This window comes from Chanodichthys erythropterus, chromosome 6, assembly GCF_024489055.1.
Source record: "Chanodichthys erythropterus isolate Z2021 chromosome 6, ASM2448905v1, whole genome shotgun sequence".
Taxonomy (NCBI): Eukaryota; Metazoa; Chordata; class Actinopteri; order Cypriniformes; family Xenocyprididae; genus Chanodichthys; species Chanodichthys erythropterus.
Genome location: NC_090226.1, coordinates 28,698,206 through 28,770,294, shown reverse-complemented (window position 1 = coordinate 28,770,294; position 72,089 = coordinate 28,698,206). Strand labels below are relative to the sequence as shown.

General features: G+C 37.2%; 4 protein-coding genes across 5 annotated transcripts; 2 read left to right on the top strand and 2 right to left on the bottom strand.

Moving 5' to 3' along the window:
• Window positions 1-36,390: 36,390 nt before the first annotated feature.
• Window positions 36,391-41,947, bottom strand: ndufa11 (NADH:ubiquinone oxidoreductase subunit A11). The gene is made up of 4 exons (XM_067387440.1): window positions 41,821-41,947; window positions 41,274-41,366; window positions 36,716-36,838; window positions 36,391-36,612 (listed from the first exon to the last, which is right to left on the bottom strand). Exons 1-4 carry the CDS (start codon window positions 41,897-41,899, stop codon window positions 36,500-36,502), a joined length of 408 nt encoding a protein of 135 aa, XP_067243541.1. The 5' UTR covers window positions 41,900-41,947; the 3' UTR covers window positions 36,391-36,499.
• Window positions 41,948-43,883: 1,936 nt separating this feature from the next.
• vmac (vimentin type intermediate filament associated coiled-coil protein) lies at window positions 43,884-54,213 on the top strand. 2 transcript variants are annotated; one of them, XM_067388558.1, is made up of 2 exons: window positions 43,884-44,427; window positions 50,683-54,213. In XM_067388558.1, exons 1-2 carry the CDS (start codon window positions 44,237-44,239, stop codon window positions 51,035-51,037), a joined length of 546 nt encoding a protein of 181 aa, XP_067244659.1. In that variant the 5' UTR covers window positions 43,884-44,236; the 3' UTR covers window positions 51,038-54,213. The 2 variants fall into 2 exon arrangements, with proteins under 2 accessions (XP_067244659.1, XP_067244658.1); XM_067388557.1 differs by lacking the exon at window positions 43,884-44,427 and adding an exon at window positions 49,127-50,224.
• A 2,650-nt stretch (window positions 54,214-56,863) lies between these two features.
• On the bottom strand, window positions 56,864-60,782 carry larp6b (La ribonucleoprotein 6, translational regulator b). The gene is made up of 3 exons (XM_067387439.1): window positions 60,635-60,782; window positions 59,009-59,222; window positions 56,864-58,153 (listed from the first exon to the last, which is right to left on the bottom strand). The coding sequence occupies exons 1-3, from the start codon at window positions 60,736-60,738 to the stop codon at window positions 57,044-57,046; spliced, it is 1,428 nt and encodes a 475-aa protein (XP_067243540.1). The 5' UTR covers window positions 60,739-60,782; the 3' UTR covers window positions 56,864-57,043.
• A 4,899-nt stretch (window positions 60,783-65,681) lies between these two features.
• gadd45ba (growth arrest and DNA-damage-inducible, beta a) lies at window positions 65,682-67,222 on the top strand. The gene is made up of 4 exons (XM_067387438.1): window positions 65,682-65,864; window positions 65,970-66,071; window positions 66,174-66,393; window positions 66,490-67,222. The coding sequence occupies exons 1-4, from the start codon at window positions 65,821-65,823 to the stop codon at window positions 66,601-66,603; spliced, it is 480 nt and encodes a 159-aa protein (XP_067243539.1). The 5' UTR covers window positions 65,682-65,820; the 3' UTR covers window positions 66,604-67,222.
• The last annotated feature ends 4,867 nt before the right edge of the window (window positions 67,223-72,089 follow it).

Sequence of the window (72,089 nt, the reverse complement as noted above, 5' to 3'; positions counted from 1 at the left end):
TGAATAGTTGCAGCACACTGCTTTTGTTTAAGCTTAAGAAATATTTTAAAGCAAGTTTTATCAAAACTAAACAAGTTGAATCAGCTCATGGAGGTATTAATGCTAATACCTCCCAGTTGAGCAGCAGAGATGTGAACTACATTGACCCATAAGTCACCCATAAGTAAAGGACATGATCCTGAGCATTACTATGAATCACAGTGTCCAAAGATGCTTTCTATCTAAAGTAACAGTACTCTATTTTTAAACACAGTTCCTCTGGCACAACCTTAAGATAAGTGCCTCTCTTAAGGGAAAAATGGTTTGAAGTTGAACAGGGATTACCATTAGGATATTATAAGAGCTGGTGTTGATTTAGCTCCAAGTTAGAATGTTTCTTAGAAATGCAAGTTTAAGTTCTGGGAATCAATGGCTTGGACTGTAAAATCTTACAGACATCAGACTGCTCGTGTCATGTCATAACTAGACTTTCCGGTGAAAATGACAGGCTTCTCTCTTGTGATGTATGCAGGAATTTTCTAATAATTCATTCTGCTAAAACTCCACCCCTGAAAGCTTGTTGTTAGTTTCATGCTTTCATCTGTGTCCATTGTTTGAGTTCAATGTCCACATATTAAACATCCGATGCATAGAACCAAGTCCCCATCCTGCAGTTTATTTTTTTTAAAAATCCATTTTAGTCAGATGTATGTCACCATGTCGCTACACCAACAACTTTTATTCCTTTTCATACAAATTATGATGACAGGGGCAGACTATCGATTAATGAGGACTTATTTTCACACAGTTCCTTACACAACTATACTATGATTTCAAAATACTTGTCATAGCACATTTTCATGTGATTTGTAAAGTTTCACGTTTGTGTCACATAACCAACAACCAATGGCTTTGTGACATAGTAAACTTGCTTAGTAGCTCACCCGGCCACCATACGGTACAGCACAGCGATCCGAGTCCCATGAAACATGACTCATGATAAAAGACTTGTAGATGCAATCTAAAATGACATGGTTGCTTCATCTCATGTGTATTTTTATTAAGACTCTCGGTTAGGTTTAGAGTATAGGGTTTAGTGTTGGTGGTATATTATTTTCAAATGCGATAGAGCATTAGCTTTCAGCGCCACTCACCGGACATTTCATTGCTGAACTGCTGCGATATTTAAAACAGCCAACATAATAAAAGTGCAGACATTTCACTGTGAAAGAGTCACGTGCAAGAAGGAACATGATATCATTTTGCAGAAATGTCGCAACAAGCATATTTTTCCACTGGAGGTTTCAATAGGAAATGGGTAGGATGGGTAGGATATATCGAATGGTCTGTCCCCTTGTTTTAAAGGGTTATTTCACCCAAAAATTAAAATTCTCTGATTAATTACTCACCCTCATGTTGTTCCACACCTGTAAGATCTTCATTCATCTTCAGAACACAAATATTTTTGATAAAATCCAATGGCTCAGCGAGGCCTTCATTGACAGCAAGATAATTAACACTTTCAGATGCCCAGAAAGCAAAAAAAGACATATTTATAACATTTCATGTGACTACAGTGGTTCAACCTTAATGTTATGAAGTGACAAGAATACTTTTTGTGCGCAAAAACAAAATTACAACTTTATTTAACAATATCTAGTGATATTCAGACTGTGTTTCAAACTGCCAAAGTCACATGATTTCAGTAAACGAGGCTTTGTTGCATCATAAGTGTTTCGAAATGTTTCGAAATTTCAGTGGTTCACAACTTGGGGGTGGGACAGTTTGATACACACTCCAAACCACTGATTCAAAACAAAAGATTTGTAAAGCTTCGAAGCTTCATGAAGCAATGTTTTGAAATTGCCCATCACTAGATATTGTTGAATAAAGTTCAACAGTTGAGTAAAAAATGTTGGCGCACAAAAAGTATTCTCATCGCTTCATAACATTAACATTGAACCACTGTAGTCTCATGAACCATTTTAAATATGTCTTTAGTTGCTTTCTGTTAATTATCTTGCTGTCAATATCTTAATTTGTGTTCTGAAGATGAACGAAAGTCTTACGAGTGTAAAACGACATGAGGGTGAAAAATTTAATTTTTGGATGAACTAACCCTTTAATTAGCCAATAGGGTTTAGAAACATCATATCCATGAATTACTTACTATTTGGTTGCAGGCATTATTATGGGGTGAGACATTCTCATTTGAGGATTTTTTGGACAGAAATCTGAGTAGTGCAGCATTAATAAATGAATCAATATTTTTTTATCAGTTTTTTATAGGACAAAGATTGTAATTTCTATGTGACCTTTCTTGAGGTTCAGCTTTTAGAAGTGCACTAGACTTTAATGTGAATATACATGGACTTAAAGCCACAAAACTCTGATTTAGGTTTCATTGAAACTTCATTCTAGTACAATTATGCTTGATTCCTCTGAAAAGTGTAAACACTTTTGCTCTGTGGTACTGCAAAACATTGATCTTACCTAATCCGACACAGAAACACTGGCAACCAGTGGTGTGAGTTTGGAGCAAGACTATCAGTTTGACTAATGGCACATTGGTTTGGGAAACATAAGTTATTTTTGCAATTGTGTTTGGTGACTCCGGTGTCCCAGAAATGACACACCTCACTTTTAAATACCATGATCAGCCCAAAACTCACACGAACAAATAGATGAATATGTTCTATAGTCTATTGTTTGAGAAATCTGCTCTCAAAATACAGCTCCATCCCAAGCTAAGCAAGGGGATCATGCAGTGAGATCCAACTCAAATGACTGTACAAAGGGTGGACGTTTCTCTTTATCTGCAGAGTCAGAGGAAGTTGAGGTGCTAAAAGAAGGACAAAATCAATCACTCTGCTGCTCTTGGCTTGTCTTCTTCTTCTGTTACTTCTGATGGGCAGAACTGTTTTAGGTTACCTCACAGATCTGGTCTTGTGTTTAGTGGCCTTGTTCACTACACATTAAACAACAGTATAAAACTCATAGAAAATGAACAAATGCCTCTTAAATTAAACATAACCACCCTGATGTTTATCAGCTATATTATGATTGGCTCAATTTCAGAACATTGCTTATTTTTGCAGTTAGGGATGGGAGTGTAACATAAGAGCTCTGTGCTGATCGTGTTTATGAATTGCAAATGCATGAAACATTCATGAGACATGCATGAATAAGATGTTTCATACTGCACTCTTTAACACAATGCATCTCTGAGGCTCCCAAGGGGAGTTTAAGAGGCTTTTAAACATCATGAAGATGCGGAGACTGTAAAAACTATCGACGGATATTAATACACCCTGTCCACATCAATCAACTGATTAAAAGCAGGCTTCCTTGTAAGTGGGTAGGCTACTATAAATGATTTGGCTTTAATATAACAGAATATCAATGAATATTCAAATAATTTCATTTCATTTTAAAGCTGATGTAAAATGAACTTAAACCTAAGTGATAAAATTGAGTTTTTTATTACACAATTTAAAATATCAAATAAATGATATATGATTTTTTTTTTTTTTTTGAATGTGTCCTATATTAATGCCCAGGATTAATGCTGACTCTTATTGATCATATAGGCATTAAATTCACTTTCATTGATTGTACAAATGGCCATCTTCCATTAAACAAAAGTTAGTAAAGTGAAGTATTGGCATTGTATGTAAAAGCACACTATTACATAAAAAAAACATGGGGCCTCGTTTATAAAATGTGTGCACGCACAGATTTGATCTTAGAGTGTTTGTAAGCTAAAATCCATGCCAACGTTCATATTTATAAAATGGTCTTTGAAGTGAAAAAGTGCTTAATGCCATGTCAGGGTCTAAGCAGACATACACACTTTTCCTTGTGGCAGAGTTGGAGTACTGCAGGTGTTTGGAAAGCAATTTTTGCCACTTGCCATTTTCAAGTTAAGCATTTCACTTATGCTATTTTATATTAATTAGGCTGCGTTTACAAGGCGGAGATCTGAAACCGTTCAGCTGTGCACAATTTCAAGACCATTTGTGAATTATAAATTTTACTTCTAGAAGACTCTGAATCACATGTGCGCACATTTGAGAAATGATTGTAAGATCAAATGTAGGAAGGTTTCTGCGCAACATTTTATAAATTAGACCCATGGAATCTGAGTTTAAAGAGGCCTGTAACTAAGTGTCTGTGTCCTGAAGGGACGTCCATGGAGAATACCGTACAAGTTCAGGTGAAAATTGTGTTTTCTTTGGCAGACTGTCATAAACATCTCTGATATTGTTTTATCCAGATAGTGATAATGGCAGTGATGGATAAGGTGTGTTGAGGTACTTAATGACTCATTTGGGCTTTTCTATGAAAGATTAATGTAATGGGTCCTGAATTCACACCACAGCAGCCCATGCACAATTACACGGTTCACTAACAAAATCTATGCACACTAAGGTTACATCCACAATTTTATTGCCAGTCGCTTCTGTTCATACACAGTTTTCGAGAGTGACAATTGCATTCTATAAAAAAAAAGACAGAACTGATTTTTGAACGTGATTTCACCAAATACAACATATTCCTAGATTATCATCTTTGTTGATCCTGAAACAACATTTAATCAACCAATCAGATTTGAGTTTACAGTTTGTGTCAAATTTAGGCTTACAACCAGGGTTAGATGACAAATTAAAGGCGGTATATAGTGCACTGAATCATTCTCTTAATGCTGAAAACAATGGAACCACTTGGGAGAGAACTGTCAGGAAACTTATTTCTTAGCACAAAAGAGAACAGTGGTACAAGATGATTACCAAATCATTGTTTTAAGTGTGAAAAATTCAGAAACAATGGACTTGGACTTGCCCCTGAAATAATCAGGCCTTCATTTTAAGCTTTCATTTAGTGATGAGGGATTTTTTATTTTTTTTTGCTAGAAAAGAGCAGGAAAAATACCAAGAGAGTGTCTCAGAGCCAGCAAAGGCTATGAAAAGAGTGACTGTTTATCTTACAGAGTAAGATGCAGCCTGCAGAAATTACATGCATGGTTGTTGTTCTCACTGGAACTACCTACTGTAGCCAAAGCACAATAAAGTCAGTTAGCCATTTCCAAAAGCCCATATTTACAAAATATCGATTCTGGGAATCAATACTCTGGTCTCGTGAGACCAAATCAATAATTTTGGATCTAACATCATCCAAAAATATAATGGTGTTGCTAGAGGAGGAGTACAGTGAGAAGTGCCTGGTACCCACAGTAAAGTTCAGTGATAGTAAAGCTCTTATATAGGGATGTATAAGTGCTGAAGGTGTGTTGAAGTGTTGTGCTTTATCAATGCTGTCATGAATTCCCACACCATTATGTAATTTAATATACAAGCGTGAAACATTGCAAATATCGGGGGGTTACGTGGGTTTCTCCATCGGCCCAAATCGCATTCTGGGGGAACGTGGGGGCACCTCGATGCAACCGCATAGGGCACTTTCACAATCAGATGAGCAGGGGCTCATCTCAAACGATGAGATTTCTCAAATCTTAACGATTTCTTTCTAAAAAAAAAAGTATATTGCTTATATATGTTCAGAAGGTCTTCCAGGTTTGTGGAACTGTATGGAATTGCAAATAACCAGCCACTAGTCATGTGAATATCACTGAAAACTGAGACCCACACAGTAGTTGATGACTGGATTTACATATATATTTTTTCTTTTTTTATTAAGTGTTTTATTTTGATTGCTTTTTATTTTAAAATTATTTATTTTAGTCAAAAGTAATCTAAAAGTAATCAAAAAGTAGTTTGATTACATTACCTTAAACATGTAGTGTAATGGATTACGTTACTAACTACAATTTTTTTCATGTAATTTGGAATCAGTAACTGATTTCAATTTGTAAGTAATCTATCTAGCTCTGTCCACAACCTAAAACAAAGGTTTTAAGCTTTGCCAGCTATTGTCTGTAGTAAATGTAAATACAGTTCATGGGATGTTCTGTCGCACTTTAGCAGAAATTATGCAGATGAATTTGTCAATCTCCTGATGGCAAAAGAAACTCGACCAAGATTGTCTGTAAGTGGCTCTTGCCAACACCAAATGCACAGATTCAGATAAATAAGATCAATTTATAGAGATACCTCAAAGGCATCATGTAAGATGAGTAAAGCATTGTTAACATTAGTTAACATTAACTAATAATGAACAATACTTCTCCAGCATTTATTAATCTTAGTTAATGTTAATCTCAAGGTTTACTAATACATTTTTAAGATCAAAAGTTGTTTTTGTAGTTAATGCATAGTGAACTAACATGAACATGTTTTATTAACTAACATTAACAAAGGTTAATAAATGCTGTAAAATATATTGTTAAATTTTAATTCATAATGCTTTAACTATGATCACTTCTTTTTTAAGATGCTCTGACAAGTTAAACATCCAAACGTCAAAAATGAAAACATTTGAAAAACATTTTGAAACCCCTGGGTTCAATTCCATCCCATTGCGTTCCATCCAAATCCTTATGTATTCTGGGTCCCACTTTATATTAGGTGTCTTTAACTACTATGTACTATAATTTAAATTAATAATCTGATACAATGCAATTATTGTGTACATACAGTACATGTTTTCTCTTTGTACCTCTATTAAAAAAAAAAATACTTACATGTAATTAAATCTGCAATTAATTATTGTAATTACATCTATAATTACACTGGTGACCCTTCCCTTACACCTTAACCCACCCTTAAACCTACTCATACCACTAAACCCATCCCTTACCTTACCTTTATCCTAGCACATTGCAGCAAAAGTGTTTTGCAATACAATATGAACACAATATTTACATTTTTGACAACATAAAACGCCTAATATAAAGTATTCTGTTCTGTCTGCTCACAACAATTGTGGTTTTGTGTGCTATTTTTTTTTTTTTAATAATTAATTGTACTAATCAAATTGTTGCACAGACCTCAGACTAAATTACATTTTGTCATTTTTCATTGCATTTAAGATGTTTGTCCATTATTTGAGCGTTTGAGAAAACCTCAGTTGTTAAGCTGTAGTTAAGCTGAACAGGATGTGTTCTTACCGTCTGCCCGGCTTATCCAGACTCCACAGCGTGTCTGTTCAGCTGACCTCTGGGTAAAAATGGCATTGATCAATATTCCAACCCTTTCCCTTTAGAATAGTGTTTTAGTTTCTCTCTTTATAATATGGATGAATCCTGCGCAGAGTTTATGAAAAATTGGGGGCTCGTCAAGGATACGCACTGCATTCCTCAGTTACGGGATCCTCTAGAAATCCAGGGATGCCGAAGGTTTAAACAATATCCGAATATCCTCATTCTGCTTTAAGACATCTGCAGGCTAAACTTTGGAGACAAAATGGGAAAAAGAAGAAAATGTCCTCACAATCTGTGCTGTAAATAATGAGTGCAACTCATGAACTGTGTTTTGCTTAATATGTAAGCCAATGTCCTGCAAAAATCCGTTTTTTTAGTAATGAGTTGTCATATTTGACTTTCTTATTTGCATAAATTGGAAAAGAAAAAGAAGAAAATATGGAATAATGTCCTCACAATCTGTACTGTGATGAGTAACCAGCCTGAAATAATGAGCGCTGCGAATAGAAACCCATTAGCTGCTCTCCCAGCCAACATTACACTTCCACACAAAAACGAGTAATTAAAGGATATGCCAACCATCTGTCACTCAAAACACCTGCAAACTATTACTCATACGAAATACATATATTTGAAGAATTTGGAAGCGCTTGTTCACCTGTTTACAAAAGGAGCTGTTCATGTGCAGTTCTTTAAATGTTTACTGTGCAGGTTCTTGTCTTACATCCTTTATATACGCAACTCCGAAAGAAGTAATCACTTCGAAAACAGCTCCAAAAAGATGTTTATCCAACAGATTCCTCTGTAATGATTCATAAATGCGTGAAAAAGCTGACTGCAAGTTCCTACAGAAGCCAAAATCCCATCATGCTCTCTCTGAGAGAGGCGCATACATGTTGCCGTGAAGCCAGATCTGTCCTTCTGCGTGAACACGTCCAAATCTGTATTCCATCACTTTTGCTGCTGTCACCCAAAGCTGAGTTTTCAAATACTTGACATCGGCCCCACGCCTCATTACAGATGGAGATTACGATCCCAGAGTCAGGTACCTGTCCAACGTGTCCTGTGCTCTCGCCGAGAGTACACACCACCTTCTCCCTGATCCTTTCCACACCAGAGGATTAGAAGCCTTTGGCAGCTGCTACCTGGTGCGCCACGTAATGAAGCAGCCCTGACAACTGAACTGAATTCAACGGCCACAGTTTTTGTTTCCACTCCACAAGATGAGCGTGTCTGACAGTGAGAGCAGCACTGTGGCATTAGAGATGAGTTTGGTGTACTGCTGGAGAGCTGGAGAAAGGGGTGGCTGACTAGAGGAGAGGGAGGGAGGGAGGGAGGGAGGGAGGGAGGGTGTACGGTGGGGGCATTGTGAGGGTGGATGGCATGTGCTTCATCCCTCGGTTACCTTCCCCTCCTTATATCCACGCACGAGCTCCACCCCCTGTCCATTGTGGACATTTACCTTTAGCTTGGTTTTCGGTGTATGCTAGAGATGTAAACAAAGTCCTGCCAAAATCGTACTATTTCATAGTGAAATTAGAGTGCTTGCAATGTGGCACTGTGTTGTTATTCCTAAAACATTGTGGTTAGAGTTTGTTTTAACCCCCTAACCAGAAGTATTTAATTTCAGTATATTCAGCCTAAACTTTATACTCTCAAAATGTACTTTTTCACTTTTTTTTTTTAAAGGTGCAATATGTAAGAATTTTGCAGTAAAATATCCAAAAACCACTAGGCCAGTGTTACATATTTTGTTTACTTCAGTACTTACAATATCCCAAATGTTTGCAGCTATTTGGAAATCGTGAGAAAATTGCAATTTTAACCAAGGCTCCGGGACGTGTGAGGAGTCGCCTGTCAATCGGTCTTTGTCAGACACGTGATTTTGTTGTGTGTGACGTCACCGCGGCGCCATATTTGTGGTATCCCTGCTGACTGTGAGAATGAAAGAGATTACACGAGTTGAGATAACAAGCATATAACTCGCAAATATGAAAAAGCACAAGAACAAAGTTAAAATTTCATATCGCGATAAACTCACCAAAGATGCCAGGGACCGTTATTTGGAGAAATTTCCATCCATTCATAACATAGATCTGTACGAACTGACTGCAGTAAGTTGGAGTGCTACTGACCCCGCATTGCTACCTAAATCATCATACTTAAATATTGTTAACTGTCTTGTTTATGGCATAAACGCATAGTGAACAATTTAAAAACTATAAATCCCTCGAAGCTCACAGATATTTCACTAATGGGTGCAGGATTTATTTATGTTCTGAAGGAAGGACTGCGATAACAGTATAGTAACGATAATGATGATGATGTCGTGTTAACTACCGTATATAACAAATACATGATTAAGGATGGTTTAGTGTTATCAGGAAGAATTTTGAACTAATACTACCCTTTTTTTCATGCATTTTTTTTTCTTTATTGCATTAAGTACATAAACCAATGTATAACACTATAAACATTGTTCCAATAAACAAGGCATCATCAGAGATGTATGTAGAATTTAATAGTGTATTTTATTATAGTACATTCTGATATAGTATACCTTTTAGAGCCAAAATAATTTGTAAATTATTGTCCTCCATCTACCTGTGTTGTCTGGGTCAATGACATTATGAGTCTTTTTTTTGTCCAAAAGCCTTAATAATAATAAAAACAAAGATATGTCATGCAAGTTAAATATCTGATTTATAGATTGTGTATATTATTAATTATCCTATTAATACTATAAGTGCATATAACATAAATCTACAAATCACCCTGAAAAATTTTATTATACATGCTTTATTGTTCTTGCAAGACTGGATAAAGCATCAGCACATTTTACACTACAATTCTACAAAAAGATTCAAACATGCGCAGAGGCACAAAAAAAAAAAAAAAAAAAAAAAAAAATTGTAATAACGCCATAAAGGTTCCCAGGTTTGGCAGACCCGTATAGTACATTAACATCATCTCCAAAACAAACATCAGACATCCTGTACATATCAAGTCGGTTTACTTCTGCACATGCAGATCACCATCTCCTCCAGCCTCCTGCATCTTCTCAGTGTGAAGATGATCACTCTCTCCAGCCTGATGGACCATAGTGTTAGCTGACTGACTTGGGTAAAGTTGGTTTTATATTCGCACATCCGTATTCAATAGCCTTGTTAATCACACTACACTGGACATTCAGTGGACATTCACAAGTAAATATGTCATTAAACAATACTTGCCTATTTTGATCGACTGTGAAAAATGTTATAAGTTGACAATCGTTGGTTGTCAATATCATGTCGCTGCTTAAAATTCGCAAACATTAATTTATTGCATATTTATTGGAAAGTCTCAATTTATCAGAAGTCTGAATGTGCAAATATAAAACCAACTTTACCCAAGTAGCTGACTGGATTGTTTTTCCTTACGTCTGTGTGTGCATCTCAATCAGCTCTGAGCTCTTGAATCAGTATATTGTGTATACAAATTTTGTGACTGAGACCGTGGTGATCAGTGCCTAACTAATGAACTAGGGAGCTGATTGAGACACAGCCTGTGTTTAATGCTGATGTGGCCTTAATGTAGGGAGGGATGGTGTCCAGTTGGGGTCAGTCTCCATAATCTTTAAGCAGGCTGATCTGCAATGAAATGAAAAGGTCCACAGACCACAGCTGTAAAAAGTAGTCAGAAAATAAGAATCAGTATATGGATACAGAGCAAAAATGTCGTACCTTAAGTATAAAAATGCTGTAGCAAAATTAAGAAAAAAAATGTAGACATATTCAAGTAAAGGGATTCAGTTTAAATTGACTTGTTTCATAGCACATACAATCCAAAACAATGCGTTGCTATAACGTTTTCTACTTTAGAAAACAGAAACCTCTAACTTACCTTTGTGAAATGTAGAAAGCAAACATACATGAATGGAGATATCTTGACGAAAGTGATGTCTCACCGCGGCAACCCATGCGATCCAGCGCCTGTTATTGCCTCTACATACTCTCCGTACAGCCTTTTTTCAAGTAGGAAACCGACTAAATCTAATCTCGTAGTAAAGTTTTTGACATTTTCTATCGTGGGACATATTATTGCAGCTTTTCACACAACAAAAGTGTGCCATTTTTACAATGAAAAGTAGCCAAAGAAGAAACAACTCTGCACTGATACAGGGATTGTTTGGATACCTCAGAAATGGCGGCGACACCCATAATGCACTTCGGTTTTCACGAGTGTGACGTCACCTGACAAAGACCGATTGCGTCATACCCGCGTTACCCTCGGTTTCCGGCTTTATTTTGTAGAAACCATGGAAACACCAAAGACGCTTTAATATTTACATGTTTTAATAGACAAGGGAACAACTGTTTTGATATATTTATAGGCAGAAAACTAAATATTTTTAACACGTTTAGTCTTATTGTTTAAATCGAATTTTCTTGATTTTTTTGCGAGTACCATGCTTTACCATGTCTCAGAGAAAAACACTATTTTGTCAAGTAGCTAACATAGCATAATCAGATGCAGCTTTATTTTTAGTAACAGTAATACAGCATTTTTCTATCATACAATACGTTTTAAAATTATGTTCATGCCATTTATCAACACAAGCCGTCAAGTATTTAATATGATATTCTAAAATCGATCGATCTTACTGCAGTGTGTAACAGTGTCTCACAGCAGCCGCCGAGCAAACGCACAGAGTAACGTTATAACATCATTTTCAACACACTCAAATATATGTAATATGATATAACTTACAGAGCTGCGTTACCTCATGCCTCATACTCATGACCGGAAAAGCGGAAGCGGCGCCGGTGACTGTGTCATAATAAAAGTCCCGCTGCTCGTGAGGCGTGTGTTGCGCAATCTCTCCAGCGGCCTCGTTCAGATCCAACAACACTCGGTCCTGCTGTGCTTCATACTACAGCAATGATCGCATCCATGGACATGATTTCTTCCCGAGTTCTATCCCGATTATGTACCACCGGCCATTGAGGTGAATACAACATGTCCCATGATACGCCTTTGTTTTGAATAGGCCTCTAGCGGACAGAAAATATTACATATTGCAGCTTTAAGACATAATATTAAAGATTTTTATTGACTTGCATCACATGACATCACAATATTTGCATTAAAAATGGCATTTGGTCTTCTTTGGTCTTGGTGTGTCAAAATTAACTCTCTCTTTGAATGCATATGCAAATTTTAATGTTAATGACTGTTATAGCAAGAGTTCAAAGAGTCCAAGTTTACACTTTGTATTATTATATTGAGATTTTAAAAATGATCCACTTATTGCATTTTATTTCAACAGTGTTTAAATAAAGCTATTTGTGGTATTAAAGGGTTAGTTCACCCAAAAATGAAAATTCTGTCATTAATTAATCTCACCCTCATATCGTTCCAAACCTGTAAGACCTTTGTTCATCTTCAGAACACAAATTAAGATTTTTTTGATGAAATCCGGGAGCTGTCTAGCTCATCTATAGACAGCAATATAATCAACACTTTCAAGGTCCACAAAGGTAGTAAAGACATTGTTAAAATAGTCCATGTGACTGCAGTGTTTCAACCTTAAAGGGTTACTTCAGGATTTAGCATTAAGCTTTGTATTAGTAGAATACCACTAGTATTTTCGAATTACCGTGCTTTCCAACTTCATATCAGCCCGAGATGAGAGATTTATGCATTTTTATTCTGTAAAAAAGCCTCCGATGACGCAAAAATATTTTTTGGCCAGTGGCTTAATGTTACGGGTGGCTGGTAGAGAGATGAGGCAGATACGGATTTCCACGATAATAGAGACTTTACTTCAAACAATGGCAATGAACAACAGACAGACACCTTAACAAAACAGAGAACGGACGAGGAGTGCAGGGAGTGAGTGCATTATATAGGAGTGCTAACAATAGAGTCCAGGTGCAGGTGATCTGTGATGATGAGGAGCTGACGAGGGAAGTGAGTGCAGGTGTGGAGAACAGGAGGAACATGGGAATAGAAGTCCAGGGAAACAAGGGTTCTGTGACACTTAAAAGTACTGCCAGTAATAGCAGGTAGTTCCGCATTTTTTCACCACGCCCATAAGTTACATATGCACGTTTGAGGTTACTCACGGACATAGATCAAAGATTTGGGGGGGTGTCAATTATATTTTTAAGCTTACAGTAATTAACTTTATTTTGTCTGCACTACATCAGTGGTTCATCTCACAAATTTATCAGTCTTTGCAGTCATCTCAACCAATACAGCAACAGGCTTTTGTGGTAACTTTAGCATAAATAGATAAATAGACTAACTCAGTTTTACAGAACAGTGGCTTTACTTTGATAACAGTCAACTTATATGCAACTTATATGTAATTGTCTATCTAACGTTACTTTGCTAAGTTTGCAGTTTTACTGCTACCTACAACACTCCATACATATAGGCTACTGTGTTATCAGTCTAGTATCAGCGAGTCTTACCTCTAGGCGAATACGCTTAGTACCAGATGGCCCAGGCTGTTCGTCCTCTGGGAAAGTGAATATCGATGGTATCGCGGTGTCCTTCAGAATGGTTCTCTTATTTGCAAAGATATTTGGTTCATAGTCCTCGTGCTTGAAATGGAAACTACATATTCTGCGTTTTTTTTAGGTTTTCTATAACGTTGTCATCTCCAAACTTTGGGTGTTTGATGGCCCGCAGCCACTGTTTACATCGCTCCAAATCTTTAACTTAATTGGAAAATGATGGAAACTTACTTGTCCTTTCCTGGTTTTGGGTGTACATCCAGGTACAAAGCAATTTAGCACCATTTCGCTGTAAATGTATGAACTAACTCATGATTTATAGAATTAATATGTAACAAAGCAAGCCTAGTTGTTTGAATTTTCCTGGTAATGCCGCCTGTAACCGATAGGCGTGGCCTCGCAAGGGCAGCAAAACAAGTGCATTCTGGGAGTTGTTGTCTTTCATCCACATTAGTCAAAAATACATTTTCTGCCTTTTCTCAGTCTAGAAAGCTCCAAATTCAAAAAATAATTTCACATTTCTACTACATAAATGACCAATTTTAAATACACATTCATCTTTCCAGGGGTGAAGTAACCCTTTAATTTTATGGAGCGATGAGAATACTTTTTGTGCGCAAAAGCAAAAAAAAACTAAAAAAACACTTTATTCAACAATATGTGGTAACAACAATAATAAACCACAACAATAGTGGTAATTAAAAGGAGTCAGAAACATCTCAGATTTCATCAAAAATATCTTAATTTGTGTTCTGAAGATGAAGGTCTTACAGGTTTGGAACAACATGATAGTGAGTAATTAATGACAGAAATTTCATTTTTGGGTGAACTAACCCTTTAACTCCAGTGTGTCGAACATGTGCACTTCCATCGTGACAACTCCAATAAATTAAACTATTATTAGGTATTATATTGGAAAAAAAAAAGAACACTTTTATGAGAGCAATGCAGGATTTACACATTGTGAGTATTTTATAAATGTAACCATAATCTCTAAATAGCTCAAAATCACTCCCCATTTCATTTGTCATATTACATGCTTAAACCAAGGTTTAAAACATGATTGCTTTGAGCAGTATTTAAAGATCTTTTCAATTTATCTCATTCACAGTCACATTTATTCATTTAGCAAATATTTTTATCCAACAACTTCTCATTTTATATATATTATACATCAGGAAATGAGTGTTTAAATTCATTGATCTGGAACCTGTGAGAATAATATTTCATCTTGTGTATCCTTATTTTTCAACACAGAAGAAATTTCATGAGAATGTGCCAGAATTCCGATTCATCGGCTGCTATAAATAACTAGAAGAATAACAAAGTGCAGTAAAAGGTAAAACTATTTGCGCTACAAACCAGAGTGTTTATGCTTAGGATATTAAGTTAAAATAATATGATAACAAATACCAATGTGTATTCGAGTGAAAAATGTCTGCACCCACTTTTATGTTAAAAATAAGGTGGATATTATGTGGTGCAAAATAGACCCTATAAATCTAGGATTCAAAATAAAATTTAAACTTTAAAAAAAAGGTCTATACAGATTTAAGATTTCTAGGTTACTTATCAAACAAACAAAAACTTAACTAATCAAAAAATCTTCATATAGAAACAGCTTCAATATAAGCATTAATGGCATGGTAACAATCTGCATACTTTTTCCCCACATTTGTTTCTGCTTACTGTGAGAGAAAAATGTGCTCAGCGAAAATAGTAGAGTTTTACTGGTAGACGAAAGCATTATCACACAAAAAAAAAAAAAAAAAAGATTAAATAAACAAGCACACAAAGGAGTTAAGGATGTCTAATTAGGGGCGTTGCAATTGTGTGGATATATGCTAAGCTTTCTGAAGCCACAAAATGTTCTGCAGGACGACGAGAAAACCTCAGGATGTCAAAGTGGATGACAGCCTTGAACTTTGACACAGAGGGACAGACAAAACTCTAAAATGCTTAAGTGTTATGCTATAAAACACTATAGACAAGGTATATAGCTGGATTAAATCACCTCTCTCTCCCAGACGAGTCTTGATTCAACATGTTTAGGTCATTATTTATCAAATACAATCTATACAGAAAGTGATGGTTGTTTATGACAGTTCCCATAGAAACTAATTTTGCCTGATGACTGATCTCTGGGGAGTGGCGTTAAACCATTTTGGTAGACACAGTCCATTGTGAGAACTGTCCATTCATAAATTCTTTTAAAATCATGGGATGGTTGTGGTACTGGGAGTGCTGTGTGTGCAACATCACTGGCCTATTCAGAGTTGAACACACAACGTGAATCGCACACACCAGGAGCCACAGATGTTTTCGTGACTTACTAAAGAATCTCTTTTTAGCCTATTTTATTTTGTATTTTATTGGTCTAAAAAGTCCACCCCGAAATAAAAATTCTGCCATCATTAACTCACCCTCATGTTGTGTGAAAACCCATATGATTTCCTTAGGGTGGCTGTCAGGCTCCATAAAGATTTGATGATATTCCAAATCTTCTGAAGTCATATGATAGCTTTGTGTTGAGAAGCAGATGGAAATGTACACGTGTTAAGACGTGTTGCACCGGTTCCCGATGGTCAGGGATCACTGACGTCAAACCTGGCGTGCCATCTGAATGTACATGGAAGTGTATGAGATTTTCGGTAAATAACAACTTAAATTTTAAGCCTGTGCTTCACAAGAGGACTAGGAATGTAGCATAAAAGCGATATGGATTGTTTAGATAAACTATATTTCTCTTTGAATCAAATAACTTTTTTGTCTACTAAAGATTCAAAGGTTCATCTTAAGTTAACCTTAGAAAGTTAATTTTAGAAAAATTTGGGTTAATTGGGGTTCAATATAGGGTTCTTAACTCAATTTTTAAGAACCCTTTATGCCAAAAAGGATCTATATAAGGAGAAATTTCTGAAATGATTGCATAATATTTTCATATTTATCAGATTATTTAAGTTTTTCTACTCATAAAGTATGTTTACAAGCTGTTTAATTAAAAAAAATGTAACATTTAAGTTTAGGGTCCTATTCTCACAATTAACTAGTTGCTTATTAGTATGCATACTAGGATACTGGCTGTTTATTTATACCAATAAAGCACATATTAATGCCTTATTCTGCATGAGCATATTTTACATCCCATAATCCTATACTCAATACTTAAACTTAAACTACCTTACTAACAGAGTAGATTACTTATGAATTGTAATCAGATACTGATTACAAATTAAATGACAAAAATTGTAATCAGTAATATAATCTCTTAGATTACACATTTTTGGTAACGTAATCTGACTACTTTTGGATTACATTTAGATTACTTTTGTGCTAACTCTTATTTGATGTCACATGTTGTAGGACAATCTTGTACTATTCTGACAGATACAAAGAAAATATATATTACAAAAAATATATTCTATTCACCAATAAGAGCCTCAACAGATTCTTTTTAAAGTGCAATGTACTGACAGTTAATACTTCAAAATATTAACACTAATGTACCTGTGTTTGCTGATAGTAGCTAACACTGAATAAAACAAATCACATCTTATGATTTTAAAACATATTTCCTTAAAATTAAGTAAATTTTGAAAACTGCAACATTACAAAAACTGAAAAACACGAAATTCACAGCAATATCACTGCTACATCAAATATTTCATCTATATATATATATATATATATATATATATATATATATATATATATATATATATATATATATATTATTATATTATTATATTATAGATTAAATATATATAAAATAATATTTTTTTCATATACGTTCATCTATATTTAATCTATAATTCCCCCTCACTGCAGGAAAAACTAAAAGAATCATGAACGTATATAAGCGGCAGGTTTATTATGAAAAAAATACATATAAATGTAAAAAAAAAAAATGAAAAATTAGGAGAATCAATGTGTGAACAACTTACTGCCATTGTGTAAATAATATGTAATCATGTAATCCATAAAAAAAGTAACTGTAGTCTGATTATGAGTATTTTAAAAAGTAGTTTACTCTTGATTTTTTGAATCTGATTACATGTAATCCATTATACCCAGCTCTGCTTACTTAGGGGTTTATTGAGACAAAAGTCATAGTTAATAGTTAATTAATAAATAAAGTGTGACACCCCCCAAAATTAAAGATGGGTCACATTTTAGATTAGATTCCAATTCTCTATTATTCTGTATTAACTGAATTTTGCCTCAATAATCCCCTAATTACTGCTTATTAATAGTTAGTAAGATAGTTGTTAAGTTTAGGTATTGGGTAGGATTATGGGATGTAAAATATGGTCATGCAGAATAAGGCATTAATGTGTGCTTACTAATAAACAGCCAATATTCTAGTGCTAATAAGCAACTAGTTAATAGTAAGAATTAGACGCTGAATTAAAACAAAATTAATTAAATCTTAATTTAGTTTATGACCTATAAACTGCCTGACAGAACCTTTTAAGGTAAAAGCAAATTAAGAATTAATTCTCTCGTTTTAGTAAATCATGGTCATGAATTAAGAATACATTTTCATGACTTATTCATTTGTTCCCTAGTTTTAGTAAATCATGGCCACGATGAACTAATTTGTTCCCTCATTGTTCCCAGCATTTTCTAAGACTGTCTTTCTTTTCGTAGATCCTTTGCCAGTGCCACTTGTTGTCAGTTCAGAAGGAAAGTTATGCTGTTGCTGTTTGCCTGCCATACAGTATGAAACACGCTGATGACGTCTGATGTCTGCGTGAACAGGCTGCGCAGTGGCAAACACGTTGACCGACAGGAAGCACATGCTATCGTTTTATTCGGACCGAATGCAATGATTGAAAGAAATGTTTTATGGTCCTACGCCTTCCACAGACGACATATATTTATAAAAACCTATTTAGACACTTAACATAGCGATTACTATCAGGATATGAGGAGACGTTCAACCAACAAGAAATGTTTCTGTAGAGAATCAACTTTTGCACCTTTAATACATATTTTTTCCAGCATGTAATGTCCATACCAATCAGCATATTAGAAAGGTTTCTCAATGATCATATGACACTGAAGTTTGGATGTTCACAATATTTAATATTTCTTTGAAATATTAGCATTATGTTCTCTTTTTAAGAAGCACTTTGAACTTTTATGATCTTAAACACAAGACTTGTAATGTCAAATTAATTTGTAAAACTGTCAACCCTGTTTACCTTTAAACACATCCAAAATATTTTAAAACTTATTTATTTAGTTTGAGATGGCACAGTGCACATATTTGTTTCTGGTAGAATGTTTCAAATTTGACCAAAAATGACTATAAAAATCTCTAAAACAAACACTGCAAGGCATTCGTATTGACCCTGTAGACCTCTATGGGTCTGCGACACCAAATACATCTCACACTGTGTTTGGGTTTCTAGGAAATAAGATCGTAGTGACTCGAAAAACAAAACATGCAAGAGGCCAAAGTTTTGTTTGATTCTTTGAAAAGCTAAAACTGTAAAAAAGCCACTGTAGCTGGAGGCCTGAGCAGAACTGAATAATTTTGCATTCCAACACTCTTAATCACCTTCGTCAGTTTATCATCCGTTATTAAGATGAAGAGACGGACCTCCCTCTCTCTAATGGCAGGCCAGATTGAACGCTGGCCAGAGGACAGGGAGCAGGTGAGGCTATGAAGAGGGCCGCAGTGGTGTAAACACCACAGTAAACCATGAAAGCGGCCTCACAGCTGTGCAGGGCGCTAACATCTGCGGTCAGAAAAATGGAACATGAGTGCGTATAGCCTGCTAATGATATAACCGTTACCATTAGACTTGTTTGGAAGATACGTGTGCAGGAGATAGAGATACCACTAAGCTTTCCATCCAGAATTAGCTAGAAACACAACAAAAGTTGCCGGATCACTGTGCCAAGAAAACACCAATTTACTTACATTTTTAGTCTTTCGTTAATTATGGTGAGAAAGTTCTATAACAAGGAAAAGAGAGCATGTTATACAGTTTCCAGTTACTTAGTCCTAATTTTCATTTACTTTACAGCCATAATTTTTCTGCTTAAAGTGTCATTTGTTAGTGGGAGGTTATTTTACTGCCTATTTAAATGTCTCCATAAATGTTCACTGAGCTCAGTAGTCCCATGTGAAAAAATAAGTACACTTCTATAATGTACTTAAAGTGCTCTATTTTTGTGCACTAATTTTGTACTTAATATACAAAAAATCTTCTTTAGTACTACTTAAGATCATCTTAAGAACATCTAAGTGTACTCAACTGTGCTATTTTGAGACACCATGAAATATGAATTAAAATGTGCTTTTAATATACTATCTCTGTATTTAAAAAATGTATTTAGTTACCACTTATAGTACATTTGAACCCATCGTTCGGATGTGAGGTTTACACATTTTAATTCATATTTCATGGTGTCTCAAAATAGCACAGCTGAGTACACTTAGATGTTCTATCTTTTTAGAATTTTTAGTATATTAAGTACAAAATTAGTGCACAAAAATAGAGCACTTTAAGTACATTATAGAAGTGTACTCTTTTTTCACCTGGAATAACATTGTTCTTAAGTTTAGTTAAAACAAAAATCATTGTAGAATAAAATAATCAGATGTTATCTCAGAGTTAAAAATTATGGTGCGTTTCTGAACATTATGACCAAAAAAAAGCATAAAATAAGAATGTAAGAATAAAATATCACACACATAAAGAACTGAAAGCCTCCAACACTCTTAGAAATAAATCTTCCAAAAGGAAGTTTTCCCAGCGATGCCATAGAACAACAATTTTAGGTTCCACAAATAAAAAGAATATTTTTTTCTTCATGTGAAAAACATTTTAATATTCTAAAGAACCTTTTTTATTTTCCACAATGAAGAACCTTTTGTGCATTGGAAGGTTTTAAAGATTCTTCATGATATAAATTTCAATAAAGAACCTTTATTTTTAAGAGTGAAGTAAAAACTAAAGAGATAATTTTTTTTTCATAAGATTAAAATAAGAAATAAAGTCACATTTTGAGATACATGTGTCACAGTTCCCTTCTGTCCTTGACTCCATATCCCATCATCCTCCTTGTTTCCACACCTGCACTCACTTCCTCGTCATATCCCCATCATCACTGATTACCTGCACCTGGACTTCATCATCAGCACTCCCTTTATAATGGACTCACTCCCTTCACTCCTTGTCTGCTCTTATTGTTTGATAAGTGTGTTTGGTTGTGTTTCTTCTCCTTCGTCTAATAAATATCCAAGTTTTGTAGAAGTCCGTTTAAGCTTCATCTCTGCTGCAACCACCACCGTAACAGTATGAAGTCACATTGCGAGATATGAAGCCAAAAAGTCTGAGAAATAAAATCATATTGTTGCAATTATGAAAAAACACACAACACAATTACAAAAATCTGTGTTGCAATTTTGAGATGTCACATTGTGAGATATAAATTCACAATTATCTTTTTTCTTTTTACTCTGAGGTAAAAACAGGTTTGAATTTGAAGCTAATGGAACAGTGTTGAACCTAATTTTATTGAAGAATTAAAACAAATAAATTTAAAGTGAAATAAATGCATATAACAACCGTATCCAAAACAAATAAGCAGAATGTGATATACCCCGTGCTGCTTATCATGCAAAACCATGAGAACGTTCTAAGGAAATCCTGATTATATCTAAAGATGTTCCTTAGCTATTTATCTTCAACAGACGTGAGGCGTCTTCAGAGATAAAGTCAGATTTATAGTGATATTGTTTTGCACAAAGGGTCAAATTGTCTGTGTTCATCCTATTGTGAACAGCACGAAACAGATGTTTTTGGTATCATTGTGGAATCGCTTTATCACATGAGAATATGATGACAGATTTATAATTATCTTAATGCAAGCCGTTTTATTAAGGTATTCCTTCAGACTGAATGAATCTTTAAAACCATTTTGGACACCAATGTAGCGATGATAACGAATAATTCAAATCAAACATCTGTTCCGCTTTAGAAACATTTTGTACCATATTCCCGCTCCTGTTAATTGACAAATATACTGAGATTTATACTTTGTTTCTCAATTTGCAGTAATATTTACATACACAGAAAAGCTCATCTTGGCATTTTCAAAGTAAGCACAAGTTCATGCTGTCAAGCATCCAAAAGAGTCCAATTATAGTAGACTGGCCTAGAAAGAAATGCTACAGACTGAATAGGTGAGTTCCTTGCATTGAATATCTAAATAAGAATCTAAATTCATAAATGAATTTGCAGAAAGGTTAAAGTACAGATAGTGTGACGCTCCAGGGATTACACTGATACGAAGGGTTCTGGAGAAGAAGTTTGCTTTCAGGACTCAATATCTGAAAAATGGCTCACGTTTGCGGTGCCGGGATCGAGAAAAGAACCATTTAAAAAGCCGTAATCTCACCCGTGGGGACGATGCCTCATCATTTTCTGCAGACTTTGCAATCCAGATGTTTGTGTGTAAGGATATGCATGTTCAGAAGGGTGGGGATATTGTGAGTGGTCAAATTTGAGAAGTTTGGTTTCAGTGTATTGGATTCCCTCCACTCAGCACTCAGTAAATTATTTAGCTGTGGGACTGGCTTGGTTTAGATTTTTATTAGCTAAAGACCAACTTCATATATTTCTCTCTCTGAGTTTATCTCACACTAAACAAACTCATATTTTATACTGAGATGTGGATGATTTTGGATCTTTAGACAAATACTGTAATTAAAAGCATAATAAATCATTGGTAGCATAACACTAAAACCCAAAACTAAGTAAAACAAGACAGCACAGGCTGTACTAAATTCCCAAATGTGCAAGTATGCTAATGTTTACTACAGTTTAAAAACTCTGGGCACGAATGGCTGAAATTACATTAAGCAGAATCACTGGATTTCTGTGGTTGTATTAAGTCAACAACACAGTCTAAATTTAGAAAGTGGTCTTCATCTTTTTAGGTTGGTGTAACAGTGTGGCCAAGTATGGTGGGAGCGATAGGGGGTTAGGTGTCTTGCTCAAGGGGAACTCAGTTGTGGATAATGAGAGTGGAAGAGCTGTTCATTCACTCCCCCCACCCACATTTGGACTCGAACATGTGACCTTCAGGTTACAAGTCTGATGCTCTAACCATAACCCTGACATTACACCCATGGTGGAGTCAAGGGAGGGAGGATCCATGGTGGAGACTTGGCAGGCGGACCCAGGGGGACCCAAGTAACATCGTTGGATCTGGAAGCCGAGGAGGAGCCATAGCAATGATCATCTGATGTAGAGCCAGGATGCCATAGGACTGAGGCGGAGCTGGTGGGACTGAGGACCAAGGCAGGGCCGGATGCCGACAGATCCGAAGGGGTGGAGAGACAAAGCACAGCTGAAGGCCCAGAAGTCAGTGGCTCAGGCAGAGCAATGGCAGACCAAGGAGTAGCTTTAAGGACTACAGCCCCAGGTGGAGCCGTGGGAGGAAGGAGCCAAGGTTGTGCCGACTGGTCGATGAGCCACGGTGGAGTGACAGGCTTGGGAGCTGGAGACAGAGCCTGGTGATCCTCTTGCCAAGGTGGATCTGGAGACCGGAAGACCCAAGGCAAATTCACGCAGCAGAGTGGAGTCAACAAAGGGAGAGCCGAGGAACTGAAGGCAGCCAGCGGAGATGCAGGAGACTTGAAGCTGGGCAGGACCAGTGGAAACGCAGGAAACATGGAGATGGGTGGGACCAGCGGGGACAGGAAACCATACTCTACCAAATCCTCATAATATTTCCAAGAGGCCATATGCAGCTCACCCTTAGCAACGGGAGTGTGGGCGGGGCTCCATTCCATTCCCTCGAACTCTCAGAGCACATCCATTGGGATGGATGATGTTGGCTCTGGGTCTGGTGATGTCCTCCCAGCAGGGCACATGGTGAATGGAGATCCATTGTTCACTAGCACCCACACCACAAACGACACCATCACCCCCAAGGAACATCATCGGGCAGGCGGGCCTTGGATCGCTAACAGAGGCTGATGTAACAGAAGATGCAGAGTGAGTGATCTGGCTGAGGCACGCCAGATCTAGGAAGTCCTTGGTGTGGTCCTCGGGGTTACGCTGCTCCTGCTCTAAACAGAGCAGTCAGATTGATGGTAAGTCCATTTTTTTTTAGATCTTTCCTTAGGTTCTGTGTTCTGTCATGCTGTGTGGCTGTTATGAGCACACAATGACAAAGGATTACAAACATTCTTTTAATAATAACTGCAAGAGGACACAACCACATTTAAAGTTGCTAAAGAGGATCTTTTCATCGACTGAGAAACCAAAGACTGTTACTGAGTTTTTGAAATGAGCGCATGCGTAAGAACAACCCCCCTCCTTTGAAGGAACGCCTCCCAAAACTCGTAAACACTCATATTGGAACACGAGTGTTTACCACCGGCATTCGCTGTGTCGTGTTAGTGGATTCATTATGTCGGACTCACCGCAGGTAACTCATAATCTGCAGTTGTTACTCCTGTCTCCGGACAAAAACATTGCATGCAGCGCCTGTGGAGTGTGGAAAGTTACTGGAGCGCGCAGCCGCACTCGTCTCTCACAAGGAATGTCATGGCAGTGATTGACAAGCCAGAGGGCCAATCGTTTACGCGATGATCGCGTAAATGATTGGCTGATGTTTTTAAGGCCCTACCTCGTGCACAGATGATGTATATTAATATTATTACTTTCAGTGCACCTAATAAAAAGTCTTTTATCAGTTAGTAAAGACAGTTTCAAGTAATATTGCAAAAATGTATAAAACAAAACATCCTCTTTAGCACCTTTAAGATGACATGGATCAAGGAAATTAAAAGGTTTGGAAATGGAAAGGTTTTTCTTTGTGCAGACAACATTGTCGAAACCATCCACATTCACATGGATCCGCGCAAATGACTAAAACGCTGTATTAAGCATACCAGACAAGTAGTCGTCAATTTCACTTTGTAAAAGAAAGACTACACGCCTGACCATATACGCATTCTTTTTCAGAGCACTCGTCTCACACATGCCTATCCACCTTATTTTTATTTTACTGCATATTTCACTGATATTGTTCTCATTAATTCCCTATAGCGGCTAATAAATCATAAGTCTTGCACATTCACAGAAAACACCTTATTTCTGAATTGAAAAATAAGGTGGATAGACTAAACACATAATACGCAAGGCCATGCCGTCACCGTTTTCACAGATTAGCATTTTTGCAGTTTATATGGAGATGATAATGGTATCGTTTTCAAAAACTTCCTCTTTGAAACCTGTTTTCAAAAGTTTGCATTTTCAGGCCACCAAAATGCCACTGTTGCATAAATGAATGACCAAAATGCACAAAAAGTTTTCCATTTTTAGTTGGTCATGTAAACAGCCCCTACGAGTTTAAATACACATACAGAGTAATCATCAGAACTATGAACAGGTGAGGATCTCTATGAGTAACTGTGGAAACTAAATTACCAGAAACACATGCAAAACGGAGCAGGGAAAATGAAACCAAAACATAATGAAACCAAACAGACTTAACCCTGACACATACATGTGAGTGTACACATATTTATTTTCAAAAACAACTGCAAAAATCTTTTCATTAAGGTAAAAAAAAAAAAAAAAATATGCATTTAAAATAGCATGAATTACCAATAAATATCATATACTTTTTGTAGAGCTGCACCACATGGCCTTTCACAACCTGAATTAACCTTGCTAGTCATGAAGGTCTGCAGGGGGAACTTTTTGATATAATTTTTGTCACACAACATAAGGATGCAGACAGGTAAGTTTGTATAAACACAGTTTATTGAACAGATGCACGGAACTGGACAGGAATGCAGACTGGTGAATACAAACAGTGAATGAAGACGTGAAGACTTAGCTGGGTTCTAATAGTAATGTCTCTATTGCAGGTGAATGGAGCTGAAGCAGACTGAAGGCAGATGATGGCAGACTGAAGACGGGAAAGTAGTCCAACAACGGATCAGGTAAGTAGCAGGTAAGGAGTCTGTGACGTTTGTAGGGATGAGACTAGACAAGGGAGTGCAGGTTATAGTGAGTGCTGGTGATGAGGTGCAGGCTCTGATTACCTGCACCTTATCACCAGCACTCACTATAACCTGCACTCCCTTGTCTAGTCTCATCCCTACAAACGTCACAGACTTTTGTAGGGTGACAATTTTGTGGTTTATTTTATTTTATTCATGTTTCTACATGTTGGTTGGACCACATAACTTTGCTGGTCGCACCACATGACTTCATTTTTGCGGACAAGTTTTTAATTTCAAGAATTTTATTCTCTTAATTGGGCCTTTTTCTTCATCATGATATTCAAATCATTGTATGTATGAATTGATTAACGGGGAAAAATGAGCATCAAGTCATTATATTGCTTTACTTTTTTCAACAAATGTTCCTGGTTAAATCCTTAAACTCTGTGGGCAGCATGCATATTTTTGTAAGAACATATTTTTGGAGGTTGCTAAGATTATAAAAATAAACAAAAATGCACTTAAAATTGATGTCTAAATGGAGTAGTGGTGGAAATGGCTAAGATTCCCCTGAGGGACACCAGTTGGGGACATATTTTATACTTTTAAACCACAGATGCAGAAAAGCCCACTAAATTTATATATGCAATTTCCATAGCATTTGGAAGCTACTTGGATTAAAGATATTAATGCTCTACATTTTGAACTGAAACTCCATCCCCCCACTTGAAAGTCCTCCCTTCCATTAACAGCCATGGTTTTAAGTTATATTCATAACTGTATAAGTCTATGTAACTATATGACCATGTAAATTCAGTAAACCCAGAAACTTTCACATGATAAAAGCAAGAATACCATGAAGGGACATGACATAACTATCCACAAAGTACTGTTTATATGTCATAAGCTCCGCCCACATGAATTACGTTATGCATTACCTACCGACTGTTAAAACAAATGAAAACGATTAGTTCGTGGTTTCATTAAATGTACACTCTGGACATCATTTCATTGGGAATCTAGTTCATAATGTCCATTAGGTTAAGTAGATAGGGAACATCAATAATGCCGTCCATCACACACCCACTCTGAACCATCACCAGCAACATAAGCAGCTATAAATCTTCATTGTTTATCAACCAAGATTTCATTAAAGTCACATCTTAGACTTTGGAGAACCAGCCGAATAGAAGTCACTTTCGTTATAACTAAGGATGTGCTGTCCTCGACAGGCTCTTGAGTGGCTTATCAAAATGCCAGCTATAATGGAGAGAGGCTTTTAACATGCTCTGATATCAGGAACAATTCTAAAAGATCTCATCCATTAAAGCCGGCTGTATATATCTCAGGTCAGGGTTCAAGAGATTGTCAGCTGGTTTATGAAGAAAACAGCTCCATGAGTGCCACTGTCTCCCTTCTGATCTGCACATTTATCACAAAGTAGTTTGTTGCAGTCAGGAACTGCAGAATCGGACCCTTGACACGGAAGAATGATGCCCCTGACGCACAAGAGCTCTGGGTCGATGCTAACTGTTTTTGGGCTTCCGCTGAGACGGAGGCGTTTCTACATTTAAAATGCTGAGTGAGCTGCTCTCTCAAATCTCCTAATGCAGTGACTGCTATATGAACACACCAGGATATGGATACCATCTTTAGTAATTGTTTTTTTTTTCTTTCTTCGGCCAAATCAAGTAGCATTTTTATTTGAAATTCAGCACTTCTGAAAAAGATGAACCAGTATTCCAACTTATGCTTTCGATCGTAAGGAAATCGAGCCAGCGAGCTAATCGATAAAAGCAGAGTAGCAAAAGAAAGTTCATGTCAGCTTCTTTTTCCAGCAAACTCATTAGAAAGAAAGAAACCACAAGAAACTGCAGGACAGATACTTCATATTATAGTCAGCTGCTTGTTTTAGAGGTGAACAGATTATTGCTGTGCAAATAAGGACCAAACTGAATTGCATAAATATTTTTTTTCTTGTTTAAAGATCTCCCAAAATACTCCTACCCAACTTTAGTCGAGGTTTGCCTGGTTTTCAAACTGGGCTCCAGGAACCCTCAGTTGAGGCCCACAAGGGGATGCTAGGGCTCATGGAAAATGTCTGTCCTGATTTCTTCAATCTATGGGTGGGTAAATATATTGATTTTTTTTTTTAAATCTTTCGATCTAATGGATGAAATAAGCTCATGCAATGTACAAATGAACATGGCCAGAGGATGCAACACCACACTGAACGCTGTGAGTGTGTATTAGAAATCAGGAATGGTGAGAGAAGATTGTGCTTGGTACTTTTAATGGGTCTCATTCATGAAACATTCGTAAATATACGAGTAAATATGTGAGTGATTTGCACGTAAAGAGACCTTCCCGAAAACTCTTCTCCTGATTCACAAATACTTCGTAAACATCAGAAGTGATAGTGAAATGTGTGTGTGTGTTAATGAATTCCTATCAGTTGTAAATGGGACGCGCGTGCACGCTCATTCTCAATTACCATAAATCCCGCCCATTAAATCCGACTGACAACTATATATGGGCATCATATTATGACACCAAACGAAGGATTTTGGCCATTTTATAGGAAACAATTTCCATAACAATTAAGGGGCCATTAGTTTGCCCAGCCCTATTGAAATCAATTAATTATTTGATTAAAGTGCTCCGTTTGCAGGCACTATTACCGGGTCTCACAATAAAAGTAAAAAGAAAAAACATAGAATTACTATATATAATATTTTTTCAAAATGCTGTGTAAATATGTACCTTATTAAGGTGAATTAAAATGCAGCCTTATTAATGAGCAAAACGTTCGGATGTTAAACGCACTATTTACGCGTGGCTGGGAGCAGGTGTAGATTTCTTTCGTACCAACTAACATTTGGAAAATACGAACATTTTAATGAATCCGAAAATTTACACCAGAACCACTTTACACACGATTTACACAAAAATTCGTTCTGCTCGTGTTTCATGAATGAGACCGAATGTCTTTAAATTTAGTTTTAAAGTTTAAATCACGTCTGGCTAGCGTACTTCCTATAATGTTTACACATTAGGTCAGTAGCATAGACTGTAAAAAAAGATGGACGACGCGTCGCCGCTTCCTTCCATTGTAATGAACTGAAGGTAAAACGGACGATGATGGCCGTTGACATGTTGGAACCTGGGCATGCGCAGAAAGACTCGTCAGTGAAACCAGGAGGCGGAGTCGCGGTATCAAACTTCCGCCCAGACGTCTGTGTCACCAAGATCAGATCACCTATTTGTTTTATTATCTATTGTTTATTATATTTTTCTTTTCCTCCTCCCTTTTTCATTTGGCTTAAACGATGCTAATTACATCTGGCAATAAGGAATTTACATTTATTTGAATGTTTATTAATGCACATTGTTCAGTTTTAAACTAAATTACTCATAACTAGGTCAAAACAACATATCGTAATTGATGTATTTTAAATAAATAAATTATACAAAAATTAAAATTATACTTGTAAAAAAATATTCTGTTTCTAGAGCAATAATATTTTTGAAACCTCGGTAAAGTTGAACTAACTCTACAGCAGATCGATTGCTGTAACGTTAGACAGTGCTCTTTAATTAACTAGAGTAGGATTAGTTTTGTCTTGATAATTATTATTTTATACCCATAAAGATAATTAGTAACTGCCAGATTATGATCACCTTCTTTTTCCGTCATGGCTAACATTAGCCGTGTTATCTTGGCTAATAACATTTAGCTTATAAGGCCCACATTTAACGTGACCGAAAAAAACTCAGTGATCCGTCAGATCTGTAGGTCGGTTAGGACAGTTTACTGCTGAACAACAACTTTTGTCAGTGAGAAATAACACAGAAATCGAAAAATAATAGTTATTTATTCATCTTCAATCTCCCCTCAAAGCTCCGACAGTCCTCAGAGAAACTGTCAATCAACTGTAAATCGTTTTTTGTTATTTTGACAAGTGCCATTAGTTTGCATTGAGAGGGCGGGTTTATGACTTGTACTGCATCCAGCCACCAGGGGGCGATCAAAGAGCCCGCGGCTTCACTTTTCAGGACGTATGAGACACACCCGGTCAGTAGGCAGAGAGTAGGCAATCTTTTGTGGTTGTTCAGACTTATTCGACCACATGAGCGTCTACACTACAAAAGCAATCCGGTCGAATGCATTTCACTTACCTCTGCAAATGGTCGCAAGTAGACAAGCTCAAAACACGTTAGTGGTGTGGGTGCTAGTGAACAATGGATCTCCATTCACCATGTGCCCTGATCCAATTGACCAAAACGCATCTTAATAGCAGGTGTAAACAGGGCCGAAAACATTGCTTTGGTAGTGTAGACTCTCATGTGGTCGAATGTGTTCGAACAGACACAAAAGACTGCTTATTCTCCATCTACTGACCTAATGTGTAAACATTATGTGAAGTGCTCAAGCCAGACGGAATTTAAACTTTGTTGGCTGGAGACCCAAATTCAGTTTGAAGATGAAAAATGTACCAAGCACAATGTTCTCTCACCATTCTTCATTTCTAACACACACTCACCACATTCGGCGTGGTCTTGTGACTGTCAGAGCAGAAACGAAAGCTGATGCTCTCCATGTTTTTCTGTCATCTCCGGGCATGTTCATATGTAAATTGCACAATCTTATTTTGTCCATTAGATTGAAAGATCTGGAAAACCCACCCATAGACCTTCCCCTTGAAGAAATTAGGACAGAAGTGGTTGAAAGTGAACAAAAGAGATGGACATTAAAAGTTGTAAACTGGTATGTGTATCTAATCAATCAAATCGCAACTTAATACCAAGTGTAAACAGGGCCTTTGTGAAGGAGTGTTGAAACCATACTTAATGTGATCAAAAAATGCCTAATTTGTTTTAGCTTCGATGAATATAAATGGCAATTACTTTATCAAACTTACTATTTTTCTTCAAACTGGTCTTTATACATGAAAAGCTGCCTTTATGTTTAATGAAAGGTCAACCTGATCTAATGAGAAAATGTAACTATTTTACATTTGAGAATTTTGAAAACTTAGGATTTAAAAAAAAAAAATAAAAAAAAAATAACCTCCTAACCCCACCCCTAAACATAAACATCACTGGGGCATAAGCAGATTATACGTAAACCTATGTATAGATAATATGAATTCATTCGAATTTGCCAACTCACCAAAACGTAAAGTAGTTATTTAATGCCGTGAGAGAGTTTTGAAAAGGTGTAGCCCACGAAGGGATCATAACTTTTTTTGATGTTACTTGACAAGAAGTTTATAAACCCCTGCTGGTAGATGCCGTAACTACACCATCTGGATTCAAAAAGCATCTTGGGAGAAAGTATTTTAACGTAAAACATTAAACACTTCACCTTTAAAATCCTGATTTCTCTTCGACTCTTGGGCAATCCACTTCAATGAATTCTGTATGGCACTGCCAGTGCTGCTGGAGCTGTAATCTGCTCAATAAAAAAATGGAACTCGATAGTTTCCAGCTCATTAGTACAGTCACATGATGTCACCATGAGCCAAATTTCACATAACAACCTAAATTAATCCCATGAGTGGAGACATTAACAGAAAGTTAATCTCCAGTTTGACAGTTGTCTCAACATTTCTTTTGTGTTTTTTCTTTCATTTCAGCTCTGACAAATTCTATGCTTTTCAATTATTGTTACCACACATTTCAGAATAGGAAATTGCTACAAACATCCACATTTAAAATTCAGAAAATGTGTTGTGTTTCCAAACGGACATTAGTATTGGATGAAATATATAAACCTGTGCAAGCTTAACTTTACAGAAGTTGTTTTGCAACTTCAATGTCATGATCAAATAATTTAGCAGATTGTTTTAAAGGTCCAGATGAGGACATGTCTGCTAATTACACTGTTTGACTTTTAGCCTCATGAATATAATCAACACTTTTTTGTTTTTGTGGTTGTCAACAGGAAAAATGCCAAAGCAAACACATCAATCTCCAAGATTCTTGTGTTTTCCTTGCTTGTTCCAACTGCCGAAACCAAATAAACTGCAAACAGCTGTTTCCCACATCTCATTAATTATTTAAAAGCCTCCCAGTAACCGCTGTGCTAATCACCTGTAAATATGGTCCAGTGAACTCAACGGGTCTCAAATAAAAATTCAACACCTTGGAACAGTCTACATTCTGGTGATAATAGAGCTGTGTTGGTTTTAAGGAGACTCTCAGGAACTACCGTTTGATTTCCAGCTCTGAGTTTGCCACACACTTCTACTTTGTGCAAGACAAGACCACCCCAGAAACCAGCAATTATATATACTCCCTGAATAGAACAAATGGAAACTGAAAAAACAAATCTATTTGAGGCCCAGATCCCTAATATGAACTGAATTGCTGAAACAAATTAAACTTGAGGGCCCTTACAGGAAATATTTTTTAAATGGTACAAATTCCAAAATGCGAATATATTTCTGCATTTGAAATGAATGATTCATGTAATTATGTGAGTCATTTGAATTATCTTGGGGATATTTTCCCTCAAAAAATAGAACATTGGTTTAACACCGCCACCTTGTGGCTGCAATAAGAACTCACCACAACGTTGTACATTCAAAAAACATCTTGCACTAAAGCTTCCAATATTCTTCAGTATATTGAGCATATACTTTGATACTTGCTAAAGCATTATAATTGTTTGCGATGTACCATAGTGATCTAGGACAGAGAGTAAACAAATTTGTGAGCCATGAAAATCTGTGATCAATGCAAGGGCACTTTTATCAGGACTTTTAAGAAACAATAAACCTATTTTATGTACTTTAATGATTAAAATGTTGAATGGTGTAAACAAAAACAAACAAAAAATCGGGCAAATAAGCTTTCCGCTGAGTAGCACTTTGGTTCTGCACGTCAACAAGACTAAGTTCAGTTCTGAGTTGATATTGTTCATTGAAGCTTACGGAGTATTTTGAGAAAGAGATCGATTGAGCGAGTTTATTACCTGCATTCAGATTTGGCATTTTCCTTCAGGTCAGTCCTATGTTCATAATAAAAATATCAATGTCCGTTGTATTATTTTGTCCTTTTGGCAGTTAAGGGGTTTTCCCGTGACTGACAGCGCTAGTCAAATCATTTGTCAGTTGCGTCTTGTTCCGTGTTCACAACAATTCAGTATTTCAATTTAAAAGTCTTCGCTACTGACTGACACACTCATAAAGACAGTCTTTGCCGCCATCTAATGGTGTAATAATGTAACTTCTGTTGCTGTTCACGGTCAGGGACTATTTTTTTCCGGTGGAAGGAAGGCTTTTAGTTAAAGTTTACTTCATGATAGTTGCATTCAGGGGCGTAGTTTGTGGGGGGGGTGGGGGGGAGGTAACCCCCCCAAAATTCAAATGCTTCGGTTACAACCCCCCCAATATTTCAACATGAAAATCACAGTAGATCAAATGAAAAATATGTAGAATTCATTTATTTTGTAACAATAATTTTGTTTCTATTCAAATATGAGTTTGTCATAATAAATTAGACAAAAAAAAAAAAAAAAATACTCTCCCTCCATTGAACCGATTGGTAACGCCCAACCAATGCGCGTCACACTTTCACCAAAACAACGCGAGTGGCGCTCTAATGTTTGAATGGAGAGCACAGGTAGCACCAAAAAATGAAGAGAACCGTTGCCCAGCCGACTATATTAAACTTCTGTTCAAAGAGGGAAATTAAAAAGAATAAAACATGTACTGAGAAGGAGGTATGAGAATATTGTAATAGCCAAGTACACTTTAGCTAGCTAATCCATTGCAATTTAGCCATAACTATCAGTGTAACTGTAACCAGTATCCAAAATAGTCGCCTGTTTTGTTAGTTCATTTTTCAATAGTGTCTGTAATTATCAATGACAAAAGTATTCACATCGGTGTTTGTTTTCTTCCTAAATTAATCTGACTTTTGAACGAATTGGCTGAATGAACGATTTATGTTACTAACTCAATAAAAAAGCGAATCGCTGCCGCTTACTGGCGGTTTCAATATTTGACATAATTTCTTTCTTTTTATAATCACAGTCATGTTAGAATTTTATGAATGGTTATACATACATTTCATAAAGTTATGAAGTATAGATAGATAAGATAAAGAAGAAATAAATTATCCAATAACGCTACACATAAAACAGATTATTATTATTTTTTAATTAAAAAATAACAGGCAGCAAACCAGCGTTCAACCCCCCCAATGTTGAAACCAAATCTACGCCCTTGGTTGCATTGATACATATTAATGGCTTTAATATTTGTATTGTGTGGTAACCGTTTTATAAAAGCAATAAGGCACTCGAGGCTAGTGCTGTATCGTGAATAAGTCATGGCTGAAGGTGTTGCAGGCACTCTGCTTTGCTTATTGCTTACACACTCATATACATATATATACAAATCGGTGTTAGCTAGTATATGAAACTGTGTCAGTCACCACATGGCCAGTAACATTTTTATGAATCCTAACAATAAATTTTTTGAATGTGAACGATGCTCTGTACTCTTGATGGTCAGTGCTGCATCATCACAAAAGTTTTGCCTAAGCCTTTCCACTGTAAATATTCAAGCGCTGAAACACGCACACTATGTGAAGTTCGAAATATTCGAAGTGCAGACAGTGCGCAAATACTAAGCTGAGCTCTCTTTCATGCCTTCATGTGCTTGAACGTAAAAATTCACACAAAACTGTCAAAAAATGCCCATCTCGGCAAGTATTGTCAGTTATGTCTTCAGTTGAAAAAGAAAGGGCACGATCCGTGCGTGCATTCGGTTTTAAAGTGACAGCATCCTAATAATCCTGTTGCTGTTAAACAAACCAAGCAAACTCAATTCTTGAACTTTAAAAAGGATATTAAGACTATGCGGAGTTGTTTGATTTGCATACTTTAAATTTCTGCATCTGAACTTAGTCTGATGCATAGTTCATGCCAGGTCTATGTATAAAAATGCTCATGCTCCCTCCATAGCATTTTCTCAAAAAATTCTTTGAGACTGTTTCATGCTTACAGGTGAAATATTAGATAGTGTGACAAGAGTTTATTGTCTTAGATTGACCAATATCCACAGTGCAGCCGGAAAGTATTCACAGTGCTTACCTTTTCCCACATTTTGTTATGTTACAAGCCTCTTCCAGAATGGATTAAATTCATTATTTTCCCATAATACCCCATACCCCATAATGACAACATGAAAGAAGTTAGTTTGAAATCTTGGCAAATTTACATTAAAAAACACACACACACACACACACACACACACACACACACACACACACACACACACACACACACACACACACACACACACACACACACACACACACACACACACACACACACACACACACACACACACTCTAGTATGCAAGTATTCACAGCCTTTGCTCAATACTTTGAAGCACCTTTGGCACCAATTACAGCCTCAAGTCTTTTTGAGTATGGTGCTATAAGTTTGGCACACCTATTTTTGGACAGTTTCTCACATTTCTTCTTTGCAGGACCTCTCAAGCTCCATCAGGTTGGATCGGGAGCATCGGTGCACAGCCATTTTCAGATCTCTCCAGAGATGTTCAATCGGGTTCAAGTCTGGGCTCTGGCTGGGCCACTCACAGCTGTCCCGTAGCCACTCCTTTGTCATCTTGGCTGTGTGCTTAGGGACGAACAGTCACCCCATTCTGAGGTCCGGAGCAGGTTATCATCAAGGATGTCTCTGTACATTGCTGCATTCATCTTTCCCTCGATCCTGACTAGTCTCCAAGTTCCTGCCGCTGAAAAACATCCCAACAGCATGATGCTGCCACCACCATGCTACACTGTAGGTATGGTATAGGCCAGGTGATGAGCAGTGCCTGGTTTCCTGGTTTCAATGACACCGGATATTCAGTCCAAAGAGTTGAATCTTTGTTTCATCAGACCAGAGAGGTTTCTCATGGTCTGAGAGTCCTCCAGGTGGGCTGTCATGTGCCTTTTACTGAGGAGTGGCTTCCATCTGGCCACTCTACCATACAGGCCTGATTGGTGGAGTGCTGCAGAGATGGTTGTTCTTCTGGAAGGTTCTTCTCTCTCCACAGAGAAACACTGGAGCTGTCAAGAGTGACCACTGGGTTCTTGGTCATCTCCCTGACTAAGGCCCTTCTCCCCCAGTCGCTCAGTTTGGCCAGGTGGCCCGCTCTAGGAAGAGTCCTGGTGGTTCCAAACTTCTTCCATTTACAGATGATGGAGGTCAATGTGCTCACTGGGACCTTCAGTGCTGCAGATATTTTTCTGTGTCCTTCCCCAGATCTGTGCCTCAATACAATCCTGTCTTGGAGATCTACAGACAATTCCTTGGACTTAGGGTTAGGGTTATGTCTTGGTTTTGCTCTGACATGCACTGTTAACTGTGGGACCTTATATAGACAGGTGTATGCCTTTCCAAATCATGTCCAATCAACTGACTTTACCACAGGTGGACTTCAATCAAGTTGTAGAAACATCTCAAGGATGATCAGTGGAAACAGGATGCACCTGAGCTCAATTTTGAGTGTCATGGCAAAGGCTGCGAATACTTATGTACATGTGATTTTTTTTTTTTTTTTTTTTTTTTAATAAATTTACAAATATTTCAAACAAACTTCTTTCACATTGTCATTATTCCATCTTGGAATAAGACTAACATAAAATGTGGAAAAAGTAAAGCGCTGAAAATACTTTCTGGATGCACTGTATTATAAAGATACGCAGCTATAATAATTCAGTACCTTTAATAAGCTACATGTGGCTACATTGAAACATTATGACACATTTAAATAAATGCACTAAATACTCAAATTTTCAAACACATAAGGAGTACATCCAGAGATTGTTTTATTTTTTTTATCTTAATACATTTATTGGAGCAATATACAATATAAACATCAAATACTAGGGGACATATCAGGTCACAGCCTTGGGGGTCCTGTTACTCTCCAGCCTTCCATTTTTCCAACCTTGGTGAGCATAGCCACAGTTCCCAGACCAAAACACGCTGCCGTACCTGTGATAGCACTGTGCGCTAAACATTAAAAACACCAGCAAAACTTGTTAGATTCTTCCATCACAAAAAAGAAACCAGTGACCTAAAATAATTATGAAAAGCATGGGAATGCTGTACTTACTTCGTGCCCCGAGAAAAATGCCTGAAGCACAACCACCAATGAAATAGTTAGTTGGGTCGTCAGGTGCATCTCTGGCCTGTGCACTTAGACAAGTGGCCATTCCAAAGATGGCACCCATGGCAGCTGAAAGGGTAGCAAACAGGAAATTATTAGAGCAAGAGTGTATGTGTTATCATCTGATATAACCAATGTAATAAAAAGATTAATATAATGTATCTACAGTTCTGACAGTGTAAAGTTTAGGGCTGCCCCCGACTAAAGATTTTTCTAGTCTATTGGTATTCATTCATCTAAGCCATTAGTCAAATAGATATACATGTATAGATAAATAGGTATATATCACTTTCATCTTCTTTCAGATGAACACAATCAAAGTAATATTAAAAATATCCTGACTCTTCCAAGCTTTATTAATGGTATGTGCTCCTGATTTTGAAGTAAAAAAAAAGTCCATCCATCCATCATAAAAGATATCCACACTGCTCCAGGGGGTTAATAAAGACCTTCTGAAGTGAGAAGTGTGTCAGAGTTTTTGTAAGAAAAATATCCATATTTAAATCTTTATAAACTAAAAATAACTAGCTTCCGGCAGACAGCCTACATAAATGGACTTACGCTAAGAGAGTGAACTCTGACCCGATGCATGATGCAATGAAGAACGCGGAAGCGCAAAAGATAGAGCAAAACAAAACCCTGGTCACAAATTAGAAGTCTAAAACGAGAATTTTTATAGAGAAATGTCAAAGAATTTCAATAAAAGAGAAGAGGAGCTTGAGTTTGTTGCACAGCCCTATTTGTTTGAATCACGCGAGGTGTCAAAGCTTACTCTGCTCCTACATCCTGTGTCATACATCGGGTCAGAAGTTACTCTTTTGCAGCAAGTCGACTTGCTCAGTATGCGTACAGCCGTCTGCTGGAGTTTTAAATATGGATATTTTTTTTACAAAAACCCATCACTTCGCTTCAGAAGGCCTTTATTAACCCCCTGGAGTTTCGTGGATCATTTTTATGATGGATGGACGCACTTTCTTGGACTTCAAAATCAGGAGCGCCATTCACTACCATTATAAAGCTAGGTAGAGGCAGGATATAACTCTGATTGTGTTCATGTGACAGAAGATAGTCACATAAACTCAGTGGTGTAATGTAACAAAGTAATAATACTCCGTTACAGTACTTAAGTATTTTTTAAGAGAATCTGTACTTTACTTTATACTTTGTACTTTAGTCTTTATATTTCTGTCAACTTTTACTTTTACTCCACTACATTTCCTAAATAAAATGTATACTTTTACTCCGATACATTTTCCCAAAGCATTTTCGTTACTTACTACAAAATAAAGTCGGAAGAACACAAACTGCAAGCAAGTGCTCGCACAACCGCGGTTGATTTCATTATACAGGTTGCATCCGTTGGCTGAGAAGAGTGCGCTGTCATTATACAGTAAGAGAGCGACCTCTAGAGGCGAAATAACTATTACTGATGCCTCGTATAGTTTGTTTTGACACGTGATGTGAGGCTGCGCGCTGCACAGAGCGGGACACTTCAAAAGCGGATTTAAAACGAACAACAAAACGGTATGTTATACAGTGTACACTACAGTACATGTTTTCATATCATTATAAAGTAATTAGTTAGATGCTGCATTAGTGGAGAACAGTAGTATGTTCTCCGTCGAGGCTAACATTGTTTTAACCGCTTGAGGTACTACTAATGTGACAAAAATTCCAACGTTTAATGTCACGATTGTTACCATTCATTTGCATTAGTTTATATCCATTTGTTCGCTGGTATACATTCGTTATCCAGCGAAGTTGCATATTTAAACTGTTTTCTCATCATGCAGCGACAGAAACATTTATCAGAAATGTATTCAATTTGTTCTTTTTATTGGCACTGTAACACATATTTTGATTAGATCATCATCAAGTTTTCTAAAATAGAAGCAAATAATGTGTACATATAATAGACCCATGCTATATTTTGTGTGTAAAGATGGTAAGTTTTAAGCATGGCTGTAATGAAATGGTAACACTTTACAATAAGAGTCCATTTGTAAATTAAAGGTTTATAAAAGTATTGTTCATTGTTAATTTCGACATTTACATTTTTACATTTTAAAGTTGTCTCTTGCATTAGTTATAATGCACTATGAATTAACATGAACGATCAATGTATAATTAATATATTAGTATTTTTTATATTTAAAAATTACAATAAACATTTTGCCATTTTTTAATTCAAAGAAACAAAATGTAAGAAAGATTTAAAACTGAACACAATCTTGCTGATCAAACTGTGTATAGAACATTTTTTAATTATATTTTTTGCCCCTTTTGTATTTTACATTTACTTGTACTTTTACTTTCAATACTTAAGTACGTTTAATATAAAAAAAAAAAATATCACATACTTTAAAACTTTTACTCAAGTAACATTCTAAACAGTGACTTTGACTTCTACCAAAGTCATTTTCTGGTAAGATAACTATACTTTTACTCAAATATGGTTTTCGAGTACTTTATACACCACTGCATAAACTAGAGCTGCATGATTATTACCTTGAAATTGAAATTGCGATTATTAATTACAATTATCACAATTTACATTGAATAGCTTTATACCTTTGTTTGAAGCCATATTTTTATATGCTGAAAGCTGAAAACTCTTCCTGATTTTTTTCCTATAGCATTAAACCTCAAATGTCAACTGTATATTGGTTTCTTCTTTAAATAATAATAATGGTATAATAGGGGCTTTTGCATCGGTTTGTTCTTGGACCTAGCCACCAGGGTGGTTCCCCAAGGGCCTGAAATGACATAAACTGCACTTCTTGTTGTGAATTTTATTTGATGGCACTCAGAACAGCTCAGACAGGGCCTGAGCACATAGTGCTCGCATTCTCCTTCTTCATTAGTTTACGATCTATTTAACAGTCCTGTCTAATACATTATTAGATAGAACTGTTATACAAAGAAAGACAGTATATGAAAAAGTATTAGCTTTTGTGGTGTGGTTGGTTGATGCCTAATGTCGCTAGCTTAGTAGAAATACATAATCATGTCCGCTCAAAGTCATGCTGGATTTTCTCCTTAATGTAAGGTTGAGAGGTCTAATCACTGTTTTCCATGTTTGTAGAGTTAGTCTGTTGAGTAAATATATAACCTGTGTACTCAGCTTTTTAAAATGACGGGTGCTGTTGTGTCACGTACATTTGACCAATCAGTGCATCAATTATACACCTAGGATGGCTTGAGAGTGGGCAAATCTTGGGATAATGTTCATTTTTGGGTGAACTATCCCTTTAATATAAACAGCCATAATATATAACCTATTTCGCGCTCAAGCGCACATAAATCTTGCTGTAAAGCATTGGCAAAAGTAACGATTATGTGTCAGAAAAAAATAGCAAGTCACGTCACCTTTATTTATATACACAGTACAGTCCAAAAGTTTGGAACCACTAAGATTTTTAATGTTTTTAAAAGAAGTTTCATCTGCTAACCAAGGCTACATTTATTTAATTAAAAATACAGTAAAAACTGTAATATTGTGAAATATTATTACAATTTAAAATAACTGTTTTCTATTTGAATATATTTCACAAAGTAATTTATTCCTGTGATGGCAAAGCTGAATTTTCAGCATCATTACTCCAGTCTTCAGTGTCACATGATCCTTCAGAAATCATTCTAATATGCTGATCTGCTGCTCAAGAAACATTTAATGTGTACAATTGTACAAAATATGTGTACAATATTTTTTTTCAGGATTATCTGATGAATAGAAAGTTCAAAAGAACAGTGTTTATCTGAAATCTAATATTTTGTAACATTATAAATGTCTTTACTGCCACTTTTGATTGATTTAAAGTAAATAATAATAAAAAGTAATAAAATTATATAAAAGTATATTTCTTTAATTTCTTTTCAAAAAAATAAAAATAAAAATTCTTACTGACTCCAAACTTTTGAACGGTAGTGTATAATGCTACAGAAGCTTTGTATTTCCGATAAATGCTGTTCTTTTGAACTTTCTATTCATCAAGGAATCCAAAAAAATACACAACTGTTTTCAACATTGAAAATAATCATAAATGTTTCTTGAGCAGCAAATCAGCATATTAGAATGATTTCTGAAGGATCATGTGACACTGAAGACTGGAGTAACGATGCCGAAAATTCAGCTTTGCATCACAGGAATAAATTACTTTGTCAAACATATTTAAATAGTACACAGTTATTTTAAATTGTAATAATATTTCACAATATTACTGTTTTTTACTGTATTTTTAATTAAATAAATGTAGCCTTGGTGAGCAGACGAAACTTCTTTTAAAAACATTAAAAATCTTAGTGGTTCCAAACTTTTAGACTGTACTGTAATTATATATATATATATAACTGCTATGAATCGCTACACAAAAAAATATCACACTGACTAAATGTTCTTTTATAATTTAAATACATTTCAAAGAAATCTCTCTTTCGTATAAACTACACATATCCCCTGCTCAGCATGTAGGGACCATAGGGAGCACAGTTTATTTTGTCTTACCCATGGTGGCAGTGCCTGATGTTGCTCTGGTCAAAGCCTCAACAGCTGTTTCAGGCTGGTATGCCACAATGTGATAGGCAGAACCTACCAGCCCTGCAGAACAACAACGGTATTAAAGGGCATTAAGTTTTGTTTTATATAGAAGGCCATGCCTAGTGACCATTTCTCGATAACCACTTTACTAGTTTGCAAGTTATTATGAAAACCATACAGTGACACAGAAAATAATCAGTATGTATGAAACAAATAAACAACTGGAAGGTGATAACATTCCTGGAGATTAACTTGCGATCAAATTACAAACCACGCTGATGCCAGAGCACTTTATAGTTAAATAAACCAACTAATAGAAGTTGCAGACGTAAATAATGTCGAAAAATATTAATGTGAGACTATTGAGAAAATAGTGCGCTTGTATTCACTACTAGACTAGCCAGTGTACATGCTAACATCTTAGCCTTCATAGCACATAAGCAATGCACAAGTTTAAAACTACGCTCAAAGCATCCGTTAGAAACCCTATATTGCAGACATCCATCAGACTAACCGATGGCAGTGGCTAATTTCGTGGTGATCCATGTTTTGGAAACGCAGTCTTTGCCCTCTTCTAGATCCCAGTAGCCCATTTCTGTCTCCGCATCAAGGACACGACTGATATATCGCGAGAGTTTCTTCTCAACCTCTTTATTCGCTGTTATCGATGTGGACTTTTTCAGCTTTGCCCCCCGTCGGCGTGGTGTGGAACTGCAATGCCTTGCTCCAAGCTTATTTATCATTATTATCTCGATTTATGATTTATCCACGATCTCTTGACTTCACAGAAAGCATGTTTTATATCTCATATATTGATGTGATGGAAAATTAACTATGTCTCATTGTCTTCTACCCCATTAAATCTTAAAAAATAATAATAGAATTAAATTAAAATAAAAAAATAAAAGCTATATAAAGACCACAAGTTTTTCCATTACAAAGCACTACTTTTCCGTTGTTTTTCTATGCAAACACGCACTAGACGGACGTGCAAAACCGCTGCGTTCGCGTCTTTTGACATCATGTTCTAAAACCAAATTAAAATCAGTTAAACTTTTAAAAATGCATTTTTTCCCCATTCCACTGCGTTTTTCAAAGCAAAATCGCGTTCTTTGTGAATGAGCCCTTAAAGGTACAATATGTAATAATTTTGTCCGCTAGAGGTCGCTAGAAGCCTATTCAAAACAAAGGCGTAGCTTGATGACGACAAGTTTTAGAGCGGAATCTTGGGACATGTTGTCTCCATCTCAACGGACGGTGCAAAAATACGGGATAGGACTCGGGAAGAAATCATGTTCATGAATGTGATTAGTATCGTTACTGTAGTATGAAGCAGAGCAGGAGCGAGTGTTGTGGGAGCTGAACGAGGAGCTGGAGCGATTGTGCAACACACGCCTCACAGAGGAACTTATTATGCCACAGTCGCCGGTGCTGCTTCCGCTTTTCCGGTCATGAGTATGAGGTAACACAGCTCTGTTTATCATATTAGATACATTTGAGAGTGTTGTAAATGATGTTATAACGTTACTCTGTGCGTTCGCTCGGCGGCTGCTGTGAGACACTGTTACACACTTCAGTAAGATAGATCGATTTTAGAATATCATATTAAATACTGGATGGCTTGTGTTGATAAATGACATGCAATTAATTTTAAAACGTATTGTATGATGGAGAAAATTATATATTACTGTTACTAAAAATAAAGCTGCATCTGATTATGCTATGTTAGCTACTTGACAAAATAGTGTTTTTCTCTGAGGCATGGTAAAGCATGGTACTCGCAAAAAATTAAGAAAATTAGATTTAAACAATAAGACTAAGCGTGTTGAGCTATATAACAACAATTAGTTTTCTGTCTATATCAAAACAGATGTTCCCTTGTCTATTAAAACGTGTAATATATTAAAGCGTCTTTGGTGTTTCCATAGTTTCTACAAAATAAAACCGGAAACTGAGGGTAACACGGGTATGACGCAATTGACAGACGACTCCTCACACGTCCTCCTCACATGGTTTTTGGATATTTTACTGTAAAAATATTACATATTGTACCTTTAATGTAGCAACTTATTGGGCTAACATTTTTTTTTTTTTTTTTTTTGTGGTTGTTTTTACAAGTAGGCTAACTTTGAAGTCACATTTGTACATATATGTGAACATCGCTTTAAATATTGTGAACCACAGATTGTATTTTGCTCATAAATCCAAGACTAACAACTCATGTCAGGGACTTGGTGTTTGTCTTTTTTATAAAATTTAAATAGGTATGTTTTAAAACATGAGTTATGAGCACATTACAAAAAAAAAAAAAACATGTTATGCTATAGGGTACTGTCAGAAATATGAGTCTGAAAGAAGGATTTTAATACAAAATCTAGCAAAGATAAAAATGCAGTTTATGCTAGGATATATTCTACAAAATAACTTAGGAAATTAATATAACAAATTTGTGAGAGAGGATATAAAAAATGGAAAGATGTCATTCTGATCCACACTCCATGCCAGGCGGTGGCGGTAATACACCAGTTCGTTGTTTGTCAACCCCCAATAAAATCTCAAAAGAAGAAGCAGCAGCAGCTACAGGTTGCTATGAAGTTGGTGAAGATGACACGTCAGCTGTCTGGAAAAAACAAACACAAACTGCAACTCCTGCTTATATAGGACAATAATATAAATCCCTGCGTTGCATTTAACCGCATTGCCGATTGTCACTGTATTACAGAAGTGAAGATGTACTGAAGACTAATAAGAGTCACGCTGTAGCATCACGCATGCTGAGATCAAGAGATAGTTCAGCTTCATTCAATCTGGATCCGTCCGAGACCACCCACAGAAGATGATCAGCCCAGCAGCGCGGCGTTATCGTGGATGAGAGCGGTTACCGGACCGGAGCTTTTGTCATCCGCATCCTGAGCAGCACACACAGGGACATGTCGTCCCCGTCGCCGGTGCAGATACGAGAGGCGAACGCGCACCTGGCAGCGCTGCACAGGCGGGTCACAGACCTGGAGCAGAGGCTGGAGGAAGCGGAGAAGACCGTGCGGGAGCAGGCGGAGAGTCTCATCCGCAAAGATGAGCAACTGAGAGCTACCACGCAAGAAATCACGGAGGCCAAGGACAAGTAGGGGAAAGAAACGGTTTACATTCTCAACACAGTCGTGTTTTTCTGTAGATGCTGAATTGATTTATTATTTGATATAAAAAAAAAAAAAAAACAATGCATTTGTAAAATGTGTGTTGAATCAAAATGCTCCATTAAAGTTGCACACAAAAATAAATATCCGACCTAACAGTTATCACTGAATACAGTGGTCCAGGAAGCCACACCTGTCTGTTACAGACTGTTTAAAGAGCAAAATAGACGCGGCCCACGCTTGTTAACCAATCAGAAAAAGAACTGCCAATGTTGTTAGGCGGTGGGACTACTTATGTGCGACCAATAACAGACGGGGAAAGTGATTGCAGACAGGGAAACTTGTTTGGAAACAGTTATTGAGCGGTGCAGGTGACGTCACTTTGTAGGCCAATCGGCAGTTAGCATCACACTGGTTCCCTCGACAAAAACCAAATGGGATTTTCCATAGACTTTTGGATTATTGCAAAAAACAAAAACAAGCTTTATGATAAACAAAAGTTCATAGTACTTAAATGTTTTGTCCATCAAGATAATTTTCACAGATGAAAATAACTTTTATTAAGTTTGAAGCCTAAATTAGTGATGGGGAAACCGAGGCTTTCTGAAGCTTTTGAGGCTTTCATGAAATTGTGCCGAAAAACGGTTCATTACTCGAAGCTTTTAACACAGTGCACATTAGCGACATCTGGTGGTCAGACAGACTTGTTTTCTTTCGGTTTTTATCTAAAAACATTTTGCAAGAAAAATTTCAGACATGTTCTGACAATAAAGTATCATATCATATCATATATCATATTTTCCCAGCATGTTTGAGTTAGAATAGTTTATAAGTGTACAATTATGAGCATAATGAGGCTGTAAAAGCAGATTGAGCTTACCTTTTCAGCGTGATGACGTTTAATATCCCAGACAGTCTCTGTAGTCTCATTTAGCCACTTGTTAGCAGCTGCCTCATAACAGCTTAAAAAAATCACGAGTGTGGTAATACTGATGTATTTTATGACATAGAAAAAAAACGTAAGACTGTCTTGAGCTTGCGTTCACTACAGACCTCATTTCAGCCATTTAACCAAAATCCCTTTCAAAAAACCCATTAACTTCAGGGCGATGGAACCGGAAGTGCTAAAATGCTAACTCACTTCTGCGTTTTGGCCTACAAAGTGATGTCATACCTGCACCACTCTAATGGGGCATTCACACCAGACGCGACTTGCACAAATAAATCGTGTTATTCGCGTGTAGTTGGACGCTTGAACATTTTGAGTTTACTCGCTTCATTTGAGCGTGAAATTCACTTCATAACAGATGCGAATTCGTGCCATGAGGGATGCTCTCCCTCACTTTTAAATATGTGTCCCAGACTCTTCCACTTTAAATGCCCGAAACGCTCAATTTGCGGTGTGTCATTAGCGCAAATCGCTTAACATGTAAATCACTCACGCTAAACGCTTCATTCGTGTCTGGTGTGAATGCACCATAATAGAGTGGTGCAGGTACGACATCACTTTGTAGGAAGGCGTAGGATGTAGCCTATGCTCTTTGAACTGCAAATGTTTGTGATCTGATTGTGTTTATCAGAAATAAGAAAGTCATATATACCTAGGATGGCTTGAGGGCGAGTAAAGCTTGGGGTAATTTTCATTTGAAAGTGAACTAATCCTTTAATCTACCCTAAAGCCTTTGTAGTCCGATTTAGCCACTTGTTAGCAACCGCCTTTTTCAAGACACGTAAGAGTTTAAAAAAATCACAAGTGGGTTATTACTGATTCATTTTATGTCATAGAATAACACAGTCCACAGACCTTATTTTAGACATTTAACCAAAATCCCATTAAAAACCACTGACTTCAGGACGATAGAACTGGAAGTGCTAAAATGCTAACTTCTGCATTTTGGCCTACAAAGTGATGTCATACCTGTGCCACTCTATTGCAATAAAGCTGTTCATTTTGTAGTTCTAAAACCCAGGATAGAATAGACCAATTTTGTGTTAGGTTTAAAATCCCTGTGAACCGGAAGTTGCAAACGACTTTTCTCCAGTGTTGTGACGTATTTCCAAGTGAAATGGAATATTGAATAAAGGGCAGGGTTTTACTTTAGTGCTCCTCCTCTCCATCTCTCGCTCATAGTAGGGATGGGCATTTCAAGCAAAAATAATATTCGAAAATCGCCAGGAATTATTCGATTATTATTCGAAAATCGCACCCCTCCCCTGCATGCATGCACACATGCACACACAAACAGAGAGAGAGGGAGATGGACCATTCACGCTTTCAGTATGATATTGATAAACTGTTTAATTCATTGGGGAATATGCGGTCTTAACTCAAGCCATATAATGATTGTGATGTGCTGAAACATATTAATATGTTCGTTAATATAAGTGAAAGTAAAATCCGCATGGCCATTCATAACGTTGCGAAGCAGAGCAAGCGCTTTCAATTAATTCCTACGTTGAGCTTCCACATGAATAAACTTGAAAACGCTCACTCTCCGCCAGTGGACATGCACCATGAATGACCGAGGGGATTTTATTTTCACTTTCAAATTGGCGCCATTTCGGGACCGGTGACAATGATACCGGTGTTGTTCCTGAACACCGGCAACACCAATTATCGCAGCAAGCTTACCTCGAGCCATATTGATTTTAGGCTGCCTAAACGCGTTATAACATTGTGAACAGCCTGAATGATGGCACTTGTGTCGTGTGAACACTGATTTTAACGTCTCTGTTATATGCCACGATAGTCTGTGTTCTACTGTTGTCTAAGAGTTGATTGACAGCTTTTTAGGTGCGTTATTGGCAGCGCGCACCGGCGTGAACGTGTCACCATTGAAAACATGAGGATTTTTTAAGACTACAGTCGCACAACCTATTCGATATTCTATAATTAAATCAACTAATCGAATATTCGAAAATCGTGACACATCCCTAGCTCATAGCAGACCAACGGTTGGAAGGGAGTGGTTTAAGTGTTTCCAACCCAAGCCGTCAAACTGACGTCATCAGAGAAGGAACGCTATTCCAGACCAGAAGTAACTTTTCAGATTTTGATTAAAGATTACCGCAACAATTTTTCAGTGTATTAACTTGCACTGATTAATTGTTCACCACAAGACTAGTAATATGCACTAACAAAGTAAATAGGGTCAATTTTGATTTCATGCTGACTTTAAATATTATTTCATGCTGTAACTGTATGGCTATGTATGTATGTCCCCTATGGAATACAAAGTTCTGGCATGAAACTCTAATGGCATGAATCTCAACCTGCTCATAATCAAATCCTTCTCTATAGGACAAAAAATATTGGTTCCTGCTGTATCAGTAGCCTATGAGCTTGCATGCTCAACCTTCAAAATACTTTGGTAGAGTTTGCCTTAGCAGTGCAGCGCGCCTTCAGAAATCCTCCACCTTCCCCAGCTCCACCTGTATAGACCTGCTATGGGTAATTCATGTACACTATATTGTACAGCAGCAGCATGTCTTACTTGCTGACAGCAGTGTGTCATGTATGTATTGGCATTAGCAAGTCCCGTACTTTCTCTGCAGCAGCAGCAGCAATAAAAGCAGCAGTATAGCAGATCTATTCCGCCAAGACCAAACATATCAACATTGTCATAGCCATTACCATGCCAAACACTCAGAGAGTTGTCATGACAAAACTGCATATGTGAATATTATGTAGACTTACTGTTTACATCGTATTCATGCTTTAAAGGATTAGTCCACTTTCAAATAAAATTTTCCTGATCATTTACTCACCCCCATGTCGTCCACGATGTTCATGTCTTTCTTTCTTCAGAAAAGAAATTAAGGTTTTTGATGAAAACATTACAGGATTATTTTCCTTATAGTGGACTTCAATGGCCTCCAGACGGTTGAAGGTCAAAATTACAGTTTCAGTGCAGCTTCAAAGGGCTTTAAACAGTACCAGATGAGGAATAAGGGTTTTTAGCGAAATGATCGGTCATTTTCGGAAAAAAAAAAAAGTAAATATATATGCTTTATATAAACATAATCGCCTTCCAATTGGTTCCGCCAAAACCACACTTTCGTATTCTTCAAAACGCTTACGCTGTATGACCTACACCTTCCCTATTCAACTTATGGAAAAAATGTGTTTGTTCCATAAGTTGAATAGGGAAGGCATAGGAAATACAGCGTAAGCGTTTTGAAGAATACGAAAGGAGGCAAAAGTCACCCAGGACAGCAGTTCATCAGTTGGACAGATTAGAGGACGGTACAAGGCTTGCAATGGAGGAAGCATTATGAATTAAGCTTACCTGACAAGAACAGTTACTATATCAGTAACTTAATGAATTAAAAATAGCCTAAAATAATGTTTAGTTACAAGCTTTTCTTGCGAGCTTGCTGTGTACAGGCCTTTTTACATACAAAAAGCGTGTTCAAATGCCCGCCTATAAAAGCGAATGAACAAATTCGCCATAAACCTGTATCTGAAGCTAAAGTACTAAATATTGAGAATCCAATAGTGCATAAATATATGTATATGTATGTATAGATACAGTGGGTACGGAAAGTATTCAGACTCCCTTAAATTTTTCACTCTTTGTTATATTGCAGCCATTTGCTAAAATCATTTAAGTTCATTTTTTTTCCTCATTAATGTACACACAGCACCCCATATTGACAGAAAAACACAGAATTGTTGACATTTTTGCAGATTTATTAAAAAAGAAAAACTGAAATATCACATGATCCTAAGTATTCAGACCTTTTGCTGTGACACCTTTTGATGGTTCTACACCTTCATTTGAGTCCAGCTGTGTTTGATTATACTGATTGGACTTGATTTGGAAAGCCACACACCTGTCTATATAAGACCTTACAGCTCACAGTGCATGTCAGAGCAAATGAGAATCATGAGGTCAAAGGAACTGCCTGAAGAGCTCAGAGACAGAATTGTGGCAAGGCACAGATCTGGCCAAGGTTACAAAAAAAATGTCTGCTGCACTTAAGGTTCCTAAGAGCACAGTGGCCTCCATAATTCTTAAATGGAAGACGTTTGGGACGACCAGAACCCTTCCTAGAGCTGGCCGTCCGGCCAAACTGAGCTATCGGGGGAGAAGAGCCTTGGTGAGAAGAACCCAAAGATCAATGTGGCTGAGCTCCAGAGATGCAGTCGGGAGATGGGAGAAAGTTGTAGAAAGTCAACTATCACTGCAACCCTCCACCAGTCGGGGCTTTATGGCAGAGTGGCCCGACGGAAGCCTCTCCTCAGTGCAAGACACATGAAAGCCCGCATGGATTTTGCTAAGATGGTGAGAAATAAGATTCTCTGGTCTTAATTTGGCCTTAATTCTAAGCGGTATGTGTGGAGAAAACCAGTCACTGCTCATCACCTGTCCAATATAGTCCCAAAAGTGAAGCATGGTGGTGGCAGCATCATGCTGTGGGGGTGTTTTTCAACTGCAGGGACAGGATGACTGGTTGCATTCGAACGGGAAAGATGAATGCGGCCAAGTACAGGGATATCCTGGACGAAAACCTTCTCCAGAGTGCTCAGGACCTCAGACTGGGCCGAAGGTTTACCTTCCAACAAGACAATGACCCTAAGCACACAGCTAAAATAACGAAGGAGTGGCTTCACAACAACTCCGTGACTGTTCTTGAATGGCCCAGCCAGAACCCGGACTTAAATCCAATTGAGCATCTCTGGAGAGACCTAAAAATGGCTGTCCACCAACGTTTACCATCCAACCTGACAGAACTGGAGAGGATCTGCAAGGAGGAATGGCAGAGGATCCCCAAATCCAGGTGTGAAAAACTTGTTGCATCTTTCCCAAAAATACTCATGGCTGTATTAGATCAAGAGGGTGCTTCTACTAAATACTGAGCAAAGTGTCTGAATACCATGTGATATTTCAGTTTTTCTTTTTTAATAAATCTGCAAAAATGTCCACAATTCTGTGTTTTTCTGTCAATATGGGGTGCTGTGTGTACATTAATGAGGAAAAAAATGAATTTAAATGATTTTAGCAAATGGCTGCAATATAACAGAGTTAAAAATTTAAGGGAGTCTGAATACTTTCCGTACCCACTGTATGTATGTATGTGTATGTATATGTATAATTTTCTAATAATTTGAGACCCTAAGAATCGATATGAATCAAATCGTGAGATCCCAAAAGATTGTGGCTTGCAAATTAAATCTGTTGTACGCAATTAATAGGATAGTTTGCTGATTAAAAATGTTATCTTTATTTTTCATGTAGAGAGATTTTCTTCCTCCACGAGAAGCTTTGTCAATCAGAGGAGTCCATCCATAAACTCAACCAAACGATTAAGGAAAAAGATTCTCTAATTGGACAGTTACAACACCGATGTCAGCTGCTGGACAACATTTGCAAAAGCCGTCCATTACTGGACAGCATGCTGGCTCAGATGGCCGAGGCAGAGAGAATGGGGCCTGTCAGAGACTTGGGGAAGCCCACGACCAACAGCTCTCTCACGGACGGAGAATCCAACTGCAGCCCCAGCCGCCTCTCCAACCACAAAGACTTCTCACTCAGCGAGGACGACTCTGATGATCAGGAATTAGATGGGGTTGTGTTTGGGACCACTGTATGAGAGTCTCTGTTCAACTGGTCCTCGTCTCAGGTTAAGCAGCCTGTGTGTTTTGATGGTTACAGTTGATTCAGTGTCTGGTCATCATTTGATTAGATTGGTCATCATTTGATTAGATTGGTCATCATTGTATCAGAATGCAGGTTACATTGTGAATGGGATTCCACTGTAAAGGGAGAATGCCTGAATCTATGTGCAAAGTGATGCAAGTATGCCACATATCATTTAGATTTGTCCCTCAGACCAGTTTTATTTAGGTTCAGTTTAATACAGAGTCCCACACATGACAAGCTCAGAAACAAAAACTATATTGTGGCCATGACTTAGTAATAACTTAGTCAGCATGTTTGACTAACTCATTTCCTCATTTTAAGTAAATTGCGTGCATGATGATATAATTCATTCCCTCGGTTTACTAAATTAGGGCTAAATTCGTTCCCTTGATTTAGTTAAATCAAAACAATGGAACAAATTAGTTTAACATGGCCACAATTTATTAAAACGAGAGAAAAAATTCTTAATTCGTGGCAACAATATATATATATTTTTTATTCTGCATGTTGTGTGGGGTTCTAGTTTAAATAGGCTACCTAGTTGTTGTTTTTTTTGGTTAACTTTTTTCCATATATTTTTAACTTTAAATTTGCATATACAGTGATATTTTACTGAACTATTTATACCTGGATTAGGTCACGTGAATATCAGAGAAAGTTTTTTTAAAATTTGCGTACAGATTACTTTTTTTTCTGTTACATGCAGTCCATCTGCCGCTTCATTTGTTAAAATGTGATCCAGTCCTGTCTTTAAAAATGTTTTGGATACCGAGGACATCACCTAGATGTAGTATACTATGCTTGTTGTTTTGCCGGAGCTTCTCAGTGAACAATTTCAAGTCATTGACAATGTACAAATGATGGATTCTGGTTAATGTTAGATTAGATTGTGGCTTTATCCACTATCCTGTTCATAGAGCCTTCATAGTTGGATTTAGATCCAGTGTCATCGGGTGTATGCCATGCATTGTTTACAATTAGACATAGTTTTACTTCATAAATTCACCCATTTGCAACAAATTTACATTGAAATACATTTGCATATCTATGCTGGAAAGCAAACTTAAAGGAATAGTTCACCCAGTATTTTAAGTGTTGTCATTGTTCACTCATCCTCATGTCATGTCACGACAGGTTTCAAACCTGTATGACTGTCTTCCGCAGGACACAAAATGTATTTTGAAGAACGATGGGGAACAAATGGCAAAAAAACAAAACAAAAAAAACAGACATCTTTTGTGTTTGGCAGTCCTACAGATTAGCAATAGAGGGTGAATTCTCATCGTTTCATTGTTACAGTATGAAGTAAAACAGTTTCTGAAAGACTCGGTTACCTGTTTTAATGGAATTATTTATTCTGAAAAAAATATAATACATGATTTTAATATTCTTGCAGTGTTAGGGAAAGTTATTTTTAAAAGTAATGAATTAAAATATTGCATCACTCCCTAAAAAAGTAACTTGCTTTTTATGAAAAGTAATATGTTATATTACTTTTGCGTTACTTTTTTTTTTTTTTTTTGGGCAAATATAAAGGCCCTTTCACACCAAAAGTTAAATGAATAAGCCTTAGGCTGAAGGAAATGCAAATTCATGTCTGTACAATAGAGGGTGCACCTCAAAAAAACACAAACATCTCAGCTGACCTCCAATTCTGGATCACATAAGAATAGGACTTACATAATAGTAACTTGCATTACTTGTTTGAAAAAGTAGATCAGATATTTTGTTGTAAATAAAAGTATGTTACTTTACTAGCTACTTGAAAAAAGTAATCTGATTACGTAACTCAAGTTACTTGTAATGCGTTATCCCTAAACCTGTTCTTGAGTGCTAAATATCTAAATTGTGAGCTTGTATATATTAAATAGGTTTAAATATGTCTTAAATTTTAGATTGGGTGAACTGTCCCCTTAACTATTCCTTTTTTTATCACATTATAATTTGAACAATGATAGTTACAATAAGGTTTGTTAACATTAGATTATGCATATGTATCATGGACTAAAAATGATTTTTTTTCAGCATTTATTAATATAATATTAGTCTATATATTACCGTTCATTATTAGTTCATGTTAATTTTACAATTTGCAAAACGTAACATTAATAAATGCTGTAAAAGTATAGTTTGTTATTTCACGTTAACTAATGCTAATGTATAGAATGCTATTGTAAAGTACTAACTAAACAACTGTGAAAATGTTTTCCACCAATGTAGTGAGTGGTTGTTATTTCATATTTAAACAAAGATACGTGGTGGAAACTCATAAGCATCAGGATTGAACCATGGGACTAATCGGTTTTTGAGAGACCCTACCACCATTGTGTTGAGCAAAGCTGCTTTTAAGTGACAGTGACAAAACCATATGGTGCACACCAAACATACACTGTAATTTAAGGTGTATTGTATATAATTAAGTGATCTATGCAGTGAAGTTGTTCTCTGAGAGCCTCCCTTAATAAAACAACTAGCACTTAAAATAGTGCCCACCAGATAAACAGAGCAATTCCAACCAAGCTAAAGCTGTTGCTTACACAATTACAGGTTAATGGTTGAGAAAAAGCGAAAAAGAGTGTAAAAGCTTTCATATGTTGGATATCTTGTATAACCATTTGCAACTGTCCTTATATTTGCTATTATTTCAGTTCTGCAGAAGATAATGTGATGTCAATGCATATAGACCTTTCTCCAAATTTTGTACTTCTTGAACATTTAATTCGGCCTAGCAAAATGAAGTCTATGCAAGTCTGTTATGTTTTGCCATATTTATTCAGAGTCAAGCTGTGTGGAAAGCCAGATGGAGGAGAGCCATTATGTAGTGAATGAGTGTACTGATGATGGGGCATTATTCATGTACAGCGTGTCATTTGTCCTGTTAAGATGTGATGGTTACACAATATTTTCATGTTCGTTTTTAAGAGTTACATGTGGTACTGAACTGCAGCATGGTAATTTTACATATTGGGGCATGTCATATTTGTCTTGCTAGTGCCCTGTACATAAGTGTTTGCTAACATTTTTCTCTACATATAAAGTAAAACAGTGCCTAAAAGACTCATGGTTACTTGTTAAATGGAATTATCTATTCTGAAAAACTCAAATAAATTATTTTGTTATTCTTTAGTGCTAAATATCTAAATTGTGTACTTATTCAGAAACACAGGCAGTGTTGCCAATTAAGTTAAAACACACATGCATCGTTCCGTTAGTTTTTTTCATTCGCTTTGGTACTATTTTCACAAGTAAGGTGTACATTTTCAAAACTCTTAGTACACATCTCCAAACTGATCACACTTGTCATTCTTTCAAAACCTGATCTCATGCTTCATTCTACATAATCACTGTTTCAAAACACAAGATCATTGTGATATGTAATAAGAACATTTGGTTTAATCACCGAAACATGACAGTGTGATCATCTTTCAATTTAGTACTTTTAACAGTTAATTCAATAGCAAACAATGCAAGATACATGTTTCAAATCACCCTTGTTGCTGAAATAATTAGTTACACAGGCTACAGATGCCACATTAGAAAATACACTTACATTGTGAAGTGTATGACATGGTCATGAAGTTTTTAGCTAGAACAGTGTGCTGGCAATACAGTAAATGTTCTCACTGTACCATATGACTGAATCTATACTGTAGTCGCCCTTTACAAGGGTGAGTTATAGTAATGTGGCAGTCTTTACCATGGTAATGTCTCTGTTTAGATTCACATGGCATACTATAATGTAAAATGATGCCATCTGTCTCCCTTCTTCTGATGTATCTCTGATCAATCTGATGTTATACAGTCATTGACTTTCTTTTCCCTTGTACTCTGTCCAAATCCCTCTGTATCTCTCTCTCCCTCTCTCACACACACACTGGCTTTTCCATATTTTATGGGGACTTTCCATAGGCATGATTTTTATACTGTATATCCCCTACCCATCACAGAAAACTTTCTGCATTTTTACATTTTATAAAAATATAATTTCGTATGATTTATAAGCTGTTTTCCTCATGGGAACCAAAAAAATGTTCAAAGAAGTTCTAAAATTACTGGTACTACCATCCTTGTTGGAACATTTGGTTCACAACACAGGGTTTACCAGGTCCACACACACACACTTTGAAAATCGGGGTCGTCATCTAAGATAAATTACTTATAATATAAAAATAATTTATTACATTTGGTTATCCAAATTGGAAATTGCAAACAAGTTCTATAGAAACTATGTCTATAGAATAAATATCTATAGAAATGCACCAAATCTATAGATGCACCAAATGATTCACCGATTAACCATCAAGTCCAGTTGGATTAAATTATAGACAAATTTATTAAACTGAACGAAAAGAGATGAAAATGAAGTTTGATATAATAGCATTATGATAGGCAGTTACTGTGAATGAAACATGTATATAGATGAAACACTTATTTTGTGTTGTGAAAAGGATACTTTGTGGTTTTGTGTATTGTACTAACACAATTGAAAATATGCTGAAATGTTTGAAAAAAAGTGCACTTTTGATGATCTGCTGTAATATTATAGCCTGACTACGTCAGACTTCCTACTTCCGCTCAATTTCATTTCGCTTCTGTACTCAGTCTGATACAGCGTCAGTGCTTTCTGTTTGCCACCGGTCTGGAAACAGCCTGGCCAATCAACGAACAGAGGGCGGACTGAGAGCAGTGACGTAGATGCTAAGCGCCGAGTTTTACATTGTAGGTTAGAGAAATCGAAAACCGAAATGACCGCGGAAATGGGAAACGAGACACGGGATGCAATTCGCTCTGGTATGGAGAACATTCAACTCTTTTTCAAACTGAAGCCAGAACAAGAAGTGTGTTTGATAAACGCATCATCATGTGTTTATAACAGGTTTACAGTGGAAGTTCAATCATAGATTTGAGTTCGATGCATGATGTCTGTGCTTCGATGCGGCTGTACAGGCGCATAACATACGTCATAACTAAACGTATCTGATTGGCTTACGGGTAACCAATGATTTTAAACTTCAGACAAGCGCCCCCTAGCGAGAGAGAAAACACTTCTCTATTATGCCATTCCAGACTCTGTCTACGAAGCAAAGTGAAGTAGCAGAGTCTGGTATTACCAGGCTAGTAATATTAGTACTGAGTTTTGAAAATTTACCAATTGCTTTTGAAAGTTGCACCAAAGCAATAAAAAAAAAAAAAATAAATAAATAATGTGAACAGCGTTCTGACGTAGAAAAACCGAAAGTGTTGCACTGTCTAAAATGTAAACAGCATAGGAGACTAACAGGGAAGATAAAATTGTTGAAAAGTCATTATTTTGTTTTATGGCACACATGCTTCATAACATTAAGGTTGAACCATTGTAGTCAGTGGTTTTTAATGATGTCTTTTACTACCTTTCTGGGCCTTGAAATTGGTTATGACATTGCTCTCTATAGGGAGGTCAGAAATCTCTCAGATTACATCAAAAATATCTTAATTTGCATTCTGAAGATGAACAAAGGTCTTGCGGGTTTGGAATGATATGAGGGTGAGTAATTAGTGACAGAAAATTCATTTCTAACCCTTTTATATTAGGATTTAAATTACTTCCTGTAGGCATATATACAGCAATGCTAACTGCTTTTAAATAAAAGTAGCTAAAACTGGTCATTAAATTTCGTTAGATGATGTCATAATAGCGAGTTCACTGATCTAATAAACAAAAATAGGACAGTGGGCATTTTTGGGTGAACTATCCCTTTAACAAATTCAGGAAAATTGGAGTACAAATTCATCTTTATTCAATATTTAATTAGATACTTTTTTACATTACATCCCCCCCCTAATTTCATTAATAGGAGCAATCAACATGTCAGTAATTATGTTGCGTTAAAAGTGCTTCTGTTGCACTGCAGAATACGGTTCTCACATACAGGCTGAGTGATGGAAAAAAAGACTTTATAATGCATCTTTGATAGGGTCAGTGGGGCAGCAGCACCTTCCCCCTACCAATGCAGTTGTGAAAACCCTTGGTCCCATCAGGGCCGACAGGCTGGCGCACAACCAGGACACCCAAAGACCTCACAATCTGATTGGATGACAACAAGCTACCCATCTCAGGCTGAATGACCTGGGCGGCATATTTACGTCTCTGGACCCACGGGCTGCCCGTGAACCCCAAGTCATCTGGGGAGAGCTCATCCGAGCCCTTGTACCTGCTGAAGGAGGATGTACCAGCTGCAGTGGGCGTGCTGCTGAGAGGATGTGTGGCCAGAGGAGAGGTCACATGACTGCAAGGAAAAAGCTTGCGAGGCAGGAGGGGGCTCCCTACGGGACTGCACAGAGGATTCTTGTAAGGGTCAGAGCGGAAAGTCGATATCCGCGGGATGGCGAGAGGACTGCCGTAGAGGGCCTGTGGGCGGGAGACTCTGCGGTTGGGCCGGGGTGAGGCAGGGGCAAAATCAGACTCTGAAGAGCTGCAAACAGCCGAATCCTCCAAAGAATAAATGTACCGCCTGGCTTTTCTGTTAGGCTTTTTTAAACCGTCACTGTCAATACCTTCTTCTGACTCTTCCTCCACTAGGTTTTGGCTCCATCCTGGCTTACGGGTTCCACGGCTACCCAGCAGGACCACACAAATGCCCCTTCCTCCCTGCTGCTGCTCTTCTGCCTTCAGGGCCTCGTAGGCTTTGCGTGCGCCCTCTAGATACTCGTACTCCACCACAGCACACACTTTGCGCCCCAGTTCGACGTGTTTCTTAGTATAGCGTTTCAACTCTGCAGGGATCTCTTTTCCTGGGCGCAGAATGCGGAGAGAAGAAATGGTGCCGTAGGGGGAAAACACCCGCATTGCGGCTTCCATTATGCCTAGCTGCTCTCCACCCGGTGACTCTTTTAACTCGTCCTTGACTGGGTCAACGCCATCGAAGAAGTTCCAGGCCAGAAGCAGCTTGCTTGTGGGAATGCACAGGAGCCAGTTGGGTACTGGAGTCCTTCGTCGCACCTTGGTACCAAGTTCATTCACTTCCAGCAGCGGAGAGGTTCTTGCAGCCGCCAGTGTGGTGCGCCAGTCTCGTGTGAGATCTCTAATCTATGACAAATCAATGAAAAACACATTTCCTGATGATAACACTTCTACTCAGATCAAGATGATGTTGGTTAATTTAGGGTGCATTCACACTTGTCATGTTTGGTTAGATTAAAACGAACCATGGTGCGATTGCTGTTAGTGCGGTTCACTTGAACATGTATGAACGCTGCCATCTGAACCCTGGTGAGCACCAAACAAGCGGACCGAGACCGCTGAAAAAGATGGGTCTCGGTCCGCTTGCAAACTAAGTCTGGTGAGGTTCAAATGATATATGAATGCAACACGGACCAAAGAACTGTAAACGAACCAAAAACAGGAAGAAGAGACCCTAAAAAGGGCAGACTCCTCACGCATATCGTTTTTTCTCGTCATAGTTGTGAGTTTGCCCATGACAGGCATCAGACGCGCGTCTCCACGCAGCAGATCGTATGTGTGCGTGACGGATGGATTCCCGCTGCTGTTTTGACTCCTTTACACATTTTTATAAGCTCTTCACGAGTTCCCGGCTGTTAAAAATACCATCATATGCAGGTGACGCGCACACACAACAAGCGCATTTATCTCGGCACGCAGCATTGTTTTGGATGTCAAAATAGGCAATGCGTCATAAAATCCAACTAATCAGGTTGTGTGACTTTAGGTTTGGTGATAAAATTGCCGATCTGGGGTGCGTTTCTCAAAGCGAACTATGGTCGTAAATTCCGTTGTTACCAGTAGAGTTCAATGGGACTTACGACCATAGTTCACAAACGATGCTTTCGGGAAACGCACCCCTGAATGCTAATCAGACCAGGACTAAATGTTTTTTTGGTCCAGACCAAATAAACCAAGTGTGAACGCAGCCTTAAATCTCACCTTTTTGAAAGATGTCAGTAGCTTCAAACTAACATAACCCATCTTGTTTCTTTGGACATGTTTAAGCAGAAAAGAATCATCTGATAGATTTTCATCAGAAAGGTAGTCCTCGAGCTGGGCAGCAATTTGTTGTGTCAAATCATCATTTGGAGGAATCCAGAGTTCACCCTCACAGAACTCCTCTTCAAAAACATCAGTCAATTCAGTTGAACTCCTGAAAAAAACAGTTGTTTAATACATGTATTTGGAATTAGCCTAGTTTTTTTTTTTTTTTAGGAAGCTGCCCTCACTGAATATTAGTTTTTACACTTAAAGGATTAGTTCACTTTCAAATGAAAATTAGCCCAAGCTTTACTCACCCTCAAGCCATCCTAGGTGTATATGACTTTCTTCTTTCTGGTGAACACAATCAGAGATATTTTAGGCCCTGTCGTGTTTCCGAGACGTGTTTTTGTCAATACGCACAAATTTTGTATCGGATAAGTGTTTCGTCCACACAGATCTGGCGTTTTCGAAAGGTGAAACCGTTATTTTTTGAAATCGGGTCCCAGAGTGGATAAATATGAAAACGCCATCTTTGCGTTTTCGTTTGGACAGCCAATCCGTATATTTTGTGAAATGATGATGTCATCACCCACGTGTCGACCCTAGTCAGACGCCGCTAACAGCACAAAACAGCAACAACAATAGCAATGCTTGTGCTGCAGAAATGCTGCAGAAGCTACTGAGCTAAAATAAAGCGTTATTTCTAAGCTTTACTATAGTTGGTATACAGCGCGCAAGGTTTAGTCTTATTCCCCGTTTTAGGTGCATCTCTGTGGCAGAATTACAGCACCACATACTGGTCTGGCATGTATACTACATCATTTTGAGTCATTTCAGTGGTTTCGTGTGGACGCAGATATTTTGAGACGAGAGGAAAAAAAAAAAAAAAAGATTGGTTAGGGTAAGCTCTGGGTTCGAGTGGACGTAGCCTTAATAAGTATCCTGACACATCCGAGCTTTATAATGGCAGTGAACAGGGGTCACTTGTATGAGCTGAAGAAAGTGCTTTCATCTGCATCCATTCACGGCTACGGGGGGTTAATAAAGGCCTTCTGAAGCAAAGCGATGCATTTGTTTAAAAAAATATCCATATTTAACATGTTATGAAGTAAAATATCTAGCTTCCACCAGACCGCCTTCCGTTTTCAACATACAAATAAAGTGTAAAACACAGTTCAAAAAGCTTATGCTATGTGCCTTCCCTATTCAACTTACGGGGAAAAAAAGTAACTGACACACACCATATTTCACTTCCTAACTTGTTAAAACGGCCCTGGAGCCATGTGGAATATGTTTATGATGGATGGATGAGGATGGATGTGGATGGATGGATGCACTTTCCTCAGCTCTCATAACCGTGATTCCTGTTCACTGCCATTATAAAGCTATGATTCGTCAAGATATTCATTAAAATATCACTTACTATGTTTATCAAAAATAAAAACTCATATACACCTAGGATGGCTTGAGGGCGAGTAAAGCTTGGGCTAATTTTCATTTGAAAGTGAACTAATCCTTTAATATAAAGAAAGAAACAAACTTAAAATCTACAATTTTTGAATTATCTAACCATTGTCTTACCCGTCCAAACTATCATTTAGCCCATCATCAGTGTATGAGAACAGCCCCTTTGATTGCTGAGTGTCTTCACAATGGAAGATGTCAGTAAAACCAGGTGAGGACATGCTGTTGACAAACTGTACATTGACAAAGGCTGAACTGTGTTCGATTAAACGTTTAAAAATACATATAATTAAACTGCATTGTAAACAGCCTACCTGACGACTTCCGTCTGCTTCTCCGTTTCCTGCCACACATCCCCTGAAAACAGGTGATCCTTGTTAGAATACTGATTTAAACGTCCCTACGTCACAATTGAAAAAAGATGTGTATTGGGCGACGTCGTGCTAGTTTTGTAACAAATCCTAAATTATTAGGAAGCGTAAATTCATAAAAAAAATGTTTAAAGACGTTTGTCAATATTCAAATGTTTTTAAAATACTTTTTTGTGATAAGTTAATTGAGATTAAATATTGAATATAATGCACATGCGCACTGAACGCATATCGCCGATTGTAAGCATAAATAATTGTACGGAAAAAATGTCTCACATTTTGTTCTCGTAGACCCAGCTATATTATTAACACTTAATCTCTCTTAATTACTCAATTACACGCCGACTCTGTTCCCAAGACCTCACTAATGGACGTGTTAGTTACTTTGCGACCCGTGGACTTTTGGAGACCCTGTAGACATGCAGTCCCACCATGAACCCGACTTGTGTGTGTACTGTGAGGGATGAGGTGTCAAGATTAAATTCAAAGTGTATTCCGAATGAATAGGTACCACGGGGGATCCGTGAGACGGTAGTGCAGGACTACTGCCAACCCCCCCCTTCCTGGCTTCCTGTATATTAGAACTGTTAAAAAGACAAGTTATTCCTCACGTAGCCTATGTGGCACTCTTCAAAGAGCACGACGAAGGAATCTGATGAAGTCCTGCTAATTATCTAACACGATTCACAGCCAATAAACACACTCAGGATAATGTGTGCTCAACCATATTATAATTACAGTAACGGTTGACTTTTGTAGATGTAAGCGACTCAGTGCGACCGGAATTAGCCATGTAGGCTGATAAATACTAATAACACCGCAGAAAACACTTTTTGCAAGGCAAAAAGAGTAAATCCAAGAAGCTAATTAAATGTGTAAGGGTGATTCTTCAGTTAGGGATATTTTTTATTTAAAAAAATCCTGAATAATAATTATTGATTGAAGATGTGACCATGGCCTTGATCTCCAAATGGGTATATAGGCTAGATATAATGTGTGAAGGCATAAGAATGTGTAGCCTAATAGTAATGATGTGTGGTAGGATTTCTCACTTTCTCACTTGGATTTGAAGTTAGCAAGCAAGCAATGACTTAAAAAAGACAATGGTTTTTGCAATAAAATGGCCATTTAAAGAACAATGTGGATTTAGGCTACTTTTAAACATATTTGGAAATAAGTTTACCATGTGCAGAAAGACAATGCATCAGAATATATTATTAATATAGGAATTAAATATAAACATTTGCTAAATTGTTATCCCAGGTGAAAAAAAAGTACATTTCTATAATATACTTAAAGTGCTCTATTTTTGTGCACTAATTTTGTACTTACTATACTAAAATTCTTCTACTTCTTAACATCATCTTAAGAACATCTAAGTGTACTCAACTGTGCTATTTTGAGACAGTATGAAATATGAACTAAAATGTGCTTTTAATATACTATCTCTATATTTAACAAATGTATTTAGATACCACTTATAGTACATTTGAACCCATAGTGTACTAAATTTCATTTTTAAAGTGTCATTAATTTAACCCTTATGGGTTTACTAAAATAAAAATAAAAAAATAAAAAAATATCTTTGTCCAAATGGCATGAAACTTTATCCAGTGGTTAGCACTTTAGATCAAATAATTAAAAAAAAAAAAAAAAAAAAAAAAAAATGGAGTGATATCTTGTTTTTATGTTAGTGTTCCCAGGCAACAAAATGTAATTATGTAACAAAATAATTGTTTTTTAAAAAACAAATGTAATTTTACTCTGTTTATTATTTGTGCAGTTTTTGGAGGATTTATCATGTTTTAAATTTATAAATAAATAAATAAATAAATATTTTTTGTTGAATTGGTTTTTATACAAAAACTTTATAAAAGACCCACATTTCTAACTTTCATTCATGGGGATAACATGGATAATTTGACATGGTTTAGTGTAAGATTTTTGCCCATCTTTTGGAAAATGCAGTTTTAAAAGTAAAAAACTATCACTTTTACCAGTAGATGGCTGCATTGCTCCCCTATTTGCTATGTGCTATTTGACTGAGTATTTTTCAGTTGGATTCATATCTAAATATTATGAAATCACAATTATGACAAAAAAATTGACTTTTTGTCAAAGTTTAGCATTTTTTGTACTGAAATAAAAAAAAGTTTTTTCAATAATGTTGAATGAATTTTGTCCAAAGCAGGGTCTCATCATAACATAACAGTTGAAAAAAAAAAAAAAAAAAAAAAAAATCAGTACAAAAAATACTAAACTTTGACAAAAAGTAACTTTTCCTCCAAAAACTGCACAAATGTGGAGTAAAAACATTAATAAACAGAGTAAAATTACATTTGTTGCCTGGGGTCTCTGGAGACCAAAGACCCTGAGTGTACACCCCAAATGAAGACTGCACAAGGGTTAAAATACTAAATAAACTATTGTATTATTGTACTATTTTTATTTTGACATTAATAATAATTGAACTGATGTCTGACAAAGCAGAATACCAGTAAAAGAGATTCTGAAAGGTAAATTTATTGGCATTTGAATATTTACTTATTTAATTGTTCATATTTTAATTGAAGAAATGTAATTTTAGCAACATTATGAATGCATATTAAATGATTTCACCATAAGGGTTTAATAAAAGTGAAGATGTCTGAATTGTACATCTAATTCATGGAAATATATAAACCGCATTAATTATAATTATTACATTTAAAAATATTAACACCAGTAACAACATGACACTCTGGGTCATCTTAATTTTATCTTTTTTTTTTTTTTTTTAACTATAACTTTTACTCCACTAATCTAAAAACATTAATGTGTCTGCAAATCCCTCATTAACAAAGAGACAAAAAACTTTTATATTCAAAATAATACAACGTCATAGATCCCTATTTTCCAGAGACACAAAGTTAGATCAATTAAAACTGTTTCAGCTGACTAAATCTCACAAATATTGATGTTCAGATGAAATGACAAAATTAATAGCGTAGCCATTCATCAAAAGTGCTGAGATGAGATTTTGTGCCATGCATTTATGGTCAGGAGAAGAAAATGAGGGCGGGTCATCTTGCCCCGGTGTCATCTTATACCGCTATATACAATATCATAATGTAAAGAAATCTTACACTTAGTTACATTTATGATTTCACTGTCACTACACTGTAAAAAATTATTTCATTATTTGTTTTCACAGCATTTTTTCTTTTGTCAAATCGACTTAATGAAGTTCAGATAACATAATATCTTGAGTTTCTGTTGACTAAACCAATCACCTTCATTGTATTAACTCGAAATTTTAATTTCAATGAACTCAACTTACTTTTCTAAGTTAAACCAACAATTTTTTTTTAGTTTTTTACTTTTTGTAACAGAATCTAGCAAATCTAGAAAAAAAAGCAATTACAAATTAAAATAATAGGCTAAATCTATTTTTTAAAACTAGAATGAGTGTTTGGAAGCAAGGAGTTTTTTGAAATCACCCTAGAGGACAGAAAAGTTCCCCTAATACAAGAATTTTCCCGTTTATGAGCCATTTTACAATTCATCTGCAGTGACATATCATAACCAGTAAGGGGCGCTCATTGATAGACGATAATTCTGCTGAAGCACTGATTGCTGAAATGCTTGGCTTGAACCTCACAGCAGCACTATTTATCATATTTGATAGGTTATAGCATTTCTTTACTATTAATTCCAATTCACGTCATACAAAATTACAGTTAATTTCAGATTCCAAGTCGTTTTCCAAAGAGTGACGTTGTGATCATTTATAGATCATCTAACAGCAGGTGGCGCTTTAGAACAGTGAATGGATTCAGTTCAATCGATTAAGAGTTATTGATTGATCTGACTGATATGATCGATAATTTGAGATTTATTTGAAGCAAATACATGCCATATCTGAAAGTGTTGCTGCAGGGACATCCACGCAACTTGGTGATATGATAACAGGGTTGACCCTGAAGGCATTTCTATTGGTGAAAGTAAATCGATCAAACAATTAAATGCCCCTTGAGATGGTGACCCCAGTGTTTGTGCAGTCCGGCGGCGCGTTTCGTAACTCGAGCACAACAAGGTCCCATGATAACATCAACAGCTCTGATCCTGTGACTGTGCCGTCTATAATTAGCCGGTTGAACTGGAACAGCCTGGGTGATGAAAGTTCCAGGTAACAAGGAGACAGAAACTCTACCACCTTCTAGAGAGCCTGCAGACGGCTGGTGTTTTGCAAAACAAAGCAGAGGCTTCTGCAAAGATAAACTCAATGAATGCATCATTTTCGTCACTGACTGTGCACGCTGCTTTCCTCAGGATGTCAGGAATCACGAGTCATCACATAAGCCCATGTAAGGGAGTTTCACCAACCAGCTCGTGCAATTTCAGGACGTGGCAAAATGCTATAGATTTGAGAAACACAGTGACTACGTATTAAATATAGGCTACTTGCAATTCAAAAATGAAAATGGCTTCATTCGTTTTTGTAGACATGATGCAAATGCTTCAGATTTAAATGCAACATGCACATCGAGAGCAACTGGGAAACTCCATCATTTCCATAAGGAAATTCCATCGGTATCAGTACAAACAAATTGAAAGCTACTAGGTGCTTGGTGTACTCGATGTTTGGGGAGAGATTCCGCGAATCAGCCCACGTGGGGTGAAACCAAGAGTTTCCCTCATAACCAATGGTTGAGCGAGCGCAAGACCATTGTGGAACATTTCTAACCAATCAGAAAGACTCGCGTTTCGCGAAGCCGCGCCCACTCGAGCGAGGAATATAAGCTCGCGTTTCGCTTGGAGTCGCAGAAACAAATTCTCAGGCACAGCGAAACGAGCAAAGGAATACTACAACTCTAAGATATTTGGATTATACTTTGGACAAGCACACTTTGACTGGATTTAATCTTGTGGATTACTATTATTTGAAGCAAAATGACCCTGGAAGAAGTCGTTGGATGCAATATCACTGATAAAAAGTAAGTTCTTCTTATTGCATGCATGAATATCAACTGCGAATTGCAATAGTTGTCTTACTATATAGAAAACGACTGTCGCTTACCATAGTCGCATTTTTGTTACAGAATGGACACCGTGAACCAAGCATTGGAAGAGCTGCTGGTAGCAGCACAGAGACAGGACTGTCTTACAGTCGGCGTTTATGAGTCTGCAAAACTAATGAATGTGTAAGTACATACTTATGTCTGACTTTACACACTAGGCTGGTGTTACTATGTCGCTTTATCCTCACAAACAGGAGACTAATTGCAATTGAATTTGATTTACAGTGATCCAGACTGTGTGGTACTGTGCGTTCTGGCCACCGACGAGGAGGACCAGGACGATATTGCGCTGCAGATTCACTTCACGCTCCTTCAGGCGTTCTGCTGCGACAACGACATCAACATCCTGCGGGTGTCTGGTCTGAGGCGCCTCGCGCAGGTACTCGGCGAGCCAACCACCGTGGACAACAGCGAGCCTAGAGACTTCCACTGCATCCTAGTCACTGTAAGTAGACGTAGAATTCGCTTAACATATGCAACATGTAGTTCGAGTTACATCTTAATGTCGTTGACTTACGTTTCATTTTATGCGTTTTCACAGAACTCTCAATGCCAACCACTCAAATGCCAGGCACTGAAGGACGTGGGCAACTACTGTGAAGAGAGCCGGTGCAAAAACCAATGGATTCCTTATCTGTCCCTGCAAGAACGTTGAACGAGTCGCGATGCTATTGCTGCAAGGAAAGGATGAAAGAGTCATTCTCTGCGAATGAAAGCAAAAGGGTCTCTGCACCAGCCGCCGTTGACTGCTGCGTCACGTGAAGGGGCTGTGAGAGAAAGTGGAGCTCTTGGAACTGTGCGAACGGTACATTCCACCCTGCCTCTCCAGCTTGTCGTGTCCTCCGTGGGAAAAAGTGGTCGTTTTGGTAGCGGAGGAACAAGTTGTGGGAAAATGAACTGCCTATCGGCGCGAGCCGTGCTGGAACTTGCACGCGGGCGGCGTGGGCATGCGCGCGCCCCCGGCTGTATATGTGCAATGGGTTGGAAAGAGAGCGTGCGTCACTATCGCTGACTGCGGGACGAACATTTCCAAATGTTGAGTGAATAATCTGTGTATAACTATGAACTGCAGTAGCATTTCTGCTAAGCTACAAATGGACTGCAATCGCTTCTGCACTGAGAAGAACAGTGTTTGTGGAACAAAATGAATTCTGCTGACACGCATACTATGAATTGATCTAGGCTAAGTTATTTCCAGTAATTTAAACAGAGTAATATATGCATTGCTTATCTTGTCAAATGCAATATTTTTCAATAAATTATTGAGAATTGTACTCCTCTGTCTGATGTTTTGCTTTGGGGGATTTAGGGGTGGTATGACAATTCAGTACTGTTTCTTATTGGTGACACTACAGTTTCAAAACTATATCATTCCAAATAGGCCATGCAGTTTCACTTACCTTGGTCAAAGTGTAAAATGTCAATTTCCTGGCAAACTTCCTTGCAAATCCCAGTGTCATGCCAAATTTAGTCTGCACTGTACAGCAAGGAGTGGGAGGGGATTACGGTGGAACTGTTAAGAAAGAACAAGAACGCTAAGTGACGTGCAAACAAATCACACAGTTTGCCAAAGGATAGTTTTTGTATCCTCTTGTCCTGGAATCAGCGTCATATCCTTACTGGCACGCAGTAAATTACAACACTGCACTGACAGGAATGAAGACATTTATGTGGAGTTCCGTCTGCTTTGGCAAGCTCTGCTCCTCCATAAAGAGATTGGGCTTAGATAACCTCCAGAAAATGATCCGACAGTATTTAGCACAGGTGTCTAGTTACACATCTCTTATTATTTCTATAATAGCTTGTGTAGCAGACATTTTGTGACCGTACAGCAGTCCCACTTGGCATCCTCTTCCTCAAGGGCACAATGGTGATGCTAGTTCATGCTTTTTCACGGCTTAAATCTAAAAGGTATGGGTTACTAGGGCAAAGCAAACTCTGGCACACTTCTTTGTGAGCTCTGTTTTCAAGCTCCATCCAGTTGCTGTTCGGGTCAATGTTTTGAAAGGTGAAGAACATACATGCTGGTGAAACAAACAGTGCATTCTATGAGGGATCCTTCCAACAAAACAAAATCCTGCTGTTCATATGGTGAATTATGGTGATTATGTTCAGAATCACAAGCATGTTGTTGTTATATCCTTTTTGTGCTCTCATATTGGGCATACATGTTGCAACAAAGGCGCTATATTGTACAGTCACTGTCAAAATGAACTCGATATTAAAGATAGATTTATCAAGGGATAAAAATAGAAATGAGGAATCAAAGTTTCCAAAATTAGTCTCCTTTGTGATAAAAGGCATTAAGTATTTTTTTCGGGCATTCCCTGAGCGATTGTGCGTCTGACGTAGGCCTGATTACGCATTGGAACCCCGGAAACGTCATTGACCATTTAAGGGCAAATCTGAAAACGCCAAGCATGTTGAGTCTATCAAACACTTGCGCTAAATATAACAATTCTAACCGAATTATCATCGTTTAAAGTATCACCATTTTAATGGGTCATGTTTGTTTGGATAGGGCATCTCCCAGCTTCTCACCGGGTGAGTCGTGCCCAGCGTTTCTGCCGCTGGTATGTGAGGAATGCGGAAACAGTGGCTCTGTTTCCATAGAAGTGCAGCGTGAGAGCATTAGCTGTTTCCCACAAGGTGCGAGAATGAATCAGGGTGTTTTTTTTTAATCTTATCGTGATCACAGGGAAGAGGGAATAAGTGAAAACAGTCATTTCAATGCTGAAGACATTGCTCTATCGGTCCCAAAACATGGATGATAAAAATGTAGTTATTGTCATTGCACTCCATTGAGCTATATAGTTTATTTTTGAAAATCGGGTTTTGTAGACATTCGGAAACAAAAAGCTTCTGACAAAAAATGCAGCTCATTGAATGTTGTCACGATATAATTAATTTTTTTTATAAAGCATTTCATGATAACCTATTGCAAAAACAGGGGAAATTGTTTTGATTCTAATTAAAATGATAACATAAAACCCATCATGTGTCATCTTGCCTCAATAGAATTGTGACCTATACAGTCATACAGGTCCTATAAAGTTAAACAGCATGTTTCAATAGGTTAGCAGTGCAAATTACAGGAATGCACTGTACAAATTACAAAGATAAAAACTATGCAAATTGCAATGACCCTAAAAGACACTGATATTTGCAAAAATGCGTTTGTGTTATAATATCGCTCAAATCTCATCTCAAAACTTCTTTTAATAAAAAGCATTAACAAGGCAGAGGTATATACAGGAATAGACTTACACCTACACAAACTGACTCAAAAAAGAAAAGAAAGGGAGACCAGTTTTCAGTTTTTTAAAGCACTCATAGTCAGAGCCCCTGCTGAAATTTTCCCTTCTCACAAAGCCTTGATCTGTGTGTGCACTGTAATGACTCTGTGCCACCCAGTCTGTTTCTATTTGACTCTCGTCTCTGAGGTCGTCAGGTACGTTCAGGCTGGCAGTAGCGCTTCTTTCCACTCCCACCCAAATGAGCAGCCAAGACGTGACTCTGGCCAAGTTTATGGCCCATCCTGCAGAGCAGACCAAATGAAACAGACAGTAAAACCATAGCTTGTGAATGCTCACATTTTCATTGCACTGTAAGAGTCTTTAATCAGCATTTTATCTCACCACTATAAACACATTGCTCATGCTTAATTAAAGCTACCAACTACTAGGTTGCAGCAGATGTTGACAGTCTTTTTAGAGAGGGGGGGCTCTAAGGCTCTCCAACGTACAAGAAGCAAGCACATTGCTAAAAGCTCTCAGGAAATTTCTGTATTAATATCAATGACAAATAAGGGTGTCCAGTATGTCCAATAATAATAATAAATAATAATATATAAAAATAATTGTTAAATTATGTATTTTGTTTAACGATCATGAGTGTGAACATTTATTTATTTTAAATAAAATAATTTTAAGAAGTATTTTTAAACAAATATCATGATATATATACACTGTAAAAAAAATTGTTGGTTTAACTTAAAAAAGTAAGTTATGGGTTACCTTAAAATTTTGAGTTCATTGAAATTAAAAATTTGAGTTAATACAATGAAGGCGATTGGTTTAATCACAGAAACTTAAGATATTATGTTATCTGAACCACACTAATTATCTAAGTTTATTTGACAAAAGAAACAATGTTGTGATGACAAATCATGAAAATATTTGTTTTACTATATATATATCATGATTAACTCCTTTAGTAGTAAAGTAGTAAAATGTCCAAAAACCACTAGGCAAGTGTTATATATTTTGTTCACTTCAGTACTTACAATATCCCAAATGTTTGCAACTATTTGTAAATCGTGAGAAAATTGCAGTTTTAACCAAAGCTCCAAGACGTGAGGAGCATCATATCCGTGTTACCCTTGGTTTCCGGTTTTATTTTGTAGAAACCATAGAAACACCAAAGACACTTTAATATAATACATGTTTTAATAGACAAGGGAACAACTTTTGCGCAATCGCTCCAGTGGCCACGTTCATTTCCGACAACACTCGGTCCTGCTCTGTTTCATACTACAGTAACGATAATAATCGCATCCATGAACATGATTTCTTCCCGAGTCCTATCCCAACTCTTTTCCACCAGTCGTTGAGGTAAAGACCACATGTCCCAAGATTCTGCGCTCATACTTGGCATCATCAAGCTACACCTTTGTTTTGAATAGGCCTCTAGTGACCTCTAGCGGACAGAAAATATTACGTATTGCACCTTTAACCCAGTTTCACTTCTCTGTTTGCAATCAGATAATTTTCAGATCACCATCAGCATGAGCTTCAGTGCAGGTGGAGTCGCAGGCAGTAGAAAATGCAGGTGGCGATCGCAAGTGACGTCGCTTGCAGAGGAAGTGCAGGTGACTGAGAGTGCAAGTCTGCAGCCAGACCCTATTGAAACATCCCTCCGCTGTATGGCCAGATGATACGCAAACTACGTTTCTCAGCTGGATAAAGCAAACCATTGTCTTGCTAGTAAAGTTTTGGAGGACAAGGATTGCAGTTAAGGTAACTGGACTATTGCGGTGACATACAGGTGTCGTACAGCAAACACATGAGTCCGTTATATTGATATACCGTGTATGTGTGCACTCTCAACACACTGATCGCACATTGTATTTATGCACAGACATATTTCTGTACTTTCACATTGTTTCCACACACTGTATAAAGGAATTGTTGGTTTAACCTAAAAAAGGTACCTGGTTGCCTTAAAATTTTGAGTTCATTGAAATTTAAAATTTGAGTTATTACAATGAAGGTGATTGATTTAGTCAACAGAAAATCAAAATATTTTGTAATCTGAACCACATTACTTACTGAAGTTGATTTGACAAAAGAAAAAATGTTGTGATTACAAATCATGACAATATTTTTTTTTACAGTGCACACATTCAGGATAAAGTTGATTTGTCATGTGTAAATTCTGAATGGATCCCTGTCCTGTTGGCATATAATGCAGTTAGGTTGGTTTATATTTTATATATACTATAAATAAAATAAAACATTATATTATTAAACACATTATATATATATAAACCATTATATATATATATTCCTCTTCATTTAAAATGCAGGACAGTTATTCCCCCTTCGACCTTAATATTGTTAAGGTCACTAAAACTTTAAAATTAAAGTGAAATAAAAATCAAATATAATCTATTTCAAAATAATAGCACAAAAAATATTATATCAATGACACTGAAGTAACACTGTCTCGTCATTGACATTATTAAATGCTACAGTGTCTCTGAACAGTAATCTGGCGCTGCTTCCATGAAAACCATCCTGAGTTTCTCTAGGCCTGGGGCAGCTCACGAGGAGTGAACCTGACTGCTGCAGGAATCAGCTGGCTAAGCGGTGAATTTAAGGTCTGGTCTGTCACTTGTTGCAGTCACGGTGGAAACAGAGAGTGGGTGAGCTCTAAGAATATGTGCTATTGTACGGCACACTCGCAGTGCAGCTGACCAGACAATAGCTAGCTGTGTGTTCCTCTCCAGACTGCTGGAAAAAGCGTGCACGCGTGCTTAGCCCTAGAGGCGTCACACTGCAGCACAATGGCAGCACCCATAAGTGGCTTAAAAGACTAAATTTGCCTGAACGAGACTGGTGACTGGAGTCAAAAGGACTG

Excerpts from the sequence above, each read along its gene's own strand:
- ndufa11 (XM_067387440.1), bottom strand. The coding sequence starts at position 41,899 with ATGGGCTACTGGGATCTAGAAGAGGGCAAAGACTGCGTTTCCAAAACA. Across the intron at positions 41,367-41,820 it reads GAAATTAGCCACTGCCATCG|GGCTGGTAGGTTCTGCCTAT; the intron begins GTTAGTCTGATG and ends GTTGTTCTGCAG. Across the intron at positions 36,613-36,715 it reads CATTTTTCTCGGGGCACGAA|CGCACAGTGCTATCACAGGT; the intron begins GTAAGTACAGCA and ends TTTAATGTTTAG.
- vmac (XM_067388557.1), top strand. The coding sequence starts at position 49,890 with ATGACTGGTTGCATTCGAACGGGAAAGATGAATGCGGCCAAGTACAGG. Across the intron at positions 50,225-50,682 it reads CAGAGGATCCCCAAATCCAG|AGAGATTTTCTTCCTCCACG; the intron begins GTGTGAAAAACT and ends TTTTTCATGTAG.
- larp6b (XM_067387439.1), bottom strand. The coding sequence starts at position 60,738 with ATGTCCTCACCTGGTTTTACTGACATCTTCCATTGTGAAGACACTCAG. Across the intron at positions 59,223-60,634 it reads CTAAATGATAGTTTGGACGG|GAGTTCAACTGAATTGACTG; the intron begins GTAAGACAATGG and ends TGTTTTTTTCAG. Across the intron at positions 58,154-59,008 it reads TACTGACATCTTTCAAAAAG|ATTAGAGATCTCACACGAGA; the intron begins GTGAGATTTAAG and ends GATTTGTCATAG.
- gadd45ba (XM_067387438.1), top strand. The coding sequence starts at position 65,821 with ATGACCCTGGAAGAAGTCGTTGGATGCAATATCACTGATAAAAA. Across the intron at positions 65,865-65,969 it reads TGCAATATCACTGATAAAAA|AATGGACACCGTGAACCAAG; the intron begins GTAAGTTCTTCT and ends TTTTTGTTACAG. Across the intron at positions 66,394-66,489 it reads TCCACTGCATCCTAGTCACT|AACTCTCAATGCCAACCACT; the intron begins GTAAGTAGACGT and ends GCGTTTTCACAG.